Genomic DNA, 51,657 nt, shown 5'->3' with positions numbered 1-51,657 from the left:
CAAAGCTGCTAGAGCATTTTATAGAGGTACAGAGAAGAGCTGGAGTTGCACTGCTTGTGCCATAAAGAAACCACAAACAAGTTTAAACGCACGGACAGAAAATGGAGCAGATGAGGAGTCGAGGAGCAGACAAGCCGTTTGTACATCTGATGGGATGAAAGGTCTCACAGAGGCGTGAGAAAATAAAGATGTCATCAGAGAGGATGGAACGACCGTAATAAATCACATCCTCAACAACTTTACGAACATACTTAACATTTTACTTTTTTATGTGAGAAAACAATACGTATACATATTAACACAATGCGATGCAGTATTAAACATGAAAACATTCTGACTGTAATACTGATATGATCAAGATTGATGGATGCATAGGGGATTTCTTTACTGCACTCATTAATCATGATAATGGGATTGTCTGCCAAAATAATTTAAATGTAAAGCTGAAGGCCTTTAATCCTGCACGTACACACACTACATGCACGGTCTCAAAATGGGGAAAATGTTAATTGTGAGCATGTATAAGGAAATTAAAGATTTTGTGAAATGAACTAAGAATCTGTAAAAGGTTTGAACAAATTCCCATCACATTATTTGATTGTATTTGATACAATACGTCCACTACAGTTCATTTTGGACACCTAAAATATGATATCATTATAAATATCTATAAACATTCATTGTAGTTTTCAGCAGATAATTAAATAGTGTTAGCGTCAGGTGATGAGTTTATTCAGAGGTCTTGTCACAAAGTTTTCATGGATAAAACATGAATTTTATTACTGCAGTTGAGCGTTGACTGAGTCACCTCGTCGACAGATGTTTTAATTTAATTCCTTAAAAAACCGCCCTTTACAAATTACTTGCTAAAAACTATAATTAATTAAATAAAAACTGTCAGACATTAAGGCCATAATTCAGTCTAGAATGACTTACTACACAAGTCCATGATCTTCTAATAATTGTGGATGTGTATGTTAAATTCCATTTATAATTCTGGCATTGTTGTTGTCAATGGCACGGCTGTGATTCAGTTTCCTGTGCTGCATTACTTCCCCTTTTAGCAACAGCATCATCATTTCCCACAACACCCTCGAAATGACAAAGACTCGTCTGTAGTTGGTGAAATCGCCGGCCGAGATCAGACTTTTCCAAAAAGAACTGCAGCAGACTCAAAAACGGAACAAAGCCTCGTTGTCGAAGACTAGTTTATCAAAAGAATACACAATGTATAAAACGTAGAAAACAGAAAATGAAAAACAATAATAAAATATACCTTCTTTTCTGATCTACTCCTTTTGTTTTTGAAGTAGCACATAATAAATTGCAGTCCTCTCAAGTTGTAAATTCATGATATTACTGTATTATAAAATGTTAAATTGGTGGCAGAACTGCCAAAAGATGGACACCACAGGGCTGTTTTGTTGACAAGTTGCATAACAACATGAGATGAAGAGGTCCACTCACAGTGAACGTGTCTATTAGTGCGAGTTCATTAAGGCAGATACAGCACATAAATCTCACTAATCGAGGTCTCGCTCACTTCACTGTCACATGGAGGACACGGCCCGTGTGAGCTGCTTGTTTAAACGGCCGCGGTGCCAAGATGGCTGCAACCGGCGAGCCTCATTAACCCGCAGACACACTTGTCAGGTCGCAGGTGCTGGAAATCTGCTCCAACAGATAAATGGATAGACTGTGTCCTGTAAGTCATTGGTCCTTTTTGACTTGAAGATTAAGTGTTTTTACTGCACCTTTGTTAGGCAGAAATCTACAGCTGGAAATCAGCTTGTGAATCCTGAATTTTATTGAAAAATAATGAAAGTCCTCCTCATTTTATTTGACCCTTTCCCCTTTTACTTTATTCCCTCCATTGATGTCAGTCTGGACATTTAGGCATTTCTGTTGTTCTCTATGCGTACTGCGAGCGTGTTTGAGCATTGTCAGCACAACTCACGTATGCGGGGATTTCTCTTGAAGGGTTAAAGGTCAAAAGTTCTTTGAGAGAGACACGGCAACACCGCTCAGCATTGGCTTCAAACTCCAAAAGGACTGTAATGATTTGTGGGATTCCTGAAGACAAGAGTGTTATAGGTCCAAAGTGTGCCTGACGTTTGTTTCCGAGTCTCTTTAAATAACAATCAGAGTTGTACGTTTATTTATTATTTATTTATATATTTATTTCAACTCTCATATCTTTGCTATCACACTGGTCGTACGTGTCCACTTTCTAGGTCCATTCATCCTCGATGTCCTTCTGTGTTCATCCATTTAGCTTTGTCCTTCCTTCCTTTCCATCCTTCAGAGTTGTGATCAGGGTTATATACAGGAAAGCAAAAAGTGATGATGGAGTGGTGAGAAATCAGACGCTCAGTTGAAAAATAAAAAAAGTCGGAGAGTTGTCCGAAAAGCTTGGAACAAATCCCATTCCTCGATTCTTCCTTTTGTCCACCTTCCCATCCATCTGTTCTTCTTCCCCATCTATCTATCCATCATTGTGCTTTTTACACACACAAATAAATGGCCGCACAGGTGGCAGGAGATTTATAAATGGAGGAGAGAAGGAAACTGAAAATGGAACTTGTGTGTCTTAACTTATCCTGAACAAAACCCTGAAGTTTCATCTATCCTTCCCCCTCCATCATCCCGTCACCTCCTCCTTCTCCGTCTGCTCTCCCTCTCCCTTTTCATCCCCCTCCATCCGTCTATCAGCGTGCTATTTACACACAAACTGGTCCACGAGCGTAGTGCAGCGCTTGCACTTGACGTAGCAGCACCAGTGGAACTTGCAGTGGCAGCGTTCGTGCTTGTAGGTCTTGAACTGGTCGTATCCTCTGCCGCAGCACATGAGCTCGCAGCCGTCCATGCCCTCGGAGGTTTTGTTGCAGAGGCGGCCCTGCGTGCCCAGGGAGCCCGTGGTCTCGTTGCGGAGGCAGTAGTCCGGGCTGGTGTCGGTGTAGACCAAGTCCTCCGGGGTCGGGGTGTTGAAGCGCTTGTCTACCAGCTCCAGCTTGCCCTGGTGAAAGTGGAAAGAACCCGCTTGTGTGAGATTTAAGATGATTTTTCAGGGTAATTCTTTTCTGTGTTTTGTTCATGACACTATATGCATCTGCTCTGAGGTCAATACCTTGCGTCCAATGCGCATGGCAGCCGCACTGTCGTACTTCTCCTTCAGAAACTCTCCAACGCGTCTGAAGTCGGCCAGCTGGAGCCAACAGGTCTTCAGACTGCAGGAACCTGAGACGCCATGACACTTACAGGCCACATTTGCAAGGTTATAGGCCGCCTGGTAAAATGAGAGGAAAAGACAAGATGTTAGATACGTTTCTTTACACCTGATTTCATCACTATCTTTTATATATATATATATATATATATATATATATATATATATATATATATATATATATACTGTAGTTTATGTGCGAGACTCCTTGTCCATGGTGATCATGTGCTGGTACGATGCTGCCCTCTAGTGGTCAACATGTGCAATTGCTCAGAATAATGCAGAATAAATGTGAAAACAAACTACCACTTGAAAAATCAAGGTACATCCAGATGATAGATATTATAAAGATATATAAACTTAATTGTATTTATATAGTTTTTATTAATGAACTCTAGAGCTTTGGGACATTTGCACAATTCTTTAAAGCTACTGCTGCCAAATTAAATGGGAGAAAATAAAAAAAAGTAAATAATGGCTGAAAGGAGAGACACCACATGTAGCTCCACATGTAGCTCCACATGTGCCAGCTGTGCACTTTATGCATGCACTGCTACTCCTCCTGAGAGACTTTCATCCAAAATTAGCTTCATACAGCAACAAATGTATAAATATTCCTGTCTCCGGTTTTCTGTCAGCGCAGTTGCGATCACAAAAAAATCCCCCTCCAGTTAAAATGTGCGCTAAAAGGGGTAAAATACAGTATATGACCAAAAGTGAAAAATGCAAAAGCAAAGAAAAACAAAGAAAAGATTTTTGCTCCACGCATAGGCGCTGTTCTCCAACACGGCTGTCAATACTACTCCACCAAACTAAAACAAACAGCTGCCTGAGAATAGAAGGGCTACTGCTAACCACAGGAAACGTGGCTCTATTGTAAATCCACTTTCCCACACAGCGCCTTTTAAGATGACATCTTATTAGTTTAGCTTTAAAAGGAGATCATGGGGTAGATCCACTCACCTTCCATTAATTACTTTTTTTCATGACACTGAAATTTCTATAATTCCAAACATTTAAAACAGGAGCACTGGCTAAATGTCTAACAATATAAATACATATCTTGTCGTAATTCTAAAACTAAACGCCCTTTTTTTAAACCAAATAAAATGTACCCATCATCTCCAAATAATCCAGATCTTTGCCACTCTTTCTTTGCAATATGAGTTTGCAAATCGTTTAGCTGGGTGTCAACATCATGAATGGTTTTATACATATGCGTATGCTGAGAAAACAGAACAGGAAATACAAGATTTATGGTCGTGGCAGCGGTGGACTTTAGAGGGAGCCCTTCACACCCCTGCAGCTCCACCAGGCCAGTTAAGCAGCATTCAATAAACAAGTCACATAACACGCCCCTGCTCAACACACACATTATACCATGCACTCTGTCACTGATCATGCATTGTGCTATGTTTCGTGTTTGCACTGAGGCCATTCCCACCATACTTCGCCGATTCATTAATTTCTGATTCCTACTTTTCCCCTCACACGAGTGAAAGCCATCACTCCTCACATTGCCTGATCTCAATTACCTTCTCACCTCTGTTAACCTCTGCATCCTAAACACCCCCGACCCCCACCTCCCACCCCTGCTCCCCTCTACTTTACTACCCAGCAGGCATAGCACTCGGCACCCTCCAATCCTGTGACTCGACCCCCGTGACCCCCTCAGACAGACACTGAGAGCAGGGGACAATGACATTTGGTAAAGCTAGAAGCCTTGTCTTGAGTGTTAGCGCTTCTGTTTTTGATATTTTCTCACTTTTACAACATTTTTAATTGAAATGGTTAATAAAAAGGGCAATTTTCGAAAATTATTTAACTGCTTTTTAGGATTTATTTAGGAATTTAGGAGTTATTTCTCTTTATAACTCAGTATTGCACACAGTGAGAGAAGTGAAAGGGAGTAAATGGGTTTTTCAAAGTCAGAATTAGTTTCGTATATATATATCACCAGGAGGAAATCATCATATTTTATGACTCTCCGTGTTTTACGAGCCCTCAGATCCCCCACTGTGGGGTTTATTAGAGGTTCAGAACCACTGTTATTAGAAAAGTAGGATTGCAACTCTTTTTTATCTATGGCCCCAAACTGTGAATAACACTTTCAAGGATATTAAGGTGGCCAGAAATAGTGGGAGGTTTTGAGCCTAAAACAAGATCTCTTTCAATGAACTTTAACCTTTTTTGTAACATTATCCTATATTTCTATGTGGTCTTTTATTGCATTACTTACTTGTGCTTTTTCTGTACTTTGTTTTTCTCATTTTAATGAGTGTTACTATAGTTACAGCTCATTATTATTCATTTTATTTAATTGTACAAGCTGCCGATAACCTCATGCTGTCATAATCAAAACATGAATATACTGTGCGTCTGTGTGTGTCCTGCATCATACTGAGCTAGTTAGTGGGTCGTGCCTGCTGGGTGCAGTGACACTGGACCTGATGAAAACACACACATACACACACACACACACACACACACACACACACACGGTCAGTCATCCGTGGTGGAGACACGGTCTCTGTGTCAGGCACAATAGGTTCTGCTCAGACAGGGTTAGGGGTTAGGAGCCGCGTATGTGTGTGTGTGTGGTGTGTGTGTGTGTGTGTGTGTGTGTGTGTGTGTGTGTGTGTGTGTGTGTGTGTGTGTGTGTACTAGAATGGGGCAGAAGTACAGAAAATAGCCCACCCAGTTTTGTGAAAGCATAAGCAATGAATGAGGAACAAAGATCGCCAAGAAGAGGGACACATTTTACTTTAATCTAACGTTTAATAGAAAACATAATAACAGTTCCCCGTATCCATATGCTTTTTGATCTATTTCTATCTACCTAATATTGTCATACTGTTGGCATTTCTGTCTACCCTGTGTGAACATCTATTGCATGTCCCTCCACTGTTGCTCTCCCTGAAGAGTGAGTTTGTATGATATTCCGATTGTAAAGCCCTTTGAGGCAAATGTGTAATTGTGATGAGGAGATGTGCTAACACTTTGTCAGCCAACTGCATTGCATTCACTGCTTCGGCTTGTAAATCAAACAAGCATCAGAACAAAGTGAGGATCAGATCTTAAACTTCCCTTTAACTCAAAACTCGCAACTTTATATCACATTTATATTGAGTGACGTATTCAAGCAAACACAGACTGTTGCCCCCAAATAAAAACAGTTAAGACTGGCCATTGTTACAACGAGCAAAGTGATCCACAGGTTGAGAGATAAATTCAAAAGTTTACTTCTGTGTTCAGAGCAGAGGCGGGGAATGTACATCTAGTTGTTTTGGTCTCTATGTGACAAGAACTGCCTCATTGGATTTGTGTGAAACGGAGACAGTGGACCTGGGTGGCTGTGTGTGTGTGTGTGTGTGTGTGTGTGTGTGTGTGTGTGTGTGTGTGTGTGTGTGTGTGGGTCTTTGAGAGTCGAAGGAGTGTGACGGAGGTTCATCCCTCACCCTGCGTCTCTGTCTCCAGACGCTTGTACACACAGACGCACACAGACGACCACGTTATCCGCCTTACACACAAATCAAATGAAGCTGAGCGTACACACAGACACACACACACACACTGAAACCCACACACACACACACACACACACACACACACAGCGGCACGCCCCTGTCACCTCCACAAAAGCCCTGCGGTTTGCCTTGTTCAACCAAGCATGACAAATCCCGCTTAGGGACAAACCAGCGTGTCCACGAAAGAAAGAAAGAAGAAGGGAGGAAGAAACTCTCTTCCTCTCACTCGCTCTCCTCCTTTTCATCTCTCTCTGCTCCTCTCTTCCGTTTCGATGGACAGGCAACAATAAAAACCAGGGATCAAACAAGAGAGAGGAGGAAAAGTCATTCAAAAGAGTGTGTGTGTTACAGAAAGATCTTTCTCTCTCATACACTCTCCTATAGCCCCAGTGGGACCCTCGGCAGAAACACAACCTCTCCAGACCCTCACCTTTGACCCCTGATACACACACACGCACACAAAACCAGGCTCACCGTCTCTCACACAAATCAAATGGAGCTGAGACGACACACACACGCACACACACACACACACACACACACACACACACACACACAGCTTAAACAAAGCTCCTCTAACTGAAGATAAACACATTCTCCTGAACATAACGGGCAAATGGACCTTTTACGAGGAAGGTGTGTGTATATGAGTGTGTGTGTGTGAGTGTGTGTGTATGAGTGTGTGTGTGTGTGTGTGTGTGTGTGTGTGTGTTGAAGGTGAAAGGTTTCTTTTAGTGCATTTCTCCCCACCTGAAAGCATTTCCAAACACCTTTAGTTTTAAAATCAAGTCTGGAGCTTCTAATTGTTGCTATATAACCAATATATATATATATATATATATATATATATATATATATATATATATATATATATATATATATATATATATATATATATATATAACCAGAGAGGGCCAAACAAACTCAGAAACACATTTATCTATCAATCTGCCAATTCATCGTCTCTTCCTTTCTTCTTTCTTGCACATTATTTTTGAAATTCTGAAATCTCATAATACAATAAAGCATGTTATTGTCCACTGTGTTGCTGCATTTACTGAGGGCTCTTAGTCTAATTGGTCGTTTTGGTCTTATTTCTTCATGCTGAATGACTTATTACCAAGAAACCTGAGAGCACATCTCTGCTAAACACCAGATTTAAATTGGCACTTTTGCATGATTCTTGGTGGAGAAACTCAAGTTTCATGGATCTGACATTTAAATCAATTAGTCAAAAATAAAACGTATGAGTGTTTTGAATTTCTTAAATCGAGGTCAGCCTTAATTTAAAAGTGTGTATTATAAGCTAGTGTGTGTGAGTGTTACTTCACTGGAATGTGCACTGACCTGGCGACCTAACCAGACTCCAAGGGCGTTAGCAGTTATACCATTTGGACCCTTCCAATAAATAACTCTCACACACACACACAGACACACACACGCACACACACAACACACACCACACACACACACACAGATATAGGATGGGGTTAAGAAGCGTTGATACTTCCTTCACTAAACTTTTACTTAGATAAATACTAATGTGTGTTGTGTCTCCCGTACCTGTCTTCCTGCTTCATTATTCTGCAGGTTCATCAGTGTCCGGGCGTGCTCAGTAGAACCACGTGGGTAGTTCTTCTCTCTCTCCCTGGCGTCCACGAACTCCCGGGCAAATCGGTAGCCATAATGCACGTTGTCGCCGCAGCCTCCCCACAGCCAGTCGCGCGGCAAGTCGCGGGGTCGGGCTGCGCGGCTGCAGCCGCAGGTGGAGAGCTCACCTTCCCGGCACGCCCGGCTGACAGCGTTGACCACGCCGGCTGCGCTGATGGCGTAAGTGAAGGCTGTTTCCCTGGAGCCTGATGGCGAGAGGAAAACACAGAACAAACTGAATTGACGGATAGATTTAAGCATTTAAATGTTCATATTAGACACTAAAGCCAAGATCTCCGTTCATACTTAAAACTTATATAATTAAGTAAGTGCTCATCATGCTTTTTTATTATTTAGGGCTGTAGTGAATGTGTGTGTTCACTGCTCAGGTTAACCCCCCCCCCAAACACACAGCAAACCGCCCAACACCCCACTTCACCTAACAATAGACAATAGATGTGATTTCAGGCTCTAACTCTGTACCTGGTTAAACTCAACAACTTCAAACACCAGCAGCTCAGTGATCCATAATACATGTGCAGCATTAATGAAAAAACATATCAGCTTTCTCATGTAGTTCTGGCTAGTCAACCCTAAAGATAAATTGTCAGATTACAATAAATACTTGTGGCACATAGCATTCAGATAGTTTTGATTTAATATAAATGTTACGTTTCTGCCTCCATGGGGAACTCATAGCGAAGAAAAAATACATTTGTAAAATTCAGCAAACAGTTGACAGTGTGTTCTGTGGATTATTCAGAGGAAAAAGTACACATTTTAAAAAGGAAGATATGTTGCAGCTAAAGGTACTTTTTTTTAGTGCACCACCAATAAAACCATCTCCACTGTATTGGGGTTAAGGCAGAAGATTCAGATTCATCTCAAACCTTGACAAATTAACTCAAATGTCTTGAAGAAAGGTAATGTGAACTGACCCCATAAGAGGAGCTTGGCTAACATCAGTGGAAAAACATCATCTTACAGGCCAGAAACTCGGATTCATTGCACTGTGAAGACCTACGTGCAGGTAAATAGATCAACGTGGAACCATAAAGATGGATTCTGAATAAATCCAAATCAGTTTGAAATAAACAAGGGAAGGAAAACATCTCTACTCAGATCTCTCAACCAGACTGCTGCTAGTCTTTGTAGTTGCCTCGATGCAGAGCATTTAACATGTCCATCCTTTCTGTTCACTCTGTAACACCCTGTAACACTGTGGAATACACAACCCGCATGTCTATTCTCTGCATTAATACACAAACTACTTCAACACGCAAAGAATGGAAAAGGACAAAGACGACGGGCTGACAGGTAGGAGGTTAAGTGCTCTGAAACTGAAGATTTACATGTGAACAGCAAAGAGCCTAGTGGTATTTCTGGTTGAGACTGCATTTACAAAGACCACAGAGATGTTTTATTAGATATTATAGAGTGACATTTCTCTCTAGATATCACAGAGCAGTCACAACAACATGTCCTTATTCTAGAGGGATGTTTGCCCTACTCCGTGATGAGTTTAGTGGCCTTATACATGGTCGTATCTTTTGGCTTTACTGTGATGTTGCTACAGAAAACTGCTCATTTTAAATACTGATTTTATAGGTTTGTATGTTTGGCTTTAACATTCCTGTAGTTGCACCATGTTACCAGTGTGTGGTGGTTTTGATCATCATTACAGGTTTTTTGTTTCATATATTAGGCTATTATGTTGTTTTATTCGATTTCTATTCTATGCTTATTTTTGGCTCATTTACAGTTTTACTTTCCCATGATTGTGCACTGTCCCTTTAAAATATATATATTTAAATAAATGTATAAATATTCCTATTCATGTATGCTACTTGTTCCTATTTAATTCTTATTGATTTAAGCATGTTATACAGTGATAATCGTTATTGTTTTATTATTATATTTAGTCTATATTGGTATAATATTATATATCTACCTATAGTGTGAATACTTAAAGAGTTTTCCTGTGTTATTTGTAGCATATAGTATCGCTCTATAATATATTATAGGATGCCTATAGGCTGGAATAAACACCAGCTAGCCAGACAGGCAGGTATGCATGCAGAGCTGAGGCGTGTGAGCTATTCATTCACGTTTTAGGAGCAGACAGACAGTGTCCCAGTCAGGATGCTCGTACATATTATGCAGCAGGATAAAGAGACAGAGGGAGAGAGGCCGAGTGGTTTTATGAGACTGCGGAGCCCCAGACTTCAAATAGCAGTTCCGGATCTGCCGGCTCGGTGTCAGCTCATCAGCGCATTTCAAAAGAAGAGCCGCGGGACAATGGACCGACTAACACCTCCATATAAACCTGGAGATAGACTGACTGTCAATAGAGAGACAGGCAGAGAGGGACAGAGACAGAGAAAGAGCAGCAAACACCTCGTCTGACTGCCCGCAGCGGATTTGACACTTACTTGTTGATGAGAGCTTTCCCACATCGCCTGCTGCGAATTAGACGCACATGATTCTGATCCAGGATCTGAGCTACTGCTGGATGTTTACTAAAAACACTGCATTGAGATTACACGGTTTTTTTTTGTTGTTGCTTCAAAAATGTCTAATTGTATGCGTTTTGAAAATGCCTCGTGTGTGCCGTGTTTCTTCGCTTAGAAAGTTATCAGTTTCATTGCGCATGCGCAAAGTGGGAATGGAAAAAGCTTCTACGCTAATTACAATCACAGACTTTTCTCGGTAATATTAAGAGCAACGTCGATATCTGAAATGTTATGGATATTACAATAAATGAGCCTGATAAAAAAAGTATTTTGGAAAATAGCTAAATCTACTGTCCTATGGACTAATTGGCTATGTGTTATGAAAAACTCCACGCACTTGCAGGAACTGTGAACAATCCTACAGTAACATAAAGATATCAATACTTAATTTACCCTGCAACAAGAATAGCCTACTTTAGGGCTGAAACTAAAGATTATTTTATCTTCCAATTATTTTCTAAATTAATTGTTTGGTCAATAAAATGTCAGATAATAGTGAAAAATGTCCATCCTAGTTTTTCAAAGTCCAAGATGATGTATTTTAATGTCCTGGCCCTGGTCTATTCATTTGACCAGTGATGTCTCTACCAACCCTCTGTACTACTGGCTACTGTTCAACTCATATTCCTGTCTTTGTTTAGACAGATAAAGATATGCAGCGTATCATTATTTCAGCCTGTTATTTGAGCGACCTCAGGTGACCCTTTCTGTTCTGTCGAACATTTAACACCCTGATCTGAATAACCTGTCCAAACACCTGCTGTGTAAATCATCACAATAATAGTCCAATCAAAGTAAAACAATGAATTGGTGCATTACTTACTGCCACCATCTGGTGAAGAATGTGGTTTGAAAGATGGATTATTGTGACTACAAACCTGTTTATGTCATCTATACCTTTTTCTGCCATTGATTATTTTATTTGCTAATAATGCAAATCAGCTGTTGACATTTCTTGCTGCTTTGACATGTCTTTATGAAACTTCTGAGCTTGTGCATCTTTGATGAAATCACTTTTCTTGCTAATTGCTATACTGACATACAAAATGCACAATCACACTTAGAATTGGAGGCAAAACAACAACAACAAAAAACATAGAATTAAAACCTGCCATCACTCTCAAAAGTGATTGACAGTTCTTTTAAGACAAGAAAAAGACATGCTGTTCCTGATCAAAAAATAAACTCACCAATCTGCATGACCCGTCCAAACACTGACGTGTTGTCCACAGTGCTGCAGTTCCACCTCCTCTGTCTGAACTGGTACTGGCACTCCTTGATGCCCGTCTTGGCTCCGTCTCCGATGTAGACCATGTGGTCCTGGTACAGCTGGCACAGCTTCCTCTGACCCTGCAGACCACGCAGCAGCACAGCAGAGATTAGCAGAGATTAGCACGTTAATGGTTTGATGCTTCAGTGGTCCCTGTGGGGATATTCTCCTTTATTTGACCATTTAGGAGGAAGATCAGGCGTTACCCTTACCCAAAATTGAGCTCCTCTTCAAGCAGAATCTAATCATCACTGAATTTCAGTTATGTAAGCAGTTAGTGATGTGTTTAAAACTTCTGAAATGTTTCTAAAAACACGTCTAAAGCATGCAGGGACTTACCTGGGAGAGACCGGACAGCTGACTGCAGAGAGGCTGAGCTCCAATAATGTACATCTCGGGCCGCTGGATCGGGGTCAGAGCTAGTGACCTGAGAGACAGAGGCCATATTACGTCTAAATATGAACCAGTATACTCTATCTGTTACGATCAAAGATAAGTGGCACAGACAGGTTTTGATGTACGACTCTCTCTCTGAGAGGAGGTCTGTGTGGAGGACAAAGTTCAGACACAAGTTTATTAGTACAACTGGCCTATAAAGTGTAGATAAATAGACTCTTCTGGTGTTCATCTCTGCAACCATTCCCCTCGTGTTTCCTTTCCTGTCCTTTTAACCCAAACAATTGTGCCCTAATCACACATTTTGACTCACTTTTTCCTTTTAAAAATGTGACAAGTGTGCCCACACACAGAGACTATGACTGCTGAGCCTTTTTCTGGCCATCCAAAACACTTTCCAAACACAGGGAACTCAAATTGTGTGAGGATCATCCTTACCTAAAGATCTACAGAAAGATCCGTTTATGATTGTGACGTCTTCAGATTGTATTTTGGAAACGGCAAACTATGAACTCTACCTTTTCTTATTCTACATAAAAAGCGATGATGAAAAGGAAGGTTAACACCACAAGCATCAACTAACCTGCACACACCCTCCTCTACATTACCACAAAGCCAACCGAACAGCATTGTTGCATAGTTGACTTGTAAGTCAAGAACGAGTGTGGCTAATTGATGGTCCTATAGGCACAGCAGCAGCAGCAGCAGCAGCAGGCCGCCATGCAGTGCCATTTGTGCCTCAGCCAGTGTAAATATTGTGACAGAGCCCTCACATTTGTTCCATTCACTGTTAGGACTCTACCCTAGTACCGGGACATCACCCCCAAAACACACACAGACACAGAAACAACACAAAGTCTATAGTTAACAAGTTTTGCCATTTGCCATCTTATCAACGGCATATAAGCAAACAGATATGGAGGAGAAAGTTAACTTTTTAAAATAAGTTTTAAGGCTCAAATATATATAAAGGGCTGTTAAACTTTACAAAAAAACATATTCTGAAAAGCTGTCAAAGTTACTCTCCTACTAAACGGAAGGCATCCGCTATTTAGGCGCCACCACACCACTGAACATCTTTTATTATTATTTGTAACAATGCACCACCAGTGATCATTCAGTTACTCACCACCATGAGTTGGCATCCACCACCAGCAGTTGGGAGCTGCAGGCGAGGAAGGCGGCCGCCAGCAGCAGATGCCGCACGGCACCGGTGCGCTTTCTCCGGACAGGCGTGTTGTCCATGGTCCGCCGCGTCACCACCACACAGCCGCTGCTGGGGAAAGTGCTCTGCTGTTGAGACATGGGCAGAAAATAAGGAGGCGTCCGTCCTGCTCGGTCCTGCTGGTCCAACTCTATAGCGCTGGCGATGAGGTCTATTTTCTTAAAGTCCACTTGTCTTTCACCCTGTCTTCTCCTTTCCTTCTATAGTATTTAAAACTATAAAAACAAAACTTCCATTAAAAATAAACATAAACGGTAAAAAAGAAGAAGGGCAGATTGTAATCCCCCAGGATGAGAGTCGTGAAATTACTGCAGCATTTTTCCAAAAGGTGCTTGTTAAAAAAATCCAGTTACTCCAATTCAAAGACGTGCGTAAAATGGTTTTGGTATCAGTTGGGTTTTACGCAAAGTGCCAGGAGATCTCTCCCTCTCGCGTTGTCTCTTAAAATAGACATTAATAAAGCAAAGCTAAAAGTGATCCTCTTGTTGTCTTGAGGAAAGATTAACAAGGAGATTAAAACGCTAATTGAGCAGCAAAGCCACTGTTCCTTTCCCTTCCTGTGCCCTCACGACCACTCCACATCTCTCTATACACTCCTCCTCTTCTCACCCCCACTTCACCTCAGAGACCCCCGCTGCACTGTCCCTCCCTGGCCATACATTGCGCGCGCATGGGCTCTATGTGCGTGCGCAGAGTTACGCCAAACGGGCATTGGACGTATTCAACAATTGAATGTAGATCCAAGACTGGAAATACATGTGATGTTGCATTCAAAGGTTTCGAATATGAATTAAGTGCAAAATAAATTGTGTTTTGTCCTTTTAAACAAGGCCGTCTTTATGATTTATATTTGACCAGTGATCAGTTATTTTTCTATTTAGGGATCCTCCTTCCGTTTACTAAAACGTAAAAGTGAAATAAGTGTATACTAATGTTCTTGCATTACTAAAGGGGATAGCATATAACATACCAGGAGAATGTTAAAGTAGAACAGACTAGAAAAGGAATGAGCGATGGGGGTTGAACGTTTCGCAAAACCCCAATCGACCTCAGAAAAAGTTCACGTGCGTCAAATTCCTATTATTTGCTCAAGTGAATAATTTGTTTGAATAAAAGGTGAGTGCTTCAAAAATCGTCTAATCCCCTCTTCTGTGGTCTGCGAAAATAAAAGGCAACACATCACAACCCCGCCTCCCACACACACACACACACACACACACACACACACACACACACACACACACACACACACACACACACACCACTCACACACAGTCATGAAAAGTCCTAGAGTAATGAAAGGGCGTGTTGAAGCGAGCTCTCCTCAATTCATACCCCGGTCAAAGACAAACCTGCAGAGGAACGGGCTCTTTGATCTGACTCGGTGCTTCTCAAAAGACTGCGTCCACAACCAAAGGTCCACAAGTAAAGGTGGAGGCAGGGGAGATTAGAGTCTGGGGCCCTCTAAAACCTGGAGAAAATGCTCTCCTAGGTTTGTAAAACATTCATCAATAGAAAGGAAGGTTATTCATTTTAGTTTAGCTTTATCAGACTAATAAGAAAGCAAAAAGTCATCAAATTCACTAACTGATATAAAATGGGTTTGAACCATATTTTGCGCGTGTAAAATCTTTATCGAGAGTGTGTGTTTTAACATCCTGCTGTTTAACATTTGTGTTAGATAGTTTCCCGCTGACACAAGTCACTCTACTCTAAGTGGGGTTTATAATAACATTATACTTCGTGATCATTTTTTGTAGTTTCTCAATGTAATATTTTGGACACACACACACACACACACACACACACACACACTGATCTAACTGGCGGCCTTCAATATACATCTGATTGATATTCTGCAGCGGGAGGGTGTTGGGTCAAAGTCAGGTTGAATGGGTGAATAAACAATGACACAATGAGATACATTTTAGGAAACAGAACAGTCAGTACAATATGTAGCAACACTAAAACTGGTCCAACCGATCACTCAGTCAGTAACCCTGAGGCTGAACTAAATTGTTTCCCTTTCTGCTTCCTTCTCGTTTTTCCACTTGCCATCTGCAGCCGTTTCCATCAAGAGGATTTGACGCACCTTGTATGCCACTCTATTATAGGCTGAGGGTTACTATGACAACAGTGCCCTCATCTGGTGAGACACAGACATTGATTCTTCCCATCATAAACTCCCAAAACATCAGCTGTTTTGAGGCACTTGTACTTTGAGTATTTGCATCCTTATACGTTTTACTCCACTACATTTATCCGACTGTTACAGACATAACATAATGAGCGAACAAACACAATGCACAGATCATTTCTTTTATTATCACAATTGATGTAGCAGAACTTATTATTTTCCTCTTTTCTAACCCATTAGCTATCTTATTGTGTGACCCTTTGAGGGGCATGACTAAACTACCTAACTGTACAAATAGAAGTAGTAGTAAAACTAGTTCTACCTCGACCAGCTACAGCAGTAAAATGTTACTTAGGCACTGATGCATCAGTTACAATCTAATAACCATACGTATAAAATAGGAGCCATTTTTCTGCAGAACGAGCACTTCTACTGTGATGCGTTACGTACACTGCTATACTGCTGTACTTTTACTTTAGTAGGATTTTTAATTACGGAATTGTACTCATAATGGAGTATTTTTTACTTCCTAACTTAAGTAAAGGATCCGGGTACTTCTTCCACCACTGTCTTCAAACATCAGTTTAGAACTATAATTTATCAAAGGGTCCAAAACGAGGAACTTTGTGCATCATGTGAAGTCTAAAAATGTCCACATTGGATGTTAAGAAAATCCAACGCACCCAGCTTTTATTTTTAGCTCAGGATACAGGAAGTCTTTGTATACAAGTATGTTTAACCTCCCTGGTCAATGACGTGTATAGTTGCAGCTGAAATAGTCTGCATAATGAAAGGCTGGGACACAGCGGTGTCTCATGATAATGACAGACCAGTCAGCAGTCTGTAACTGACACTACAGCGCCCTCTAGTGTTACCCTATCACACAGTCGTTGATATACATTACATGTGTTGAGGACAAATGCAAACGTATGTAAAAAGAAAGAAAAAGGCCGATTCTGATTTATTTAAACTGTTGATATTTATACGTCTCCATATTATCTGTATTTCGGTTGAAACATTTGGTACCTGAAATAAATAGGTTTCTCCTCTTGAGAACTCAGCTAATTAAAACATACTGATAGTCTCGTCATTTGGGATCTGAAGGGAAACAGGCCAACAGCTCATTCTGGGACATGACCCAGACATTCAGAAATACAGGACTGGAGCTGCCACGCCGCTCTGTGACAGCTGCTGCTTTCACTGTTAACTTGTGATGTGCCAGTCGAAACACAAGGAGGTGCAGTTCAGCCACAGTGCACTACGCAGCTAAAGGAAGGAGATACACTGAGGCAGGGAGGGGGTGATGGCATGGAGACAAAACTTGGACCAAGTGAGATAAAGAAAGAGAGCTGTTAGAGGGTGAAAGAGAGAGGGAGTGTCCAAGTAATGGATACACAGAGTGAGAGAAACAGACAGAAATAGAGGGAGCGGGAGAGGACTTGTCCCCAGAGGATATGTGCAATAGCCATGCAACAGGGAGAAATGCCTGAGAAAGTCGGCAGCTCCTCTCTGGATTAACACCAGCCTCGCTTTTTATTGCCTACAGTGCCAGACTACCACAGCGAGCGAAGCAGCCAGCTCTCTCCTGCAGGGAAACCAGCTGCAGTCGGCTGATGAGGTCTGAGCTGATCCCCTGGAAGCTGCTCATGCCAAAATGCTAAATATCCATTTTTAGAAATGACTGCCACTTAAAAATTGATCACCCTCTAGTTAAAAAGACAAAAAACTTTCCTCTGAGTCTGTAGAGAAGTCAGGGCAGATTTATCCTTTACCATTCCTCGCCAACTTCTAGGAAGAAATGTTCTAGTTTGTCATGATTCAGTCTACCTAGAACAGTGGTGAGGAAGTGTCCAGATCTTCAACTACATCAAAAGTAGCAATACTGCAATATAAAAATACTCAATTAGTAAGCCCTGCTTTAAAAATGTCACAATTGGCGAAATGTTCTTACAGATTAAAGAGTTAAGTACTCATATTTCATAAAGAAATGGCCTTATACTATTATATATTATACTACTGGAAATGCGTAAGTAGCATTTTACCGCTGTAGCTCGTCATGGCGGAGCTAACATTTAATATTTTATATACTGTTGGGTAGTTTAATATATGATTTTGTATAAGATCATCATATGTATTGTATCTAAAAGCACAGTAACTAATAATAGCTGTCAAATAAGTGTTGTCACGTAAAAAGCAGCATGAAATAGAAATACTCAAGCAAAGTACAAGCACCTCAAATGTACAAATGTACTTAGTTACATTCAATAGCTGCCAACATGAGTGGTAAATATGCTTTCATTTCACAATTCCTACAGTATGAGCTGTGATGTTCCTGCCAACCTGAACATCTTTCTTGCATTTGACACACACACACACACACACACAAACAAGGCGCTATCTTTTTTTCTGCTGCCTCCACCAGGAGGTCAAAGGTCAGGCGCAGCTGCAGAACATTGACCCTGGAGCCTGTGGGGATTTATGGTTTTGCTTGAGGACTCTGTAGCAGGGCATATGTTTGTATATCTTCAAATGTGTTGTTTGGTTGAATTACTCTCCAGCCCACTCTGATGTTACCCACTCCTTCCAGATAGAAGGCGGAACAACCACGGCGATATATGCGACTTTGCAGACACGTGGATACATTTGTAAGAACCAAAGGACTCAAAAAACTACAAATGCGACCACAGCAAACCCATGGGATGATGAGACTACCTGCTCCACTTCCATGATATGCCTCTCTTTCAGTCTGTCTCTCAGTCCTTCAAACGTCTTTCTTACTGTCTGTTCCTTTTCCAAAAACACACACATGTGCAAACACAAACTGCCAAATGCAGCTGGCTGCGGGGACATTTACTGCTTACATCGTCCCCCCACACACACACACACACACACACACACACACACACACACACACACACCCTGGGGAACGTACAGTGGGACTTGGAAGCAGCTGAGAGGGGCTTTGGAGAGGCCTTGGGCTTTCTATCTGTCTCTTTGTTTTTTCAGTTTACATGTGCGGTTGCATGTATACGATGTCCTATAGAAACCCATCCTCTGTCTGTTTTTCACCCTTCCCCCCCCCCCTCCCTTCTGTCCTCCCACACTCTCTTGTCCCCCTTTCTCTCTTCTCTTCGTCACGCTTGCTCTCCCATCTCTCCTCTGTCACCCTCTCCATCTCTCCCCCCCCAACCCTGTCCATCTCCTCCCTTTTTCCCTCCATCCATCCTTCTGTCAGCTGGCAGAAGATGAGTCATGCCTCTAGCTGTGAGGCTAAAACTCTCTCCCCCTTTCCCTCTAAATATATCTTCTCTATACTTCTCCTCCCCAGTCTTTCTATGACTCTTTCTCCCCCCTTCTCTCAGCCTCTTTTACACTTATCTCTGCTCTGTATCACCATCTGTTTCTCTACATCTCTCTGCTTTGTTCTGTCGCCGTACTACCAAGCTCTTTCCTTCCTTCCTCTCTCCATTTCTCCCATGCTTTTTCTGAAAGTCAGCTTCATCAGCTAATTATGTTTCTATCCATCCCTGTGCTTCTCCTTCTCTTTCTCTCTCTCTCAAACAGTGCAGCCAGGCACCTATGAAAAGCTGTTCTCACGCTTCCTCGTCTCTTAACTGTGAAGATATGAACACGCACACTCTTCCCATTTTAATATATGTACAGTAACTTGTAATATGTCTTTACTTAGTGGCTATATATTCATGCTTTCTTATCTTAGCTTGTTATAGGTCCATATTTGCACCTTCTTGTAAATCTATAATGTAAAGGTATATTGTTGCACAGAACACAGAGCCAACAACATTCAACGACATGGCAGATGATGTAAAGGTTCTCTTATTTTAAGCAAGGTGTATATGAGCTATCTTTCTTGTCAACATCCAACAGCTAAAGTAATGCCGGTTAGCATCCACTAGAGTTAACTTGTTACATAGGGGTGGGGCCTACATTACAGTGTTACTTTATCAAATTTTGCTTACAAATCAGTTGCTTGAACAACATCATTGTTGAGAGTGAACAGGAAACCAGCGTAGAGAGTGAACAGACTCCATGATTTCAAAGTCTCACGTCCCAATAAAGGTGCTTGAATATATAAGAAGAATATCAGTGCAGAACAAGTCATGTTTGGCACCTCAGTGGAAACGAAACATATCTGACTGCCCTTGTTTGGCACTGGACTGGAACTGTGGGACAGGCCGAGTCCCTGATCAGGAAGCCCAAGGAGAAGCCACTGAGGCTGGGCCAGATCCTCTGATTCCCCCTGGTGCCCCGGATGGTCAAACTACACTGGTCTCCTGATCCCCTAAAACACACGGGCTCAAACATGTATCAACACATTTGCAAGCATACACACACAAACACTCTGAAAGGCTGAAACAGAAACACACATACCAATAAACACACGTTTTCTCTCTCTGCCTCACTCACCATTATACACATTCTCTCACACACACATGCTTCAAGGAAGCAAATTAATGTCAAAATCAATTTCTCGGCCCTGTGGGCATATAAAACTTCTGTTGGGGAGGCGCCTTCACACACATATGCACATTGTAAAACTGCACTCTAGCAGAGACGCAGGTAAGGATCCTGCACATACATATAGTACGAGAGGGGCACATACACTTACAATGTGAATCAGAGCAACGTTCAGCTGCACTGGTCTGACCTGATTTACGGCTCGTCTCTGAATTGATTCATTCGGTCTATAAATCCCCAGGAAGCCTTGTACTGTGTCAGGTCACACGCACACACTGGTGCACACAAACGTGTAAAAGCATGGAGATCCTTCCATCTGTTTTTCCAGTGCTCTTATTATTTCCCAACTTTTGTTGATTTAGCTAAAGTCAGTCAGCCCACCTTCCCAAATGTCTTCTTCTTCCAGCCACACGCCTCCCTTCTTAGCTCCTGTGCGTCATAAACTCAGTGTTGACATGTGTAATGCAGACACAGGCTGGTTATCAGCTTATCAAGTTCTTCTTCATCTCTTATCTAATTACGTTTGTCACCAACGTAATTCAGAAAACAATATAATACTATATAAAGCTAATTTGTAGGCGACAGGGTTGGTTGTATAAGACAGTCAGACGTACATTTGATTTATTTGTTGTCAGTCTTTCGTTTTAGATTAGTTACTTTCGGGAAGAATTTTTATTATATATGTTTTCATTTGACTCGCTCCTTACATTTTAAGTGGCCACGGAAATACCTGAAAACTCAAAAAGAATGACTGACAAATGTGATATCAAAATACTCTGAGAACAGAAATTGGATTTACATGTCTTTGATTATAGAAATGTTGTCTTATGCGTATCTGCGGCTGGTGAGTAATATTTTTGAGAGCACACTCAATCGCAGATGAGTCATCTTTGTCTCGATGGTTGGCTCACTTGCTACTGTTTATGTATTTCAGTCAGTATTGAAACAAAAGAAATGTTTCAGTCCAAAAGGTATTTTGACTGCGACACGTCTTGGTCATGCACACTGGTCTCGCGCAGTGTCATCGTAGGTTTTCACCCAAATATAGTTTGTTTTTTAGTTCACCACATGGACGTGTTTCACCGTGAAGGGGACGTCATCTTTTAAGTAGAGAGAACAGTAGAAGACACAAATGGTTCTTGACAAAAGACAGAACTTTCCTAACAAACAATCTCTGTTTGACATTGTCAAAACAAATCTGGATTAGCTTCAACAGTCAATATTAGGGGTGTTTGAAAGATAGACTAATTATGGGGCTGAGCTAATATTTATCCAAAGACAAAATCATAACATATAATAAATACCCCTTAAGATATATTTTCTCATTTAGTAGCTTTGAGGTTGGACAAATCAATCATGCGGATGACACCCAGATAACAGAGGGCTGAGTTATTGAATGCTGGTTAAATCCTTAGAGATAATGCTTTATCTTTGGAGAGGAGTCAATCATTCTCTCCTTCTAACTTGACTCTGCTTGGTCTCACACTTGCCTCGAACAACTCTGGTAATGGTACCTGTATGTCCACATCAAAAACCTGCCTAGTGCCATTTCTAGGATTGAAAATGAGCTGTTTTCCACCTTCATGGCTCCCCGCACAAACACAGACAAACAGAGAGTAAAAAACTGCCAAACACACACACACACACACACACACACACACACACACACACACACACACACACCAATATGCAGCCTATTCATGCCAAGAGATGACAGAGCGCATTGAGAAAATGCCAAAATGCTGACTACTGAGGGAGAGAGAGCACAAGGCTGAAAAATCTCCTATGTCAGACTGCAGAGCTGGCAGAAAAGAAAAGCATTGTTGAGGACACACACATACACCTAGGCAGCCTGTGTGGTGCAAGAACTGGAGCAGGGACACACACACACACACACACACACACACACACACACATACAGGCTGTGAGGCATTGTGGCGAGACAAAAGCGCAGACGAGCTGTCAGAGAGACGAAAGAGAAAGTGAACGAAAAAAGGAAGAAAGATGGAGAAGGATAAAAGAGAGAGAGATCGAGAGAGATGCACAGATACTGGGGGAGGCTTGCATCTCCGGGCCATGACCTCCCGTTGTCTCCCACTGTTTACCTTCATCGTCTATGTTCTTCTTTTCAGCTACTTATTTTTTCTCTTGTGCCTCTAACCCAGGGGTGCCCACACCTTTTTGGCTTGTGAGCTACTTGACCAGGTCCAAGTGATCTACCTGTATTAAAAATGCTGCGACAGGGGGGGGGGGGGGGGTTTGTGCGGGGTTCCGTCGGGGGAATATATATATATATATATTTATTTATTTTAAACGGTGCACGATCTACCTGCACTACACTCGCGAATCGCAATCGACCTTTTGGGCACCCCTGCCTAACCTGTCTCTTCTTTTCTCTACACCGACTAATACATTGTCAATGTCATCTTATTTATGATCATGCTGAGCGACACCTCAACGTCCTCTAGTAGCTACTTGGTACACACAAGCTTAGTGCTTACAGGCTAGGTAGCTTGGGTACTAAGCAGACAATAACACAGTTTCTTTCAAGAGATGCATTTGTGCTCTTGCCTTTTAACGCACAATATGACATTTTCTGCCACTAGGGGTCTCTCAATCGAAACAATAACGGAAGATGGAGTTTAGTGGCGTCTTGAAGTAATGTGGGATCATGGGAGTTGTTGTCTTCACCATCATTTCTGTTAACTTCTCCCGGTTAGGACATATAAAATATAACATTTGAAATGACCAAGATCTGTATGTGGCTTAAAAAAGGATAAAAAGTCAATTTGACAGTGTCTGGCAAAGGGGATATGACGAATTGTTGGAAACATTTCAGATAATGTAAGTACACAACTCAACAAAATATATAATATTGGTCTAGTTGTTTTTAGTTGTGTCTGCATAGCATGCTCCTCTTGTTGGTGCAGTTTATAGGCTACTTAAGCAGAGCAGGGTTGTATCAAATGTGATGCTGCAATACAGGTAATCTGAATCTTTTTGGAGTTTGGACCCTCCAGCTCTCTGTTCTCTTCAAAGGGCAGCACTGTCAAAACGGTTTGCAATTTGTCTGCGGTATAAATTCACATGTCATAGTCCACCACCACAGCTGAACTCAATGCAAAAGTTCAGCACGGATTTATTTTGTTTAGGAGAGCGAAGCCACTAATGCTGATTCCAGTAAAGTAAATTGACTTTGGTCCGAATATTTTGCTGTTCAAATTCAGGGGTGACAAGGCCAGTACTCCGTCAGAACCGTGTTACCATGTACGATCTCGTTCTGAACGAGACTACTCCGAGCCTAAGTCAGAGGATGGGAGGCACACAAGGGCTGCAAAACAATACAAAGGCAGGGAGAGAGAAAGGAAACAGAGGAGCTTTGAAAACAGGTATACACACACACACACACACACACACACACACACACACACACACACACACCCACACACAGGCCATGTTTCAGTGCTATACAGGTGAAGCCACGGTGAAGCAAGGAAACACCTGAAGGTACATAAAAGATTCATCACTTACAGTGTACAGTGAGCGGGCACACACACGCACACACACACTTACACACACACAACTACACACACACACACACGCACACACACAAACAAAAGCTTAGTGCACCTCAGGGCATTGTTACTGTCTGCTTTCTCCTCCACGTGTTGGTGTTGGTGTGTGTGTGTGTGTGTGTAAGTGTGTGTGTGTGTGTGTGTGTGTGTGTGTGTGTGCGTACAGGAGAGAGAGAATCTACAGAGTCATGGTAATATCCATTCAGGAAGGTGTCGGCTTTCAGGGGGATGTGTTGACACACACCCACGTAACCTTAGCAACCAGCAATCGCTGCGGGTGCAGATGAAGCACGTTGTCGAGGCGAGCAATTATGCAGTTAGAGCCCTCCCCTGAATCATCAAATACGGACACATTAAGTCACACAAACACACAAAAAGAGACACACACATGGTGGGTCACATGACGAGTAGAATCTTAGGAGAGGTTCTAGAACACTTTGGGGAGATGACACACATGCACACACACATACACACACACATACACACACACATGCCAAATCTCTTTCCTAACATCATGCTCTCTCTATCTCACCTCTTTTCCCTTTTTCTTACCTCATGTGCCTGTCGCTCTGTTTCTCTCTCTCCATCTCTTTTCATACATTCCCTAAAAATACTCTTCCTCCCTTTTCTCTGACCCATTCCTTATTTTACCCCACTTGCTTTTTCCTCTTCCTTTCCCCACCCACCCATCCATCTATCCCTCTCTCTTTCTTCCCTTGCTCAGTGTGAGTGCTAGCTAGGGCCCAGCGGGTTTTCTAGGAGAGGTATGACACACCACAGCGGTGCACACACACGCGTGCACACACACATACATAGGTAGACAGTCACATACACAGCTGTGATATGAGGCAGACAGAGGGAGACAGAAAAACAGACAAAATGCATGCTGAGCAAGCACACACACACACACACACACACACACACACACACACACACACACACACACACACACACACAAAGGCAGGTCATGCAGAGAGAGAGACTCAGCTACTGCTGCTGAAGAGAAAGCCTGTGGCATATCCGCCTCTCTCGGTTTCTACATCCTCCATCTCTTGATTTCTTTATTTCTCTTTCCCCTTCTCTTTCTTTTACTTTTCTTGCCATACAGATAAAATATGGCGAACAGTAGAGTCGGTTGACAAACAAAACAAAGTTTGCTAATAACCTCCTACACAACACAGTCTGGCTGGCAGTTCTAAACCCCATTGGTTTGGTCTTGTTTTCCGTTTTGAACCCAGGAACATACATTTGTGGCGAAGAATCCATGTACAGTTTGTTTCAACATGAACCTTTGGGTGAGACAAATCACATTAGGATTCATGACCAGACAAGTTTTCGTCTGCGCCCCTGTTTAATCCCACGAGGGTTCGTCCAGCAAACTGACTAGCCATGGTCACAATTTAGTCACATTTAGCTGGGAGCTGGTATTAATCTCCCACGCTGTTTTTAACTCAAGGTGTTGCGCGATCATTATAAAGCTTGGTATTCATGTCAGGATCTCTATTTTGAAAATGCATGACACACTGAGCGCCCGAGCACCAAGGACGTAGGTGTTGGCGGCCACAGGGGACAGTACCGTTAACTGCTTTGTTTTTGCCCTTGATGAAGTTTCAGGATATAAGATAAAAGCAGAGGGGGACATGAAAGATAGTCACTAGACAATTTTGGTGCTTTGCATTTCTGAATCCAGCGATTAGGCCGTTTGAGACGTTATAAATGATTTAAATCGATGTTTAAACCAAAGATTTGTATGCTTTGAATCTAGCTGTCTCTAATCTGACCCATTTGGGGAGCTGCTTGTATGATGCCCTGAAATAGAGAGAATGCTTTATCAAGAGTCTATACCTAGGCCTTAATATGTAATTAAATTAAAAATAACTCAAATTGATGAAAGGCTTTGTAAGAGCTTGTGAGATATCACAGATGCTAAATTAGTTGTAATACATGTTTTGTCCTAAATATAAAAGAGTAGTGGAGCTTACAGGTGTTGGTTAGAGCAGAAATAAAGACCCAAACCATGATAATGACACGGCATATGTCACGGCTGAAAGGAAGACCTGGGACGCGACTGCTGATCGCATAAGAGTTCCTGGATTTGGGTACGTAAATCTGGAATATTTGTTTTCTTCTGATTATTATAATTAACTTTTTTTTTTTTTATGAAAATGTACAAGCTCGTTGTATTTGACTTTGGCAACATTTTGACCTCATTATTCAATCCAATAATGTGCATTTGAGAGGGAAGGAGAAACTAATGTGACCCATCCATCAGTTTGAGTTCAGAAAAAGAGAGGCATGCAGAGAAAAAGAAGCAAAAGCAGAGAAATATATACGAGAGGGTCAAAAGACAGAGACCGAAGTTTGGATAATGAACAAAAAGAGGAAAAAATAATTTGTACTTAAAAGACATTCGCTGCCTCATAAGGGCTTTAGATAAATGTCCAAAAGGAAGGATCTCTTAATGGTCAGTATGAACAGAAGGAAAGATTACGGCGAGCAAAACATGTTTAATGTACATATGGGTGAAAAAAATCTATTTTACGTAGGAGAACAGAGGATGAGAGGAGAGTTGCTGTCAGTTGTGCTCGGCTGCTTCATTCCATGTAAAAAGGCCTGTTTCTGCATCTCCTCTCCCTCTCTGTTATCCTCACCTGATCACTGTTGCCTTGCTCCTCCGATCTCTCGCGCTCTCTCTCTCTCTCTCCCCCCCCCCTCTCTCTCTCTCCCCCCCCCCCTCTCTCTCTCCTCTCTCTCTCCCTCTCTAGCTCTGCCTCTATGTTTCTCATAAGCTCTTTCTCTCTCTATCTCACTCTTTCTCAACCACTCTGCCACACTCCACTGGCTTCAGCAAACGGCTCCCCTGTCATATTATCTCACACACACGCACGCACGCACGCACACACACACACACACACACACACACACACACACACACACACACACACACACACACACACAGAAGCCTACAAAAAGTGAGAGCGTTGAAAGCATATAAAAAATATACTCTTTACATGCAAAAATCCCATATTCATGGACATATGTTCTCCTGTCTGTGCACACACGTACACACACGCACACACACATGCACACACACACGCACAAACATTGAGACACACATGTGTGCACACATACATTCAGACCAAGGCTACTCTCTGGGGGTGAGGGAGGGGATGAAAGTTACAACTTGGTTGAGAATAAAAAAGATACACTGTTCTCGCCACCTTTGCTGCTGCATTTGATCATTTTTATGCTTTGATACATTAAATAAGCAATTTAGAAAAAATATATGCCACATATAGCTAGCTATTATTGATACACTTTCAGTACCATCAGTATCAAAACATAAGCAATGCCAGATGTGAGACAACAGCTTCAAAGTGATTATTTTTGGTGCTTTATGAGAGACACATGAGTCTTTGAAAAGATTTTATGGATTATTTTACCACCAGTCTTTTAAGGACACCCCCATATATATATATATATATATATATATATATATATATATATATATATATATATATATATTTAGATATATATCCTATATTTTGTCATTTGGTCTGTTTTTCCTTCTATATCTATATCCTATGTATACACAATGTATTCACTGGCAGATGCAGTGTAAAAACACTTTTTGTTTTCACAGATCTCAGATTAAACTGTGGCCCATAGCCTAGTATAGTTTTATTACTCCTCACGGTATGTGTGAATGTGTGTGTACATACACGCATACTGACACAAAATCAGTACCAAGCCAATAAAGTGTGTTAAAATGAATTTAAATAGATTTTACTTGTTTGTTTTGTACATTGTTTCCATAGTGTTTGTTTTATTGCATGTTTTCAGCCACGCAGTTAATCCTCTCAATACCTGACTGATAAAATGTCTTTTGTTTTCTTTCTTTTTTTTTTGGTTTTGCAACAAAGTGGCCTAAGTCAAAGAGAAGAGCAGATGGAGAGCAACTGTTTACAAGAGACAAAGAACACTGTATTCTGTTGTGTGGCCGTTCTGGAGACGCTCTGCAACTATTTCCACAACAACAATAACAACAAAATCGCAATAGATAAATACTACATATTCATGCCAAGTAAGCGGAGTGAAAAGGGCTTCTCCAGTTGGCTTTCCCGTGTTTCCTGTGTGGTCCGCTCAAAGGGTTAAAGCCCAAAGTGAACTGAATTGTAAGAAGTTGGTTTCCAAGGGAAACTGTTCGCACCGTTCCAGCTGAGGCGGGACAAACCAACTGCCTGACACTGAGGAGGTAGGGGTGGTTCGATACAAATAAGAATTAATGTCGCATTGCATCGCTTATTAATTATCAATGCACATATTTCCGCGTGTTAGCGGTTAGGTAAGAAAGTAATAGCAACTTAGTTTGTTAATGAATCTGTTGTTAATACATAAGATTAATCCTACTACTTGTCTCCACCCCTACTGTACAGCGAGAGTGCTGGGGTCCCTGCCAAGTCGGTTTGAAAAGAGCAGACAAAGGCTTTGAGCCCAGGACGCCCCTCTCTCTCTCTCACTCTGCCTACAAAGCCAACCTAGCTCTATCTTCACTGCTTTTCTATCATGGAAACGTTTTTTAATAGACGGCGTTAAGAGTGTTGGTTTTAGTTTTACTTTATTATACTGAAATGTATGACCGTCTGGATCCCCGCTCGGCCGAGAGAGGAAGGCTTTTTGTAGGTATAATACAAGGAAGCGTCGTCTGAGAGAGGGAGAGAGAGGGGGAAGGATTGACGCTTTTTCCTCCTCTCCTCCTCCTTCTTCCTTTCGCCCCCCTCTTCTCCTCTTTTTGGCGGAGAGAGGAGTTGAGGCAGGAATAAACGCTTTTTTTTTGTTTTTCCTCTTTTTTAAATGCATTTGAATCCTACTGCGCAACGAGAGAGGATCACGTGGGATTGGAGAGAGTTGGATCGATTTTGCACAGTTCAATGTGAGAAAAAGAGAGAGAAACAATCAACTTCTATTTCTTTTTTTTACTTCTGTGGATAACTGGGACTGTTGATACTTTTGCATAATTGCAAGAGAAGGGGAGTAGGTTATTTGTTCAGCCTTGGAGGTGTGGAGTATTATTTCTTATATGCCTGGGGTTTGAAAAACAATGGAGACGCACATTTCGTGCCTCTTCCCGGAAATTTTGGCCATGATTTTCAGCTATCTGGACGTGAGGGACAAAGGCAGGGTAGCACAAGTGTGTATCGCTTGGAGGGACGCATCCTACCACAAGTCAGTGTGGAGGGGGGTGGAGGCCAAGCTGCACCTCCGCCGGGCCAATCCCTCCCTGTTCCCCAGCCTCCAGGCCAGGGGCATCCGGAGGGTCCAGATCCTGTCCTTGCGCCGCAGCTTGAGCTATGTGATCCAGGGAATGCCTAACATCGAATCCCTTAATCTGTCCGGTTGCTACAACCTCACGGATAACGGGCTAGGTCATGCATTTGTGCAGGAGATCCCATCACTGAGGGTTTTGAACCTGAGTCTGTGCAAGCAGATCACAGACTCCAGTCTGGGCAGGATAGCTCAGTATCTGAAGAACCTGGAGGTGCTGGAGCTTGGTGGCTGCAGCAACATCACCAACACTGGGCTTCTGTTGATAGCCTGGGGCCTCCACAGGCTCAAGAGCCTCAATCTGAGGTCCTGCAGGCATGTCTCGGACGTGGGGATTGGACATTTGGCGGGCATGACCCGCAGCGCAGCAGAGGGCTGTTTGAACCTGGAGTACCTGACTCTCCAGGACTGTCAGAAACTGACAGACTTGTCACTCAAACACATTTCCAAGGGGCTGACCAAGCTCCGGGTACTGAACCTGAGCTTCTGCGGGGGGATCTCAGACGCAGGGATGATCCACCTCTCCCACATGGCCTCACTGTGGAGCCTCAACCTACGCTCCTGTGACAACATCAGCGACACAGGGACCATGCACCTCGCCATGGGCACCCTAAGGCTCTCCGGGCTGGACGTTTCCTTCTGCGATAAGATAGGCGACCAGACCCTGGCATACATTGCCCAGGGGCTGTACCAGCTTAAGTCCCTGTCCCTGTGCTCGTGTCACATCTCTGACGATGGGATCAACCGGATGGTGAGGCAGATGCACGAGCTGAGGACCCTGAACATTGGACAGTGTGTGCGCATCACAGACAAAGGGCTGGAGCTCATAGCTGACCACTTGACCCAGCTGGCGGGCATTGACCTGTATGGATGTACCAAGATCACCAAGAGGGGACTGGAGAGGATCACACAGCTCCCCTGCCTTAAAGTGTTGAACCTGGGACTCTGGCAGATGACAGAGAGTGAGAAAGTGAGGTGATTGGAAATGTTTTTTTTTTTTCTTCTTTTAGTTTTTGGATGGGGACCGAGGGGGGCAGGAGGAGGGGGAATAGTTGGGCGGGGAAATTTCTTTTCTTGTTTAAAAAGAGAGAAAACCTCCCCTTTCCATCCTGTGTGGTTGTGTAAGGTGTGCTTCTCCCATGTGACCAGAATTTTATGTTCAAATGTTTTTATTTTTCTCTCTTGGCCTTGCAGGATTTCAATTAGTGTTTGATATGACTTAATATTCTGCCTGGTAGGAAGCAATTAAAACTTACTTGTGCTGTGAGCTCATGAAAATCCCTGTTAACAATTGTTTTGATCTCGCATTATTGAGTTTTAATATGTCAGAAATCTTGACATAAGACTGGAATAACTTTTCAATGCAAAGCTTGTTTCACACATTTTTAAAAAAAGAAAAAAATCACTGTCACTTGAATAATCTGCTTCATTTGCTGAAACTTGCTTCCAAATAACTCTTAAAGTGAAACTTGCATCAACCCAAATTTGCGTCCACCTTTCCATTTAAAGCCAAGTAAGGTTTGAAAACGTTTAAACATTTAATTTTTTATTTTTTTACAGTGAGTCTGGATTTGAGACTAATCTCCGCTACAGCCATCACGCCTAAAAACATTTGGCTACCTCGTATGTGGTTGTTTTCAACGGGTGTATACTGTTAGAAGAAGAAAAAAAACTGAAGGAAAGTGAGAACGAGAGACTGGGAGAAAATGTGCCTAAAGGGACTGTGTCTGCCCCCTCCCCCATCCCTCCCCCTCTCCCTCCTCCATGAGCAGAGCTGGAGAAAGGACACAATCTAACTACCTTTGTTAATTTACCCCCATAAACAGCAACAATTTCCCAGAGAGAGAACGAGAGAGAGAGAGGTAAAGCGAGCTGTAAAATCTATTCAGATTTCAATGACGACGCTTTATGCAAAAAAAAAAAAAAACAGCCCCGCTTGTGTGCAAGAGCTTTTTTATTGTTTGTTTTCCTCATTTTTAGGGATAAAGTCCAACTTTTCCGTCCTTTAGAGACGTGGTGTATTCAAGCTTTGACCAATAAAAAGGAGACACGATTATCAGCTTACCCTTAGAAGAAATACCTATAGTCATCCTATAATAATACGATGTGAGATAGAAAATATGACCAGGCTGTTATTAAACACAATATATGACCATCAGAGTAGGAATGTTCGGTATTTTCTCTAAGGGATGCTGGTATAAACAAATGTCAGTGGATGTTGTTCGGAGCGTCGTACTTCAAATTGAAGTGATTTCTATATCTTCTACCCTTTATTGATCGAAACAAATCAGGGTTTGTCTCATGGCTTTATTTTCCCACGTTAATGCCAACACAGGTCGCATTCATATTCATGTTGCTCTCACCGGTGAGAGAGAGGGAGGGAGAGAGAGAGGACGGTAGGGATATCTTTTTTTTCTTCCTCTTTTTCTCCATCTCTCCCTGAATAAAAATACCCTGAATCCATTTTGAGACATGCTTAGAATAAAGAGCAATCGATTATTATTTTTTTTCTCTTTCCGTGTCGGGTTACAAGCGGAATGCGTCTCTTTCTCCCCATCTCTCTCTCTCTCTCTCTCTCTCTCTCTCGGTCTTTCACACACACACACACACACACACACATTAACACACACATGCACACACACACGGAGGCCTGTGTGCGCGTTTTAATGTAATGCAATGACCTGCTAGAAAAATTAATATACGGATGTGCGTCCTGCTGAAAAAGCTGTGTGTGTTTGAATAATAAAAAAGATGTACTGTATATTATGTGTTTGTAAAGAAGAAAAAAAATGCAGAATCCCAAAATTAAATTGTTTTATATTCTTACGATTAAAACAATTAAAGATATTTATATAATGAACGAAAAGAGCTGTGTGGACTACTTTTGTGTAGGTGTAGCGCTTCACTGTCATGCTGTTTTGTCTTTTTCTTCAAGAGTGTGCACAATCTTTCCACATGGTAATTTGACATTGTTTATTCCCACAAGACAGTCCGTACTGTTATGGTCTTGTCCTACAATGATGTTGTCCATAATCAGGTGCATTTAATACAATAAGGGCTTTTATTTGAATGCCTTACTCCTAATAACTACCCACACATTAGCGAGTATTGTCTCTGATCAGTCCAGCCTTGCTTCTTGAAAGGCCTAAAAAATGGAAAATCTGTTGTGTTGTTTTATTATTTACGAGGAGATTCAAAATGGATGCTTGCCGTCTTGATTTGGCTGCAGTGCCTGTGTAATTAATTATCACCAGGGCGTTTATTATAGGAAGCTGTTCTACCCTGCTGACTTTTTTAATCATCAACGTCTGTTTTTCATCCTCAAATGCAGCAAAGAAAAAGGTGTTTCAGCTCAACTGGTAGGGCAGTTGAGTTTCACAATAAAGTCTCAAAGGTTTCAAAGTGCAAGGTAGGGTTGGGGTTTGATTTGGTGGATTTCCTGGTTTAACAGGAAGGTTTTGGGTATCAGTTTTGGTTATTTTTGCAGTGTATTACTTCACATGTGGCAGAGCTGCGTCTGTGCGGCTGCATGTGCGGAGTAATGAGATCTAAAGTTAGTTAGAGCAGATTTCCCTCTTTCTGCTTTCCATCAGGACGTGTCCTGTGTGTGAAGTGACACACACACACACACACACACACACACACACACACACACACACACACACACAGAGGGTTGCCAGACCAGTCAGTAGCCATTGTCTGTCTTTAGAAGTTAGGAAGGCAGGTTTTGGTGGGGGATTTTATTTCTTCCTTTCCTCTCTTTCTCCTCCTCTTGTTCAGTCACGCATACCAGATCCTAGACCAGGCAGGAGACCCCCCCCCCCCCCCCATACCCACTGCTCCTTGCTCCCCCCTACAGCCACACACACACACACACACACGCTTTTTAGCATTCCACACCATCATTCAAAGCATTTAAGCATTCTCCCTCCCCTGACTCTCTGTCCATGGGGATTTGGGGATAAAGGCCAGCAGAGGGATTGTTGACCACAGGGACAGAGAGAGACGGAAAGAAAGGACAGAGAGAGAGAGAGAGAGAGAGAGAGAGAGAGAGAGAGAGAGAGAGAGAGACACGGAGAATGTCGGTGTTTGCTGTTTCTTAAGTTTGCTTTAGCTGGCCTTTGGTCTTGTGCAATAACACTGCAATGAGTGCACACTTAGATGTGAAAGATTTGTCTGTGACCATTTTTGCCCCTTTATCTCAGAAACATCTAAAAATGTTTTTGGAAACAATAGAATAAATAATATATAGACTTAAAAGTTGAACTATGAATGCTTATGTATAGTACTACAGTGATACATTGTGTACCGATGAACATGTGGTCAATGTATGTGAGTTGGTTTGGTTGCATTCTGAATGCTGCAGCAAGGCAACACAGATGAATAGAAGTGGAAAAGGAAAGAGGTGGGACATTGTAACAAATTGGAGCTTGAATACTGATAAATGAATAGAGGTGGGAGGCGTACAACGTAGCCAATTGTTTCTTTATCACTTGACATTTGTGTCTGCAGACCTTTCTTAACAGATACAGGAGACTTAACGTGACAAGGTCACATCATGCGTTTCTACAGAAAGGTCTGCTGGCTGAAATGTAGACTGACAAAGATACAATCAGCTGCCTTCAAATGATAATGGGATACTTTATTAATCCCCATAGGGAAAATCTCTTTTTGTCTGTCACCCTCCGCAGGGAAGTCAGAGGTCAGGCTCAGCTCCAGAACCTCTCTGCTGGAGCTACTGGGGATTTGGTGTCTTGCTCAATGACACATCAGCAGGGTGGAGGGTTGTCATGTTTCTACATTCGGTCACCTTGCCTCTCTGTCCTCCATTGCTGTTCGTTTGTGAGTCCTTGGAGGTGGTGCAGGCCACCTGTGCAGCACCAATTCCGAAATACTGAAACTCTTTTTCCACTAAACAATTCTCCCAGAACAGTCTGTGAGGGGAATGCAAATGTGTCCCTTATTGTATAAGTTGCAAGTCTCAATTTGCATTTTGAATAAGAGAGAGCTGGGTGTGAATTAAGCTCTGGAGTTTCACTGCTGGGTGTTGTGCATTATGTGTTACAGAGCATGATATGTCACTCTATTGTATACAGTTCAAGTGAACTTTGTATGAAAATATTTCTATTACTCAAAAAGCTCATTTGCAAGAAATTATCACTTGTGGTTGTACAAGGCTACAGTGAGCACGCGAGCACAGAACATTCTGTCATTTTACACTTCTGTACTTGCTTCTCTTTAGCACAGTTCTGCTTCCCTTTTGTATTTATACCTAATCTCTTTCCTGCAGATGAAGTTCAGTTTTTGGAAATTCCATCTGAATTATTAGTAGCGCAATATTTCCACAGTTCAGAATCAACTTAAAGAAACCTTTCAACAATTAGGGACAATGTGCTTGTTCGCTTTCTTGATACCACTTTCATATCTGTCCTTTAAATATGAAGTTGGAGCCAGGAGACCACCAGCTTAGCTTAGCATAGCTTAGCTGGAAGTAGAGGGAAACAGCTAGGTTGCCTCTGTCCAAAGGTAAAAAGAAATCTGCCTAGCAGCTCGCTAATCAACAAAATATATCTTGTTTGTTTAATCTGTACATAAACCTCCTGTTGTCTAATACTTTCATGGTGATGACAAAAACTCCAGGAAGTGTGCGCTACTAGCCAAAAAATAGTTAAGCACAGAACCCCCCGTAAAACCACAACGTGACATTTTTACACTTTATTTGAAGGGATTAAACAAATATATACCAGGTGATCTTAAGAGGTGCTGGTAGGTTACTTTTGGACGCCGTAAGGCTAGCTGTTTCCCCATGTTTTAGTCTTTATGCTAAGCTAAGCTAAGCTAACCAGATGCTGGCTGTAGCTTCATTATTCGCCGTACATACATGAGAGTGGTATCGATTTTCTTGTCTAACTCGTTTAGCAAGATAGCGACTGAGCATGTTTCCCCAAAATGCCAAACTATTTCTTTAAGACATGCTCGGTCTGTCCAGGCGCTTAGGGGATCAAGTCTCACAGCTATACTGTGTTTACAGTTGGCTGTAGAGCTCATCAAATGTGTAAAAGTCCACATACTGACCAACAAATTAAACAAAACATTCTGTCAACATGGATCACGAAGAGAATCAAAAACTTGAGGATGAGAATGAAAGCTGTGTGAATTAATTCATCAACAGATTGAGTATGGCACTAACACTGCCAGGTTTGGGGGCTCATTTTACCGGTGTAACTCAAAGGTTTCACTGTGGCAGCCATGCAAAAATGTGTGCACTGTAAGGCAGCTGGGATCAAAGCGCTCACCAAATGGCTTTATGTTAAGAATATATCTCGCTCTCAGTGCGATTCCCTCTTCAAACCCACATAACCTGCCTGTCTGCATGATTGACAGCTTCCAAACAAGTTAATTCAAAAGCTTACAGGCACCCACATTAGACAAAGGCCCACATTTCTGCCCCATATAGATCGCTAACATGTGTAACAAAACCGTTTCATGCTATGAATGCTGCTTTTGCATTTGAACTTTGGTGTGTGAGTGAGTGTGCATTGGGCCCGTAAGTTGTAAAAGTTGAACTGTGACTCGTCACGTTGTGCTCTGAAGCACATTTCCTGTCAGGCTGAGAGGAACAGCACTGTGTGTGTGTGTGTGTGTGTGTGTGTGTGTGTGTGTGTACGAGAGAGAGAAAGTGTTTTACTGCTATCATTAAAGGAATCGTTCACTAATAAAAGGGAAACTAGAGGACTTCACAACAAAGCAGCAGGGGTATTAGCAACAGAGTGTTACTGCCCTCGTCCACATCTCTCTGTCTTTGGCTGCAACGTCTTATCTGCTGCGTTATCTGTCTTTCTGTCTGTCTGTCTTTCTGGCCTGTCCCTGTCTCTTTTTCCTCTCAATTTATTTATTACTAATTTTGAAGCTTTTCCTTCCAGTCACTTCTTCTCCACCTGCTTACTTCCCACTCTTTTCGTTCTCTCTTTTTCTCTGATTCAGTACTTGACTCCTAACCTCCTCCTTCCTCCTCTGATGTAACTCCTCCACTTTATTTATTTCTCCCTCTTTTCATGTCAATGGTCTCCCTCTCCCTCCCTATCTCTCTTGTCTTTCTCTTTCTCCCCCTTACACCATTTCTATTTCGACCCTCCACCACCCCTCCCTCCTCCTCTCTGCGGCACCTGGTGTTGAGGTGTCGCTGAGGTACAGTAGACGGTTCTTTGAAGTCCCAGGGGCCCTCAGGGGCTGTGTGTGTGTGTGGGTGTGTGTGCGTGTGTGTGTGTGTGTGTGTGTTAGGAAACTTTTTTTTATCTGCAGCTCCAGTCAAGAACATTTGGCGTTGTTTTTGATTTGGGCGTCTCTAATGCTGAAACGACCTTCCCTGTGCAAGTGTTCGTACATGTGTGTGTACTGTATTTCCTGATTATGTATAGCAGGGAAATCTAAATCCCTATTACCATACATGCACCAATCAAAACCTGACATTTAAAGGAATAGTTTAGGTTCATTTTCAACTCAAGGACCAAACTATACTCATTTTAAAACTATACTTTTTTTAAAATGAGCTTAATTAGGTTCTATGAGCCCTTTGGGATATGAAATCAGATAAAAACAAAGGGCTATAAGACTATGAAAACACCATTGTAATCATGGTACATATTGTTTTAAAGCAATTTGGAGTAGAAACATGGTATGGTCATATTGTAACTTACTGGGTTTACGGATGGCACAGTTGGAGAAAAGAGGGGGGAGGAGCAGAGGAAAAAGCACCTCTGTCCTGAAGCCTGCTGTGGTCAGCACAGCCTGGAGAGAGAGAGAAAGAGAGGGAGCAGTAAGGTAGAGAAAGAAAGAGAGAAATCCAGGAGATTTGGTTTTAAAAAAAGAGAGAGAGAAAGGGAAAAGAATTAAGGGAGGAACAGATGAGGTTGGTGAGAAAGAGAGGGAGAGAGAGAGAGAGAGAGAGAGAGAGAGAGAGAGAGAGAGAGAGAGAGAGAGAGAGAGAGAGAGAGAGAGGAATCTGTGAGTCACTGTTTAACTGTGGGCTGCTGAAAGTCGGCTAGCCATGTTAAAATACCGTCTGGGCACACACACACACACACACACACACACACACACACACACACACACACACACACACTCACACACACACACACACACACACACACACACACACACACACACACTCACACACACACAAACACACACACACACACACACGCACAAACAAAACTCTTCCAAAATACAGTTCAACAATGGTTGGCACAACACTCACATATTAAAGGTTTATGCAAAAATCCTGCTTCTACCTCTCTCAGACTTCGCTGCCCAACAGACCAGCTAATTATTTTCAGTTGGACACCAGGCACGCACACACCTCTGCTGCAAATTCCTTTAGAAAGTAATGAGCTGCTTTTCTACAAAGGTAAGAATTTAGGCGAAGGTCAGAAATAATTCTTTCCTTTTCAGAAAGTCGAACTTTGCAGCAAAGCAGGAACAATGTCATCATCCAACCCTTAAATGATTCATTATTGATTATTTTTTTGTCTGAAAAAGAAGTGGATTACAAATAGTTCTTTCTATACAAGAAAACTCCCTGCCAGAGATGGTGCTGTGGTTTTAACAGTATATGCAACATCATTCTTCTACTTCAGCTGTCTCTGGCATTGCCATCCCTAAAGTCACATCGCTAGCGTGGCTAGAAACATCCTTACATGAGCCAAAATGACGTCTTGTTTGTTTTTGTGGGATCAAGTCCAAAGATATTACATATTACAATGATATAAAACAGGAAAAGACCACACATTTGAGAACCTGGAACCAGTGCACATTAAGCATTCTTACATGTTGAATGACTTAGATTTTTAATCACTAATCAAAATATAATTGTTGGATTGCAAGAGAACCCTTCACTCGTTAGCTCCTCTGGGCGTTCAACTGCTTATTATTTTATCAGGTCATTTATTGCTGCAGGGCTCTTGCTCATTAAGTAACAAATGCAGATATTAATCCATCCTCTATGTCGCACGCTAGCATCACAGCTGTATTATTCCCAGAGATTATATTCTTTATTAGCCATGATAGAGATCCTAAGACGTTTTCTTCATTTAGTACAAGCTATGTTGCTGAAATCATCATTGTTGTTACATGTATACATCTAACATTAGCCGTTCTTTGCTTGATCAATGTTGGATCCACCAGATTGGATGAGAAAACAACATACTAAATATTTTATTTGAAACCGTAACACTCCACTTCATTCACAATCCAACCATGGACATTGTTACTGAATCTTTTATAAAAGCCTCAGCAATTACAATGGGAGACTGAGAATTATGCAGCATGTGATGTTGACTTCTGCTCCATATTCCTGCTTCATTCGACAGTTCTTAGCAGAAAGACAGGAGAGGATGGACAAGGAGAGACAGAGACAGAGAGAGAGACAGACAGACAGACAGACAGAGAGAGAGAGAGAGACAGAGAGAGAGACAGAGAGAGAGAGAGAGGAGGAGATGACACGTAGGTTCTTTTTGGGTTTCTTTGTCTCGATGTGAAACCATGTGAAGCTCTGACAGAAATGTGACAGATACCTGCAATGTCAAAATCCAGCGGGCTCGCAACCATTCTAATTTGTCAGGTGAGACAGTGTTTTGCTAGCGTGGGAGGTGTGGTGCGCTTGTGTGTTCTTGTCTTCCTGTCTGTGCAGGTGTGATTGAATGTGCATAATGCATGTACGTAGACACTCAGTGCCTCTCTGCTGGCTCTCTGTACCTTCCTGTCAGTTCAGCTTGTCATTCAAGCATCAATAAAGAGAAACTTTTTCTCTGTTTTTTGTCAGGCATTTCTCAAATAGGGGAAATGGGCAGAAAGAGAGAAAACTGCAGCAACATGTTTGACAGGAAGCACTGCGCATTGGAACAGAGAGATTTCACCACGTTAACAAGGAGGATTTTTCAGGAAATATTTTGGGTGGATGTTGGTTAGAGTGTTTGGAGGGCAACAGTTAGGAGGAAAGAAAAAGAACAGGTGAGAGGAACATGAGACAGAGGCTGAAGTTGGATTCCTGACTACACCCTCAGTGTTGGACTAGCTTCACCCAAAAAAACAAACCGCACATTGAAATGGAATAATCATTTGATGATGATATGGCATCAATCACTTGAGATAAGTTGTGGGCCACTGCCAAAACAAAGCTGCTATAAGAATAGATTGACATTTTGAGCTGATTTGTTTTCTTGTCGAGTGCTAGTTACCACTCTCAGATATGTCTGTATGCTAAATATGAAGCTACCGCCAGGAGACAATTAGCTTAGCTTAGCATAAAGACTGGAAGCAGGGGATAACAGCTAGCCTGGTGCTAGCCTGATGCTAGCCTGATGCTAGCCTGGTGCTAGCCTGGTGCTAGCCAAGTTGCGTGAGTTTTAACAGACTGTTCATTTGCCTTCACCACAATTAGACTCATGAAAGAGAAACAGTTAATGCTATCTAGTTAGCTTAGCTCGCTATCTCCTACTTTCTGAAAGGATTACAAACTTAACATCACGATGGGTCCTCCTAAATGTTTAATGTTGTAAAAGGGCATATGCTAAAATGCTTAAAGGTCCGTAACCATAGTGTCCATAGTGTGGTTGTGGAGAAAGGGTAGAACATGTCTTGAATCACAGTTCATAAGCTATACAGGACAACTGCTGCCATGGAAACAATATGTTGCTGTATCATCATAGTTTATATTCCCCGACACAAAAACGTAGGAACATTTATATTTCAGTTTGACTTTGTGTTTGTGCCCCTTTAAGGAAACCTTCCAACGTTTCTTTTCAAAATGTGATTAGGTTGCAACAAATATTTGAATATAATATAATATAATATATAATAATATAACATATGTTTTCATGTTTTTTTCAGTTTTCATGACAGGAACAAATAAATTGAGATAAATTATGAGTAGTTATTATACACCACAAAAAAAGTAAAACAGAAAGCTGCGAGGACAAAAGCGCTAAATATTTGCACTGTTTTGTTTCACACGTTTTAATACTGTTGAATGACAGAAAGGTCTGAATTTGTCCGCACCTGCACTGAATTTGATTGAGCTGAGGGTTGGGTCACTTTCCATTCAATCCAATTAACCCAGGAAGTGGACATTCAAACCACACGTAAATCCCCATCAAAAGGTTATTTAATATTCAATATTTAAAGGCATTATTGAGACAGAGTAGCGCTCTTATCTGCCAGTAAATGAATTACAGTTTCAATTTGCATGTTGAGTGAATTGAACTGAAAGTACCTCAGACCCAGAGCGTCCACCAGAGCTGTGCTGTGCCTGCTGATAACCAGACTGCCAACTCTGGATTTAGAAAAAACTGGTTTTACACTTGTGAAAAATAAGGTCCAATTTTTTGATTGGTGTGAAGATCTGTAAGAAGTCTATGGCACAGTGTTGAGGATAGAGATTCATGTTGGAAAATATTCTTGCAGTTAGCATCAATTCTGACTGATTGAGCAATTTCCCACACTTGATTTTTTTTTATCTCATATAGCTTTTTTATTGATTCACAGCCTCATAAAGATAATTCAAGTCTCAAGTTCAACTTGAAACTATATTCAAGTTGTTCAAATTCAAAGGACAGACATTTTCAAAACTTGAATTGACTGCCTGAACATTTCAAACAGGGGAGTTCATGTAAACTCAGACAGTTTAGAAAAGAAAAACACAAAATGTGTTTTAATTTTCGCAATTTTCGCACGCAGCATACAATGAATGCAGCACATGTGCTAAAGGCTGCACTCAGAAGTGTGCCAGCAGCTGAACTTTCCTCACCATGGAGTGGCACAGACCTCATCTTTCCGCTGCTGCTTCGACAGATGTGATCGTACTTTAAAAAAAACAACAACCCTGCAGTACCAGGTTTGTTTGCTACTTGAACGCAGCGTGTCTCTAATATTGATTCGTAGTTGGAAAGTCAGACCTGACCTGAGAAGTGTGAACTCAGTCCCTTACGCAAGCAGCCTCCACAACTCAAACTTGGATACAGAGAGGAGAGGCAGAGGAAGTAAGGACGGAGAAAGAGCAAGAAAAATAGGCCTAGTCATATCTGATTGTAGAGGGGAAGAGAAAAGATTGATAATGTGTCTGAGAAAGAGACTTAAAAAACAGATGTATAGAGGAAAAGAGAGGCATGGAGAAAGAGACATGCAAGGTAGAGTGAGAGAAGATAAAGAGAGAAAGTGAGGATGGAATACAAAGAGGGTATGTGTGTTTGTGTGTGTGTGTGTGTGTGTGTGTGTGTGTGTGTCTGTGTGTGAACACCAGGTGTGTATCTGCTGTCCCCAAGGTCCTTCTAGCTGTCTTCTCCCATTGATTAGTTCATATTGATCTAGCCTGGCGCATACACTCTGACACACAAACACACACATGCACACACACACACACACACACACACACACACACACACACACACACACACACACACACACACACAATTACATACACACAGCATGGTTGACTTGATTTAGCTGGGCTTTGACACAGGGAACACAAGGGTACATTGTTAACACACATGCAAACATGCACACACACACACACACACACACACACACACACAATACTTCTATCATTTTGCCTCTTAAAAAGACAACCATCTTCTCTCTGACACACACACACACACACACACACACACACACACACACACAATACTTCTATCATTTTGCCTCTTAAAAAGACAACCATCTTCTCTCTGACACACACACACACACACACACGCACGCACACACACACACACACACACAAACACACACACACACACACACACACACACACACACACACACACACTTGTCAAACACTGCCTATTTGCTCATGTGCATTGGCTGTCTGGCAAACAGGCAGGAGAAACAATGAGAATGTATAAGACAGACTGTCACTAGAAGACTCAGTGTCTTGTACAAACCAGATAAATAAATCTCGTCTGTTTCTCCAGAAATTGTTTGATTTTCCACCAACTGCCACAGTTAACGGTCTATGTTTTAGATGTTACAGAGATCAGTTTAGTTTGGATGAAGCTAAACCTAAATGTATACCTACATTAACAATGGATTACATGAAAGGGTTTATCTTGTGACAAAAATACAGAGAAATATTTAGCAGCAGTAGTGTGGCCCAGAACGTTTCACAATTGTGATTCACTCTCACCGCTCTCATTGTTTTCTACCACAAAAAGAAGCTATTTCCAGCAATACATCTCTTATTGCCCACTGTACACGATCTGCTCAGCACCAAACAGCAGACACATAAAGTTCCCCGCTGATATTTCCCTCAGGACTTGACCAAAAACACTGTTAAAAGGAGAGTGAATATTGGACTAGCATTCATCAGTTGGCCAGAAACTCCACTCCAATTGAATGCTACTGCTGCTCCCTCTTTGCTGGATGTTTGCTATATCGTGCGTAAGCAGCTTGTTACCACAGCGCCCAAGACGTCCAAAGATCAGTCATTACATGTTTCATTTAATTGCTCAGCATTTTCAAGAAGAACTAATGTGTTGCATGATTTACTAAAGCTGCCGCTTCCGAAGCTTTTGGGTGACAAAACATTAGCTGTCAATTACAGAGAGCTGCAGCAACCGTAGCCTAAAGAAGAAAACGCAAGTGATGTAAATGAGTCTTCCCTCCGTCACATAAAAAAAAAAAAACATACAGTGAAGTCAAGGTGCCCTTGAGCAAGACACCTCACCTCCAACTGCTCCTGAGCTGCTCAGTGGCAGCTGCAGTAGACTGTGTTTGTTTAGGGCAGCTCCCAGAGTGACTGCGTGAAGGTGAAACGGGGCGAGGCTGATAAAGAGTATGCTTGTTATGTTTTTACAATGATGAGAGGGAGAGGGCATAATGTGACGAACACCTTTAAAACATTCTGGCCACATTGTGTGCTGATCAGAAGTCATGACTTGTCATGACCAGAATGATGCATGATGGGACATCAATATGTATACAGCGCAGTTATATACACCACACACAGATACAGTGTCACATCTTTTTTTTATTTGTCCTTCATGCAGGCTCTGTGCAAGACTTCATTATTTCCCTTTGTCTCTGAATCAGAAGAAACGTCACTGTCTGTCTCTGCTTTTAGTCTTTTGTGTGCATGCAGACACACACACACACACACACAAATACAGTACGTGCACAGACACACAAACACCTGCACCCACACACACACACACACACACAGCCTGCCTTCTGCTGCGGTGATGGCTCCGAGCTGTCAAAACATCCTCGCTTTCTCTCCCTCTCTCTCACCAAAGCAGCCCGACAGAGCTTGTCTATGCAGGTTCACAGAGACTGCTGTCTATCCACCCTCACTCTCTCTTTCTTTCCTTCCTCCTTTATTCTCCCTTTCACCTACATTTGTGTATCTTAGCATTTCGATCTTGCTTTCTCTATCTTTCTCTCATGTCTTTGCCTCCACGGGGATCTGCATATATTTAAAAAAACAAAAAACACTTTAATGTATGTTATTTTTCTAGTGTATTAGGCTGTTATTCAAGATGTGTGAAATACATAATGTAGCTGATTATAAAAGTTAATTCTGGCTCTTAACCTGTCAGGGTTTCCACAGTCATTAGGCAGGTAAATCCAGTTTAGCTTAAGTGTGTTTACAGGTTTACATGTGAAAACGATATACATTCCCACTCTGTCCCATCCTTTTCTCCACCTGTATTGTGCCCGAATAGAGTTGAATTCACAATGGACTTGTTCATTTTGACATATTCAAGTGTCGCAAGGATGAAATTGCATCTTATAACTGCTACCAGAGCACTATTTTATGCTGGCAAATTCACTCCGACAACATAAAAACAGATTAATAACACCTGTACTGTGTAATTGGTAATAATGGCATCAGATGAGTGGCCTTTGTTTCTTCAGCTTTCTGCCATACAACACAGGACAATGTCTGAGCAGACGAAAGCCATTATTTATTAAGGAAAAGGATTTTTCCCCCCTTCTTTTAGAGAGGGACTTTGTCAGTGTGGCTGAAAGTCAAAAATGCTGAAAGATGTGTTTTCAAATGTCAAAAATGTGTGTGTCACTACAACCCGTTTCCCAGTCATCAAAGCTATGGAGTCTTGTCAAAACCTCTCATGCTTGTTAAAAAGGAGTCACAGCCTTAAATAGTCTTTGAAGGTTGATTATATGCTGCAATATTCACTTTCCCAAGATCAAAATCACAGAAAACACATACCCCTCCAATCAAATCACATGCCAAGAAAGAACATCAATTTGTTGCACCCAAAGTATATAACACACATTAATCTACAGCTAGTGCAGAGTATACTGGTGAATTTATCCCACAAGGATATATCATCATGTCGTATCATATCATATTAAAAGTTCAATCGTGAAAACAATTTCATTTTATTTTTTAAACATGGCTGTGTGGTAAAATATGTTTCTCCCTCTCTTTCCCCTACTTCCACACACACACACACACACACACACACACACACACACACACACACACACACACACACACACACACACACACACACACACACACACACCACACACACCACACACACACACACACCGAGAGCTGTGTGTTTGGCCTGCAGGGTGTGCACAGCGGGGAGGAATCAACCGTATGGCAGACATGAGGACGGAGCCAAATCTGGCTCGTACACATGGTGTGTGGCCGTGTTGCCCTGTGTGTGCTCATGTGCGTGTGTCGCTGAAGGCAGCCTGCACTATATATATATATAAATATACTGTATATATATATATATATATACTATATATATATATATATATATATATATATATATATATATATATATATATATATATATATACATGTCAGGGGCAGTGGTTGCCTAAAGGTGTGCGGTTTTCACTGGAAGGCTACCAGACGAATGAATGAAAACAACTCTGCGTTCCCTCACCAGCTACCGTCACCGGCCCTTGAGCAAGGCACTTATGCTGCTACTGCTTCAGCACAGCATAAGAGCCTAAATGGGAATGGAGGAGAAAAATACATTTGAAGCAGAGCAATATTAAGTAGGTATGCATAGGATAACGATATCACTGTATGTGTGAATGAAAACATTTTACTTACCTAAGTAAATGCTAATCTGGGAACAAGACAAGGCAAGAAACGCGAGCAGTCAAATGATCAGGCAGGATGTAAACAAACCAAGAGTTTAGGCAGATGTTCCGAAAACATTTATTTGGAGGTAAAGCTTTAAAAAGAGCTATACACGACTTTCAGAGTCTAGGGCCAGGATTGCTCTCACCTGAAGTCACAAGCAAACGGGGAGGTGGCTGAACCGAAATGTCGGCAGCTAGCAGTGCTAGCCGCGCTAACGTGCTACAGTGCTAACAATGGCAACAGTGCTCACAGAGCCAACAATGTTAACGTGAGAGGGAACTGGAGGCTGGGTGTAAAGCTTTCACGCTGCCGCCGCCCCGACCCACGCTGGTTGTTATTAGCTAGCCAGTGGGACGTAAAGGGAGGGACTCACGTGCACAAACATGCACGTGCTGCCGGCCAGGAAACCACAAAAAAAAGACCAGAGAAACTCGGATTGCAACACACACACACACACACAGAGGGAGAGTGACTTCATTCTCTGCTCAGGTAGACATTACTGCACTATATTGCTATATGCAATAGTTGTTTGCGGCTACAGTTTATTAATCGTTGTGAATGTCGTGCATAGATACTTTAAGTGAGTGTGACAATATTTTGTTGTAATCTCCACTAACTGTCTGTGCTTATTATGGCCTAAATGTCATGATTGTGGATTGAATGATGTGTATTAAAGGTAAAAACATGTGAACAGACATGCTTATGCTTATACACTGCTTATGTTGTACACTTCCATGTATTGTGAGGCAATGTGTGGCAACATCTCCCATGTCAGTAAGCACGGGAGAAGCTTGTTTCCCTGCGTGCGTGTCCATGTCCGTGTCATTGCATGCTGCCTGCATGAAAATATGCAAGTCATTTAATTGTACATGCATGTGTGTTTATGTTGTGTACTGTGTGTGCTACACATTGAGTGCATGTGTGTGAGAGCTTCTTGGCTCGTGGTGGTTTTGTCAGTGCGTGAAAATCATTTATTCTTGTTTCATTCTGTGTGTGTGTGTGTGTTGACTACAGAGCCATCTGTGTCTTGCATGCATGCTCTAATAGATATAAATATATATATTACATGTGTAGCTAAAGGTTAGGCTATCGTGTCTGTATCTTTAAATGCTGAATTGTCTGTTTATGTGACTCTGAATCTCTTTCTTACTTGTTCCCTTTCAAACCTCTCCAACCTTCTTTTTCACCCTCAAATCCTCCTTCCTGGCCACATCTCCTCTCTCTGACTCCCCTAAATAATTGTGTCTTTTCATCTTTTTCCCTCTCATGACTTGCGAGCGTAGAGGTTAACCATTCATGCACATTTTTCACTATGTGTGAGTGTGTCTGTGTGTGGGAGGGAGTTTAAAAATGCATATATTCTATAAGAGGGAGGAGGAAACAGAGCGTGGTGAAAAGAAAAATACAGCCTCTGTGTGTGTTGTGTCAGTTGAGTTGACATCTGATCTTGCTGAGTATGGTAAAGAAGAAAGTGCTGAAAGTACTCTGTGTGTGGGGGGATCCTGTATGTGTGTGTGCGTGTGTGTGTGTGTGTGTGTGTGTGTGTGTGTGTGTGTGTGTGTGTGTGTGTGTGTGTGTGTGCACGTGTGTTTTGTGGCCTGTATGTGTCCTCATTTCTGTGTGGGTGGTAAGAAGAGGGAGTTAGGGAACAGGGTGTGTGTGAGTGCACTTAGTTTAAGTGTCAGCATGGCTTTGTGTGTGTGTGTGTGTGTGTGTGTGTGTGTGTGTGTGTGTGTGTGTGTGTGTGTGTGTGTGTGTGTGTGTGTGTGTGTGAAGAGCATGGAGAAAAGAGGGGGAGTCGAAGTGAAACAGAGGCTGAGAGATGGATGGCAGGGAGGGTGACGAGGGAGGAAAGAAGCCAAAGAGGAATGAAGGAGGGGGAAACTAAGAGAGAAATTTGAGTGATTACGAAGAAAAAAGAAAAGATGGAAAGAAGTCAGAACTGAAAGAGATATTTTGAAGTGAATGCCTGTTTTTCTCCTTCTCTTTCTTTTTTTTTATAACAATTCATGTTTCAGTATTCACCAATACGGCATAAATGTTATATGGGCATGTTATGAACGAATGTTGAATCAAAACTCTTTCCTTTTGTCCTTCCTTATCTCTCTCTTTGATAGAAAATCTGTCTCTCCAGAGCTTTTCTGACAAATAGACCAGTATGATCAACCTATCACACACACACACACACACACACACACACACACACACACACACACACACACACACACACTACACATGACCACGAGACTTACATCCACAAGCAGCAAACGTCCTTTACCTCTTTCTTCATTCTCGGTGTCCTTGTGTGTATTTTATGTTTCATGCTTTGTGTCCTTGGTGTACTGTTACATCAATAGGGAAGTGTCTCCCTCAAGGAAATCTATCAATATTTCATTCCATAACTGCTGAAAATGCAAGATCGACAAGCGAGAAAGAGACGAGGGGAGAGGAGCTCGGCTGTAACAAGAGAGTCGTAAACAACTGAATACAGATCCAAAAGTAGCGTCTGGAGACAGAGCAGGTGTAGCAAAACTGACTTTAGTTTGTCATAGGGCAACTTTACAGCTGTCAGATTCAGAGGGTAAGGCAGGTAAGAGTTAGAAGGAGGGCAATGAGTCAATCAAAGACCTGGTCTGATTGTAGACTTTACAGGTCTTTACCTGGTCCCCCAAGCAGGAGGGAACTAAGGCACGAACACCAAGGCACCAATGGCCCGTAACAATCGCAGTTTTAGGGAACTCAGAAACGTTACCTTTGTTTTGATTGCCGGGACCTAATTCTCGTTTTCATTCCTGCTGGAACTAATGGGGTTTGTAGTGCTGCCAACTGGTCAGACACAAGACTGCTAAAGTATTTATTCAGAGTTTAAGAAAGCAGCAGTTGTTGCTAGTGTCAAGAGCAGGATGGGAATTCCATTTGTACGCTCTGAACATGATGACCAGACTACATTAAAAAAGAATAACGTTTAAAGAATGGACTAAAAAGATGTCCACTGTAAGAGAGCAAAAATAAAACTTTATTTGCTACATTTTTCAATGCAGTTCTGTAAAAAGCAGAATATAGTCAGCAGACTGCATCTTGACTTTTTGGCATTTGAAAAATCTCTACATCTGCATGTCTACTTCAGTCATCCAGTAAAACATCAGAGAGTGGCACAACAGTGAGTTACAAAGAACATCTCATTGTGTCTCAAACAAAGTTAGTCACTTAGCAATCCATCATTAGTCTAATTTGCCTAATCCCAACACTCCCTCAGATGTGGTGGTTCACAAAAGGGACTTCAATACTCTTCAGATGCAGTGCTGAAACTCCTTCCTCACACTTTTTTTCTGAGGACTGGCTGCATCTATCTATAAATCTAAACTAAAACAGACCATACGACAAGCATGCCAACTTCATGCAGCAATCAAGACAGGAATAAACACTTTTGCCTTTGGATGTGGTCAGAAAACATGTGCAAGTTTCTTCTAAGCATGAGATCTTAAAGCTCGATTTTGCTGGACGCAAAGGGTTAATTCTGCATTAGACAGGTAAATGACGTAGGTTTAGATATTTAGCCACTGCACCGCGAGATGGATGTATCGTACGAGGTCTGGCTGTATATTCTTTTGTAGCATGTAGAAGTAACTACGTCACACCTCCTTGATCCAGGCTGATATGGGAACCCTAAAGGTCCAGACAAACCAATCATGTCGCCTGTATCTGGGCACTTGAACCAATTTCAGAGACTGCAGCCAACGGCCAACCAGCACGCACGTTCTGCGCCTGCGTGAGAGGAAGTAACTTTTGTTTGTATTTGTCATTAAAAAAGGTCTGTCAATCAACAAGCCACTGTTATAATACACACATTTTTAAAAAAGCAGCGTTTGCCGACCTTTTTCAAACTACTATCGCTCACTCTAGCTTCATTCCAGATGGCCATGTCGTTGTGAAAATATTCGAGTATTGGAATAATCAGATGAGATGAAGATGAAAAATGCCTCTGCGTGTGCCCTCTTGACTTATGCAAATTGCTTGTTTTGTTCACGTCCATTTCTCTTCTCGTGCACTGACTTGCTTATGGTAAACCTTAAGATATTTGAAGGTTTCTTTCTGTCCGTTACTCCTGCCTTCATGGATAATGGATAAAAAACAAAGGTAAAGGACACAAAACACAGTGAACGGGGAGTTAATGTTAATACATCTACTGAACATCCCGAAGTCTGTGTTACTATGGCGCTGACACGGGACTTCAATTAAAACTCAGACTCACGCACCACACACACACACACACACACACACACACACACACACACACACACACACACACACACACAGCTATAGTGCAGACAGACCTATTGATTTTTGTGGTAACATTGTCCTGTCACCACATACAGTGCGAGTCTACCTCTGTGACCTCCCCTCCCTCACCCACCTCCTCTCCTCTCCTCCCCTCCCACACATGTGTAAATGTGACACTTGACACTCCTCACCTCCCCCTCACCTCTCTCCCACCTCCCCCCTTTTCTAACCATCTCTCATTACGATCTCTACTTCCCTTTCACCTGGTGCTTATATCCTCCTCCTTCTTGTCTTCCACAGACGCTTATTTTAGCTCCATCTCTCTCCACTCCTCCTCTTTCCCCCACCTTTCACCTTACCCTCCTCCTTACTTTCCTTCCCTCCAACCCCGTAGCCCTCTTTCTTTTTTCTCCTAAAAGGATTATTGTCAGGATGAGAGAGACAGTGATTCGAGACATGGAGGGGGGCGGGGGGCATGGGCTTTTTGTTTTGCCACTGCTGCACAGGCACATAAAAAAAAGAAAACACGTATAAAAAGACACAACATACATACGCAGAGAAAAAAGGACACATTTGAGAATCCCCCAGAGAGTGAGGAAGAGGAAGAAAGAGAGATGTCCTGCTGTGTTCAGAAGCTTTGGTAATACTGCACAACAGTACCGCCAACACACGGACAGACAAGAACAAGATAGAGAGGAAAAGAGGAAAAATACAGTTCGCCTAAGATCATACATTTTGCTGTTTCAATACATGTTATCATGCAGACAGAGTTTAGAGAAAGAGCCTAAATAGTTGATCCTTTTGTTGTATGACTTGATAAATGATAAATGATAAACTAACTAATTGTAGTACCTCACCTCAAGACATGACATATACAGTGCATTATTTCCCTTCTCACACTGTGTCATTTGAATACTTTTTAGAGGCTTGAAGAGGTAAAACTGTCCAGCGTTTCATGAGAAACTAAACTAAACTAATTCCCTGTGATGTGTCTCGTGAGCTCCTGATCCCAGGTTGAGAACCACCACATTATATAGATTTTTTTTTTTTTGTAATTTCATTCTTCAACATGCATTTTTACGCCGATGACACAATTTTGTAATTCAAGATTTATATTCAACAAAAACCAAACATTTTAAAATCACAACTATCTTGAATGGTCAAGAATATCCCATCAAAATCAAGTTTGAACATCTGCGGTTCCATGACAACTGTGCGACTCCATCTTCTGGCTAAAGATACGGTCGAAAGCTCTGGAACAAGCGAGTAAGTGAACTTTGAATTATTTTCTCAATTGTTGTTTCCAAGGTCAATAATGAATTGTCGAACTAAACTTTGTATTTATTGTTTCTGTTATGCTTATGTAATTGTACGTTTTGTGTGTTTTTGTCAAGCCAAACCTTGGAAAATAAATTCCTTCACTGAAAGTAGGTTTCAAAGATGATATACTCACTAGAACCAACCAAGTAACTGAGAGAGCAAAGACTGTAACTGTTGATGTGGTGCACATGTTGCACCAAGGTTGAGAAATTGTGCTGAATGTGAAGAAGGTGTGAGAGGTAGAAATATCACAGGAAAGCAATGGAGAGCAGCAACACACACACACACACACACACACACACACACACACACACACACCCACACACACACACACACACACACACACACACCCTGGCTATATGCTTAAAATAAACCATGTGAAAAAGACATTTACGGAGCACTCAAACAATGTCGAATGGAAGGAATAGGCCAAATCTTGTCATTAGGTGTCATGTAGATGACTCAAGAGAAGAGGAAAATGATCAGCCATATTCATATCTGTAACAGATCTGAGTGCCAGATGAAAAAGTTACCTAACACATCTGGATCTGTTGAGTGTCTAGAGAGGAGGAGTTAAAGTGAAGGAGGGGAGAGAATAAATTAGGGGAGAGTTT

The 51,657-nt window shown here is 41.9% G+C and overlaps 2 protein-coding genes across 2 annotated transcripts; one reads left to right on the top strand and one right to left on the bottom strand.

Moving 5' to 3' along the window:
- Positions 1-1,194: 1,194 nt before the first annotated feature.
- On the bottom strand, positions 1,195-24,662 carry wnt5b (wingless-type MMTV integration site family, member 5b). Its single transcript, XM_029462226.1, has 7 exons — positions 24,548-24,662; positions 13,712-13,875; positions 12,526-12,613; positions 12,107-12,266; positions 8,317-8,609; positions 3,128-3,286; positions 1,195-3,016 (listed from the first exon to the last, which is right to left on the bottom strand). Exons 1-7 carry the CDS (start codon positions 24,632-24,634, stop codon positions 2,717-2,719), a joined length of 1,251 nt encoding a protein of 416 aa, XP_029318086.1. The 5' UTR covers positions 24,635-24,662; the 3' UTR covers positions 1,195-2,716.
- Positions 24,663-28,501: 3,839 nt separating this feature from the next.
- fbxl14b (F-box and leucine-rich repeat protein 14b) lies at positions 28,502-30,305 on the top strand. The gene has a single exon (XM_029462153.1). It carries the CDS (start codon positions 29,097-29,099, stop codon positions 30,297-30,299), a length of 1,203 nt encoding a protein of 400 aa, XP_029318013.1. The 5' UTR covers positions 28,502-29,096; the 3' UTR covers positions 30,300-30,305.
- The last annotated feature ends 21,352 nt before the right edge of the window (positions 30,306-51,657 follow it).

Source organism: Cottoperca gobio, chromosome 23 (assembly GCF_900634415.1).
Source record: "Cottoperca gobio chromosome 23, fCotGob3.1, whole genome shotgun sequence".
Taxonomy (NCBI): Eukaryota; Metazoa; Chordata; class Actinopteri; order Perciformes; family Bovichtidae; genus Cottoperca; species Cottoperca gobio.
Note: the sequence above shows the minus strand (reverse complement) of the source record. Positions and strands in the feature narration are given on the sequence as shown.

Excerpts from the sequence above, each read along its gene's own strand:
- fbxl14b (XM_029462153.1), top strand. The coding sequence starts at position 29,097 with ATGGAGACGCACATTTCGTGCCTCTTCCCGGAAATTTTGGCCATGATT.
- wnt5b (XM_029462226.1), bottom strand. The coding sequence starts at position 24,634 with ATGGGTCAGAGAAAAGGGAGGAAGAGTATTTTTAGGGAATGTATGAAA. Across the intron at positions 13,876-24,547 it reads CAGAGCGACAGGCACATGAG|CAGAGCACTTTCCCCAGCAG; the intron begins GTAAGAAAAAGG and ends ATGTCTCAACAG. Across the intron at positions 12,614-13,711 it reads GTGGATGCCAACTCATGGTG|GTCACTAGCTCTGACCCCGA; the intron begins GTGAGTAACTGA and ends TCTGTCTCTCAG.